Below are 69,084 nucleotides of genomic sequence, written 5' to 3' on the forward strand. Positions count from 1 at the left end.
AAAGCTGGTAGTAGGGAAATGCAGGCTGCAAAGGGCGATGATCACAAAATCAGGCTTCCCAGACGGCTCAGTGGTAAAGAATTTGCCTGCCAATGCAGGAGACCCCAGAGACATGGGTTCTGTCCCTGGGTTGGGACGATCCCATGGAGAAGGGAATGGCAACCAACTCCAGTATTCTTGCCTGGAAAAATCCCTGGACAGAGGAGACTGGTGGGCTACTGTCCAGGGGGTCACAAAGAGTCAAAATGACTGAGCTGCATGAACACATGAGGAGGCAACACTGCTCTCCTCTTTACAAAAAACACAATGATGATGAGACTGGAGAACTGCAGGTCAGGACTACAAACATAGTTTTGGGTGTAATGTATCTGCTGCGCAAAACAGAAAACTGTGCATCCATTCAAAGGGTGGTTAACCTTGAGTCCTTGAGCTCTTAAATTAGATGCACCACTTGGCCTGTACCTGTGTTTTCATGGCAGAAGCTTCATTGTTTTCATGGCAGAAGCTTCATTGTTTTCATTAGGCTCATGACCTTAAAAAGCCTTAACCAAAAGGGAGAGGGACGCTTGACCGTTCAGTACAATGTTCTCTGAAACGAAAAAGTCCAGGTGGGAATTCAGCACCCCTTGGGGATTCAGTCAAAATTCCATTGTTCACTGACTGCAGAACTGCTGCTGCTGGCTGCTGCTTCAGTCGTGTCCGACTCTGTGCGACCCCATAGACGGCAGCCCACCAGGCTCCGCCGTCCCTGGGATTCTGCAGGCAAGAACACTGGAGTGGGTTGCCATTTCCTTCTCCAATGCATGAAAGTGAAAAGTGAAAGTGAAGTCGCTCAGTCCGACTGTTCGCGACCCCATGGACTGCAGCCCACCAGGCTCCTCCGTCCATGGTATTTTCCAGGCAAGAGTACTGGAGTGGGGTGCCATTGTCAGTCAAAATTCCATTGTTCACTGACTGCAGAACTAAGGGGATGCAAAAGCAGCAGCGACTCTTTGGAAGGAAGGTACTTGCGGGAAACTAGGAAGACTAAGGGCACTTTAGCTTTATGTGGTACAGCTGCTGAGGTTAAGAGGCCTGCATCAACTGAGGAATGTGAGCTTGTGCTTGCGGGTTTCTTCAGAGTGTCTGCAAGCACGTGTTGGGTGGTGGGGATTAGGGGGAATAGTTCAACTTGTTTTTCATCGAAAGCTGGTACTGTGAGTTTCCAGCGACTTCCATCACTACTACCTATAATTTTCTAGCTATTTTATCATCCATTGAATCTTTTCTTCCAGTAGCTCTGACTCCCGAAGGCAAAACTGAAACACGGAAGGAGAAAGCAAAGAAAGCTTCAAAAGGAGGAGAGCGTCCGGTCTTTCGTCCTGCGGTCCCTTTAAGAGAAGAACCTCTTGGGACCGGCAGTCCCAACCGACCCCAGTTTTAACCGAAACCTAACCCGGACTTCCCCCTCTTGACTCAAATAAGACCAACTTTGGATTTTCCCTCCCCTATTGACCAATCAGATTCTGTTACCAGGCAGATTTTAGCGGCCGCCGGTGCGAGCCCGGCGCCTTCTGTCTCCGGGTGGCAGCAACGACCAATCGTAGAGCAGGCTGTCCGAGTATCTAGGCAGATTGGGGCCGTTCCAGCCATTCAGAAAAAAGGAAATAAAGCAACGCACGAGCCCGCTGGGCCAGGATCGTGGGGCTGGGCTGGAGTGAAGGTGGCTACGAGGTAGTTTCTCTTTCTCCCTTACCTTTATTGTTGCTTGTTTGGGAAGGTGACTGTTCAAAGGTAGGGAGGGGGCAATATGAGTTGGGAGGAGAGCAGACAAGATTCTGGCTGTATTTTCAACTGCTTCTTCACCCATGTGCACGTGCCCCGAATCTAGGACCCCTTTCCCGCAACCGGGTTTTCTACGCCCAGCACAGGAGTTCCGCTACCCTGAACCCCCTACTTTGCAGCAACGCGGGATTGAGTGGAGGGGGAAGGGAGGGAGTGGGGGCGCGCGTCGGGAGGGGAGGTGAGGGCGATGACGTAGGGGCCGGCGACGTGGGGAGGGGGAGCTGCGGGGGAAGCCGTGGCGAGATTAAGTAATGAGAAGTTGGGCCCAGTTTTTTCCAAGCCTGGAAGGGCAGAAAATGTTCGTATCCTTTCTGACCTCCCAGGCAAATTCAGTGGTGAGGAGTCTATTAGAGAATTAGACAACTTTATCTTGTGGTGGTTGTTGAGGGAAAGGAGGGCAGTATGGGGTCAGAGGCAGAAATGAAAATGTTTCTCTAACGTGGATTTCCAATCCCCCGTATCTCTTCCTTTACAGTTTTCCACATTTAGGAGACTGCAGAAAGGTGGGGCAGATAGAATGGAGATGGTAAAGATCTCTTTGGGTATATATGGGCCTGGAGAAGTAATGGAATAATTTCTAATTTTTGGAGAAGGCAAATTATAGAAAAAGACCACTGGGGAAATTCGGAGGCTTTCTTTCTGTTTTTCTGTCTTTCTGGGTAGAGAGGTGAGGAGTGCCCTGGGACTTCCAGCGGGGAAGGGAAATCTTGTTAAATCTTCTTGTCCTGTCTTCTCTCAACTCTAGCCCTCATGCCAGGATGGCAGAAGATGAACCTGATGCGAAGAGCCCAAAGACTGGGGGAAGGACTTCCTCAGGCAGTGCTGAGGCAGGGGAACCGACCACCCTTCTTCAGAGGCTCCGAGGTACCATTTCGTAAGTACTCATCACCATCTCTAAACCTTGTTTCAGACCTGGGTATAGATCCCTATAGCCCTTCTCTTCCTCTGTATTAGATGACCTGCACCTCCTCAAGCGAGTGCATCTGACCAGGGGAGATTTTCATCATGGTAGCAGTTCTTGAGCACCTGCTAGGCTTTTCAGGCCCCTTCCTCTCCCTGGCAGTCATCCACAGGGATGGGGAGAAATCTTTTGTATGACCTCCAGCTTTTTCCTCTTCTCTACAGCAAGGCCGTGCAGAACAAAGTAGAGGGGATCCTGGTGAGTATTTTGGGGAAGAAGGCAAGAGAGATGGCATTGGTGGGGGGGATGAAGATGGTACGGATATGGGTTAGAAAGGTTTATGCAAGGGAGTCAGTGCTGTCTACCCTGTCAGAAGATAAATGGCTTTACAACTTGTTATCGCTTTGACCTTGAGCATCTCACTTCATCTCTGTGACCTCTTGTGGAGAAGCCCAGTAGGAATCAGAGCTGATCCCCGCCACTCCCCTTCTCACCTTGGTAATCCTTAAGGGCTCCTCAGGGCATGTTGAGCACCTAGCCTCAAATCAATTCTAAGGTCCTTTGTCAGCCTGACACTCACTCACTAAGCTAGACTGTTTAGTAAGGATCAGAGGATCCTACCTTGGGTATTTCTTGACCTTATAATTTTTCCTGCCTCTCTGTTCCTCCTTACCTCAGCAAGATGTACAGAAATTCTCAGACAATGACAAGTTGTATCTCTACCTTCAGCTCCCCTCGGGGCCCAGTACTGGAGACAAAAGGTAGGTTTGGTGCTGGAATTTTAGATATCAGAGGTGCTTATTTTTAAAGAAAGGGTCCCTAGGGGTGGTCCCTGGTGGTCTAAGTGGTTAAGACTTCACTTTCCAATGCAGGGGGTGCGGTTTCAATCCCTGGTTGGGGAGCTAAGATCCCACATGACTCCCGACCAAAACGTAAACACCAGGAGCAGTATTGTAACAAATTCAATAAAAACTTTAAGAAAAAAGAAAGGCTCCCTTAAAAAGGGCTTGGTGAATAGGATAAGTCATAACAGCTCTCCTTAGTTGGGAATAAAAGTTGCTGTTCTGCCTTGGTTTACCAGGGAAAGGTGAATTCTGGATGCACTGATTCAGTCCAGCCCTACTGAGTGATAATCTGGATGGATGGAACCAGGGCAACTGTTGGGATGTTAGTAATATTTGTCTCTCTTATTTCTCTTGCAGCTCAGAGCCAAGTACACTCAGCAATGAGGAGTACATGTATGCTTACAGGTGGATCCGCAACCACCTAGAAGAGCATACCGACACCTGCCTGCCAAAACAAAGTGTTTATGATGCCTATCGGTGGGTGGATGGGAGGGGGTAGATGGGGTCTGGGAAGGTGGGCCTAGGACTATCCCCTCCTCCCTGGAGAGGCCCCTGCCTTTATGGAGCCTAACTTCAAGGGTTTCCCAACCTTGATTCCCAGGGACCCTCTGAACCCACCCACAAACCTCCTGCTCTGAGTATTCTTCCCACTCTGTCCCTGCCTCATTCAGGAAGTACTGCGAGAGCCTTGCGTGTTGCCGCCCGCTCAGCACAGCCAACTTTGGCAAAATCATCAGAGAGATCTTCCCTGACATCAAGGCCCGAAGGCTTGGTGGCCGGGGCCAGTCCAAGTATCCTTGACTGGAGAGGGTGGGCTGGAGGACCTGGGGAAAGAAACTTAGGATGAGGATGTGAAGAGCTGGAAGTGGAAACAGCCCAACCTTCCTACTTGGGCACCTCCAGTGTGTTGGTTACCCCTTAACTTATGTCAGATATTGCTACAGTGGCATACGAAGGAAGACCTTGGTATCTATGCCGCCCTTGCCCGGACTTGACCTAAAGGGCTCTGAGAGTGTAAGTAACAACCCTCCGACTACACTCTTCTCCCCAGGGTAGATGGCAGAAGACTTCGGGAGATGTTTTGAGGCCTGACACAGCCTAGGTCGTTTGGCACAGTTTCTCAGTCTATAGGATATGCCCTTCTGCCTACGCTATGGCTGAGGCAGAGGAGGAAGAGAATTTGGGGGTTTCTGGGATGGGATGATAGAAGCTACTGCCATCCCTAGTCTGGTCTTAGGGTCAACACTGGTGCCTGAGAGGGGCGGAAGGGCCCTTGTTCACAGTGTGATTGGGCGTGTCCTTCCCCTGTTTAGCCAGAAATGGGCCCAGAAGTAACCCCAGCACCTCGGGATGAGCTGGTGGAAGCAGCCTGTGCCTTGACCTGTGACTGGGCTGAACGAATCCTGAAACGGTCCTTCAGTTCCATCGTTGAGGTTGCCCGCTTCCTGCTACAGCAGCATCTCATCTCTGCCCGATCTGCACATGCCCATGTTCTCAAAGCTATGGGACTCGCTGGTGGGTGGACGCTGTATTATGTTCTGAGAAACCTTCAGCCACTTTCACCCTTAAAGGCTCTCCCACAGATGAGGAGAGAGACACCTTCTGTTCCTAGAGACCCTTCCCAGACATGCCTTAGCCCACCTCTTTCCCCTGCCTCTCTACCAGTCAGTTAATCAGAATCACCTCCCTCCTCCATTTTGTTCCTTCCTCACCTTTTTTCCTTTTCTGGCACTTCCGCAGAAGAGGACGAACATGCCCCTCGGGAACGGTCATCTAAATCCAAGAATGGGGTAGAGAACCTGGAGGGCGGTTCTCATAAGAGACCAGAGAGACAGGCCCAGGTGAGGAAGCTGATGCCCTTGACCTTACTCCCCTGGGCTGGAGGTATAGTATACCCTTCGCCCAGTGGGTTCAGTACTTTTTCACGTCCTGTTCCTATATTCCCTCCATTGTCCAGTCTTCCCACTTACTATGTTCTTCTCTTTACTTTTTAGCCTCCTAAAGAGCTAGACCCCCGGGCTGGGGCTGGCCCCTCTGCACGTGGAGAGCGAAAGAAGAGTGTAGTGGAGAGCCCGGCACCAGTAGCCAATAACCCGCAGGTTAATGCCCTAGTGGCGCGGCTGCCTCTGCTCCTCCCCCGAGCCCCTCGCTCACTTATTCCGCCAATCCGAGTCTCTCCACCCATCCTGGCCCCCAAACTTTCTTCAGGCACTCTGAAAATGGCTGCACTGCCTCTGCCCAGTAGGGCTGGGGGACCCCAAGCAGCTGTTCCCATCATTAACATGATCTTACCAACGGTTCCTGCTTTGCCTGGACCTGGACCTGGGCCTGGGCAAGCTCCCCCTGGGGGACTCACTCAGCCAAGGGGTGCAGAGAACAGGGAAGTGGGCATAGGTGGTGACCCGGGACCCCATGACAAAGGTGTCAAGAGGACAGCTGAAGTGCCTGTGAGCGAAGCCAGTGGGCAGGACCCACCAGCTAAAGCCACAAAGCAGGATCTAGACGATACAGGAAGTGATGCCAAAAGAAAACGGGGGCGCCCTCGAAAAAAATCAGGTGGAAGTAGGGAAAGGAATTCTACCCCCGACAAGTCAGCAGCTGCTGTGGACTCGGCCCAGTCCTCAAGGTTACCACGGGAGTCATGGGCCTCTGGAGGGGAGAGCAACTCAGCTGGAGGGTCAGGGGGGCCAGGGCCAGTGGGAGAGGCTGAGAGGGGGGTGCTTGCCCAGGGTCAGGAGGATGGTGCTGTTTCCAAAGGAGGAAGGGGCCCCAGTTCCCGTCATGCCAAAGAAGCAGAAGATAAAATTCCTCCTGTCACCCCCAAAGTGAGCGTCATCAGGGGCAGTAGAAGCCAAAAGGAGGCTCTTCATTTGGTCAGGGGAGAAGCAGACACCTCCGCACAGGGTAATAAAGACTTAAAGGGGCATGTGCTTCCGAGCTCCATTCCCCATGAGCGAAAAGACCCCAAAGCAGCACCCCCATGATAGGTATGTGGGAAGGAGTGTTTATAGCCCTATGTTAACTCTACCTGGCTGCCTAGAAGAGGCCCTTCTTTGCACTTGCTTCTCACTTGGCTCTTCATTCTCTTCTGTATAGACAGCTGAGGCACCCTGTCTTACACAGTGCCTGATTTTTGCCTCTCACCTGATTTTTGCTCAGTCCCCTTCGCTTTAGAGTCACGAATCTATAGTGACCCCTCTCCTGGATCCCTGCACTATCTTGTTCGAATATAGGGATGAAATACGATGAATGCCTAGGCTTGGAGTCTTTTGGTTTTAAGTCATAGAAAACCTAACTCAGACTGGCTTAAAAACAAAGATTTATTCGCTCATGTGACTGGCAAGCCCAGAGGTAGGGCCAGCTCCAGGTAAAGCTGATCCAGTGACTCTGTAAGTCTCTAAATACCTGATTGCTTTTCCCCCACCACTCTACCTTCTGTAGGATCATCTTAAGCCTGGTCCATCTCGTGGCTGCCACCACTCCTGGGATTCCATGTTTCCTCTCTCATGTCCAGCCAGAAAGAGAGGGCATCTTTGTGCCAGGAATCCTAGCAATAGCCCTAAGATTCACTTCGGTGAGATCAGCCTGGGTCACATCCCTAGCCAGTCACTGTGGACAGGAGATTGGTATAATAAATGCTAATTTGCTTATTCACTCTACATCATGGCCTGTACCTTTTGGAAAAAAAGGCAGGATCAGCCTCCTTAGAATCACATAGATTCCTCAGTGGGGACTGGGAGTGGGGAGTTCCCGGGGAGTCACCTGACACCTGGCCACTGCTATGAAGTAGGTGTGGTTTTAGCTTGCTAGGCTGAGACCAGTTATCTTCCTTCCTTTTTTTTCCAAATAGTCTTGAATTTTCCTTACAGCAGCTGTAAACCTCTTTCGTCTTCTTCTGGTCTCAAGGAATGAGAGGAAACGCTTTCTCATTTGGAGACTAGCTCTTTAGTCTCATCTGGATAACAATCCCCCTTTTTCTTCCACCTCCATCCTGACTTTTAGTTTTCTCCTCATTCCCAATGCTCCACTCTACTGCCTCTTTGACCAAGTAGAGTGAGATCTACTCCCTAGTCATTTCATTAAATTCACTCTGTATCCACCAGGTGTCAGTCTCTTGTCATGTAAGTGTCAGGATTTAGCCCGTCTGGGACTGTGGGTTTAGGCTGTGTGTATGGAAGGAGGTAACTTGCCTATCAGGGAGCACCAGTAGGAAAGGAATCCAGGTATATATTTGGGAAAAGCAGTAAACCAACCAACATTATTAATTAAGGACCTACTTTATCTTCTGCATAGGGTAGCTTCCATCAGGGATTCTCCGTTTTCTTTCAGGAAGCCTTCATTCATCTGTTCATTTATGTCCACCATTGCAGATTTTTAAAAATTATATGTAATGTTTGATATCTATAAAGAATATATTTAACGTGAATAAGTTATGAAGCATAATAAATGACCCATCACCCAATTTGTACATTAAAACATTAGAAATACTACTGAATTTCTTGTGTTCTTCCCCTAGCCTAAGCTCCTGGCTCTCCCTAGAGGTCACCACTATCTTCAATTTTGTGTTTATTAACTACCTGCAATATATACATACATATATATATATATCTCCTTTCCATTTATGTATATACCCTTTAAAAATGGTTTTGCTTTTTAGCTTTACAAAATTTTATCCTCTAATACTCCCCTGTGGTTTGCTTTTTTTCCCCCACATAACATTATTTCTAAGATTCATCCATGTTGTAGATAGCTATTATTCGCTTATTTTTATCTATATAATATTTCAAGTGCATAAACCACAATTTATCCATCCGTCAGTGGACATTTGGGTTGTTGCCTGTTTTTTGCGGTTATAAATAATGCTGCTACTAACATTCTTGTACAGGTTAGTGCCTTTGTTTTTAGTAAGCTTTCTAAGGCTTCTGAGATGGTTCCTTTGGTCTGTACACCCTCTGAGTTGGAAACTGTTTCCTCTTGTCTCATTCTCTAAAAATGTTTATATTAGATTGAAATGAACCATCCTTTGATCATTTGATAAAACTTACTTGGTAAGCCATCTGAGCCTGGCATTTCTTTGTGGGAAACATCTTAACGATTAATTCAATTTCTTTAATAATTATAGGCTATTTGGGCTTTCTATTTCTTCTTGAGTCAATTTAGGTAAAGTGTTTTTCTAGAGTTTTGTGCATTTTACATCATTTTTTAAAAATGAAATTCCTTCCATGTTCTTTTTCACCTTTGCTCCCTGGGTGGTCTTGTCCTCCTTTGCATTTCTGCTGTTTACTTGTGCCTTCTTTTTTTCCCCTTTGACCAACTACACCAGAAATTTGTTTTACTTGTTTGATTTAGCTGCCACTCTGAGCTTTGTTGATCCTCTCCCTTAAATATTTGTTTTCTACTTCATTAATTATGGATGTTATCTGTGGTATTTCCTTCTGCTTTCTTTAATTTTATGTTCTTTTACGTTGACTCTTTGCGACCCCATGAACTATACGGTCCATGGAATTCTCTAGGCCAGAATGCTGGAGTGAGTAGCCTTTCCCTTCTCCAGGGGATCTTCCCAACCCAGGGATCAAACTCAGGTCCCTTGCATTGCAGGTGGATTCTTTACCAGCTGAGCCACAAGGGAAGCCCAAGAATACTGGAGTGGGTAGCCTATCCCTTCTCCAGGGTATCTTCCCGACCCAGGGAATGAACCAGGGTCTCCTATATTGCAGGCAGATTCTTTACCAACTGAGCTATAAAGGAAGCCACAAATATTTGTTTTCTACTTCACTAATTATGGATGTTATCTGTGATGTTTCCTTGTGCTTTCTTTATGTTCTTTTACATCTTAATTTTTATCTAATTAATTTTCAAGCTGTCTTTTTTTCTATTACAAGTTTTCAAGGACCCACTTCCCTGTATTCTCCACATTTTTCTGTTTAAAAATATTTATTACCTAGTTCTAAGAATATTTAAATTACCTTTATGACTTTTTTGATTCGTGATTTAGAAGTTTTCTAAATTTCCAAAATCTAGATATTTAAATTTTTATCTTTTTGATACTAATTTTCAGTTGGATCATTTATGCTCAGGAAATGTGGTCTCTGTGATAGCAGTTCCTTGAAGTTTGTCAGGATTGTTATATTCTGGGGCTTCCCAGGTGGCTCAGTAGTAAAGAATCTGCCTGCCAAAGCAGGAGATGCAGGTTTGATCCCTGGGTTAGGAAGATCTCCTGGTGAAGAAAATGGCAACCCACTCCAGTATTCTTGCTTGGAAATTCCCATGGACAGAGGAGTCTGGCAGGCTACAGTCCATGGGTTCACAAAGAGTCAGACTCAACTTAGTAACGAACAACAGCAATTTTATATTCTGTAACTTACATTGGATGTCTACCCGTTTTGTTGTTTTCCGCTGATTTTCCCATAGCAGCTTGTTCTCTGGTATATTTTGTATTTTTGGATTTTGAGCTCCTATTTTGTTAAACTTAATCTAAGGAAATCCAGTGGACCTAAATTGGGGGTACTTTTGTTCAGAGAGAATTTGCACTTGTTTCTGCCAGGTGACAAAGGGTGCTCCTTACCTGGGGCTGTGTTAACCCTTCAGGAGTCCTGATTTAACTCAGGAGTCCCAGATTTTCTCCCCTGCTTTGGCTGGGCCCGGGGTTTAGCCTCTGCTCATGATACTGATGCTAGCATTTGTCCCCAGAGCAAACCTGCTTCTCCTGCTGCATGTTACTCATTCTGCATAAGTGTTCAGCTCAATGTTATTTTTCCCCCATCCTTTAGTGATCTCTTCTACTTTCTGATGAGCATGACAAACATGTTTACTCTAATTTATCCAGGATCCAGTGGTATTCTGGTGAGAGAGCCCTTTCTCTCCTCCATGCTTCCAGAAGTAGAAGTCCGTTACTGTAGTTTTGGCATTTTCCTTCTTGTTAAGAGCTCGGCACTTGTTGGAAGCTAGCTGACTTAGCACTGTCCTTAAGTCAGTAATGATCACAGCACAGTGTGAGTTATGTTAGCAGTAAGCACAGAGAGCGGTGGGAGCCCAGAGAAGTAGACAGGGATCAGAAATGACTTCCTAGTAGAGGTGAGGAGGACAAGGACAACTCATAAAGCAAGGACAGAACAACAGAAGACATGATACAAAGAACTGAATCATGATACCCACTCTGCTGCCTAAGAGCTGTAAATTCAAAGAGATTGAGTAATTTGGGAAGGCTCATGGAAAAGGTAGCCTTGAGTTAAGCCTTTAAGTAGAGCTTAAGTAGATAAAAAGAAGAGGAAGTCATTCCAGGAAAAGCAGGAGTTTGGGGATGTGGGATGTGAGTAAAGACATGGCAGTCTAACCCAGTAAAAAGACCTGTTCGGCAGAAAGGTTCTGTATGAACAAGAGAGAGAAATCAACTGGAAGAAGAACGCACAACAGTTGAATGAATGGGTAAAAGTTATCCAGTGATGGAATTGAAAGTAATCAATTGATTGAATGAATGAAAGGTATGAAGTTTGCATTAGAGGATGGAGGAGCTGAAGTCAAAAAGAACTCCCCAGACAGCTGTTGCCATTATCTATGTGGGAGGAAATGAGGGACTGGACCAGGTTGCTAACAAGTTGGAGGTGATAGGCATATGGAAAAGTAAACCACTGGTGATAGGATAGAAGCTTCCATGGGAACAGTGCCCTCACCACGATTGGGTTTGGGGATATATCCATTCACTTTAGGAGACCAGACCATTGGGTGATTTTGTGGCAACCCACTCCAGTGTTATTGCCTGGAGAATCCCAGGGACAGGGGAGCCTGGTGGGCTGCCGTCTATGGGGTCGCACAGAGTTGGACACGACTGAAGCGACTTAGTAGTAGTAGTAGTAGTATGGGGGTTTTAAGTAACCTATTTTATATTTTTACCCTAATATTTTAAAAATCTAACAAGAAACAAGTTATTCTTTTCTTGGTCAGGAAGTCTTCAGTTGGTTAGATGAAGGGCTAAAGGAAGGTTTTGGGGACTGCCTGCTGCTTCCTCTCTACCATTCCTTATTCTCTCCCCAATACCCTGTTCCCCAGTCCCATTGTTGTCTTTTTTCATTTTAGCCCTAGCATAAAGTAAGTCAGAAATAAAAATTTGTTACTTATTAAAACTTGAAATAATCTTTTGCTGTTAAACCAAGGCACACTCTATATGTCTAGTCTGTGGCCTCAAATAAATGAATGTATTGTTAATTTTTGTAGGCAACAGTCAATTTTCTTAAAAAAAAAAAAGCAAATACCACATTGACTCACATGCTAAACTGGGGGGTTAATATCATTATATATTTGTCTGTATGTTTTTTCTCATGGTTCATCAGTAGGCCTATTCCTGCTTTGTCTAGGATCATTCTGCTGGTTCCATCTTATGAGGTAAAGCTAATTTTATATGTATATATATATATATGTACATATATATATATACATGTATATATACATGTGTGTGTATATATATATATATGTATACATATATGCAGTATTTCTTAAGACATGTGTGTGAAGAGGCATTATACCGGAAAGAGCATGAGTTCAGTTTTAATCGTAACTTTACCACTTTCTATAGGATTTTGAACATTATTTAGTCCAGTTTTTTTAAACCAGATTCAAAAACAGATGGCAACTCTGTAGTCGGTTATGAAACCAATTTAGCAGTATGCAAAGCTAAATGTTTTGGGTCCATTAGTTAAGACTCCATGCTGCCAATGTGGGGTGGGGTCAATCCCTGGTCATAGAACTAAGATTCCATATGCCTTGTGCCATCACCAAAAGATAAAGTAACTTTAAAAAAGTGAAATAGAGTAGAAAGTATCAATGTGCATTGCATATAGTACAGTAGTTGCATATCAGTTCCTGAAACTTATTTCATTGAAGACCATGTCTATGTGCTCTTCAATGGTCATGATTTAAAAATTGATTTCTTATTGTGGGTTGAAGTAAAACAATTTCAAAAACCAATGACTTAGCCGTTCTGAGGCTCAGTTTCCATAAAATAACATCTGTTTCACACAGATATACTGAGGAATAAATGAGGTAGCATTAGTATTTATACACAGTAGGAGGCCAAGCAATAATTGCTAGTAGCTTCTTTTTCTTTTCTCTGGGGAAAAAAGCCAATATCTATGGTTCAGGAAAAAAAAATACTCTTTATAGTTTGTTTAACCATAGGGGTGTTTAATATATAATTGGAGCTGTATTATGACCTGGGTCCTCTAGTTTTACCAACTTTTGATGAATGAGCCAACTTCTTTCCTCAATTTGATGACATTTAAATAAATAAATGAAATCAACAAAGCTAAAAGCTGGTTCTTTGAGAAGATAAATAAAATAGACAAACCATTAGCCAGACTCATCAAGAAAAAAGGGAGAAGAATCAAATCAACAAAACTAGAAATGAAAATGGAGAAATCACAACAGGCAACACAAATACAAAGGATCATAAGAGACTACTATCAGCAACTATATGCCAATAAAATGGACAACTTGGAAGAAATGGACAAATTTCTTAGAAAAGTATAACTTTCCAAAACTGAACCAGGAAGAAATAGAAAATCTTAACAGACCTATCACAAGCATGGAAATCGAAACTGTGATCAGAAATCTTCCAACAAACAAAAGCCCCGGACCAGAGAGCTTCACAGCTGAATTCTACCAAAAATTTAGAGAAGAGCTAACACCTATCCTACTCAAACTCTTCCAGAAAATTGCAGAGGAAGGTAAACCTCCAAACTCATTCTATGAGGCCACCATCACCCTAATACCAAAACCTGACAAAGATGCCACACAAAAAGAAAACTACAGGCCGATATCACTGATGAACATAGATGCAAAAAATCCTTAACAAAATTCTAGCAAACAGAATCCAACAACATATTAAAAAGATCATACATCATGACCAAGTGGACTTTATCCCAGGGATGCAAGGATTCTTTAATTTCTGCAAATCAATCAATGTGATATACCACATTAACAAATTAAAAGATAAAAACCATATGATTATCTCAATAGACACAGAGAAAGCCTTTGACAAAATTCAACATCCATTTATGATAAAAAACCCTCCAGAAAGCAAGAATAGAAGGAACATACCTCAACATAATAAAAGCCATATATGATAAACTCACAGCAAACTATGCTCAATGGTGAAAAATTGAAAGCATCTCCCCTAAAGTCGGGAACAAGACAAGGGTGCCCACTCTCACCACTACTATTCAAAATACTTCTGGAAGTTTTAGCCACAGCAATCAGAACAGAAAAAGAAATAAAAGGAATCCAGGTTGGAAAAGAAGTAAAATTCTCACTGTTTGCAGATGACATGTCCTCTACATAGAAAACCCTAAAGACTCCACCAGAAAATTACTAGAGCTAATCAATGAATATAGTAAAATTGAAGGATATAAAATTAACACAGAGAAATCCCTTGCATTCCTATACACTAACAATGAGAAAACAGAGAAATTAAGGAAACAGTTCCATTCACCATTGCAATGAAAAGAATAAAATATTTAGGAATAAATTACCTAAAGAAACAAAAGACCTATATATAGAAAACTATAAAGCACTGATGAAAGAAATCAAAGATGACAGAAAAATGGAGAAATATACCATGTTCATGGATTGGAAGAATCAATATAGTGAAAATGAGTATACTACCCAAAGCAATTTATAAATTCAATGCAATCCCTATGAAGCTACCAATGGTATTTTTCAGAGAACTAGAACAAATAATTTCACAATTTGTATGGAAATACAAAAAACCTCGAATAGCCAAAACAATCTTGAGAAAGAAGAATGGAACTGGAGGAATCAACCTGCCTGACTTCAGACTATACTACAAAGCTACAGTCATCAAGACAGTATGGTACTGGCACAAAGACAGAAATATAGATCAATGGAACAAAATAGAAAGCCCAGAAATAAATCCATGCACCTGTGGACACCTTATCTTGGACAAAAGAGATAAGAATATACAATGGAGAAAAGACAATCTCTTTAACAAGTGGTGCTGGGAAAACTGGTCAACCACTTGTAAAAGAATGAAACTAAAACACTTTCTAACACCATACACAAAAATAAACTCAAAATGGATTAAAGATCTAAACATAAACCAGAAACTATAAAACTCCTAGAGGAAAACATAGGCAAAACACTCTCTGACATAAATCACACCAGTGACTTATAGATCCTCTATGACCCACCTCCCAGAATAATGAACATAAAAGAAAAAATAAACAAATAGGACCTAGTTAAACTTAAAAGCTTTTGCACAACAAAGGAAACTATAAGCAAGGTGAAAAGACAGCCTTTAGAAGGAGAAAATAATAGCAAATGAAGCAACTGACAAAGAATTAATCTCAAAAATATACAAGCAGCTTCTGCAGCTCAATTCCAGAAAAATAACCCAATCAAAAAATGGGCCAAAGAACTATAAACAGAAATTTCTCCAAAGAACACATACAGATGGCTAACAAACACATGAAAAGATGCTCAACATCACTCATTATCAAAGAAATGCAAATCGAAACCTCAATAAGGTACCATCTCATGCCAGTCAGAATGGCTGCTATCAAAAAGTCTACAAACAATAAATGCTGGAAAGGGTGCAGAGAAAAAGGAACCCTCTTACACTGTTGGTGGGAATGCAAACTAGTACAGCCACTATGGAGAACAGTGTGGAGATTCCCTAAAAAACTGGAAATAGAACTGCCTTATGACCCAGCAATCCCACTGCTGGGCATACACACCGAGGAAACCAGGGCTGAAAGAGACATGTACCCCAATGTTCATCGCAGCACTGTTTACAATAGCCAGGACATGGAAGGAACCTAGATGTCCATCGGCAGACGAATGGATAAGAAAGCTGTGGTACATATACACAATGGAATATTACTCAGCCATTAAAAAGAATGCATTTGAGTCAGTTCTAATGAGGTGGATGAAACTGGAGCCTATTATACAGAGTGAAGTCAGAAAGAAAAACACCAATACAGTATACTAACACATATATATGGAATTTAGAAAGATGGTAACGATGACCCTATATGTGAGACAGCAAAAGAGTCACAGATGTAAAGAATAGTCTTTTGGACTCTGTGGGAGAAGGCAAGAGTGGGATGATTTGAGAGGGTACCGTTGAAACATGTATATTATCATGTGAAGCAGATCACTGGTCCAGGTTCGATGCATGAGACAGGGTGCTCAGGGCTGGTGCACTGGGATGACCCTGGGGCATGGGATGGGGAGGGAGGTGGGAGGGGGGTTTTGGATGGGGAACACATGTGTGCCCCTGGCTGATTCATGTCGATGTTTGGCAAAAACCACTACAATATTGTAAAGTAATTAGCCTCCAACTAAAATAAATTTATTTAAAAATAAATAAATAAATGGCATTACTTGACCCTGTTAGTACTTTCCTGCCCTCACACCCCAAGGTGCCATATGCATACATGCTTTCCCATCAAAGTAAGAGGCTTCATGCATATATAGGACAGTATGGGTTCCTATAGGGTCACTGTGTACAGGTTACCCATGTACATCTATACCTATAGTGACTCCCTAGGACCTAAGACAGAAGTGTTTTGTTTTGTTTTTTTTCTATGAAGACAGAATATAAAAAATAGTTTCAGTGTGGTGAGGAATTTTGGATAATATTATGCTTTTAAATATGGGAAACAGAATAGTATTTAGTTTTGTAATTTAACAAAGAGACTGAGGGAAAAAGAAAAGCAAATAGGATGCGGGGGAATAATTTAGTCAAAATATTTATAAATATTTTTATTTTATTAATTCATTTATGAAAAATAACTTTTACCAAAACAATAAATCTGATAATTGGCACTGTTACACATTTTTGGAAATCTGCTTAATGCTTGACTGGATTCTCATATCTGCTTCTGCATTCAATTTGTTGCTACATAAACAAATATAAACATTTTTTCCTGTGGTGGAAACCAAGGATACGGCTAGGAAACAAAAATAAATTCATTCTTGCCTTGAGAAGCTCAGATTAGAGGGAGTTGGAGACCCAGATACAGAGGGAACCAAAGAAAACTCCAAAAGAAGACAGAAAGCAAAGTCATAGATGCAAAGAAAAACATAAAGGCCCTTAGAAACTTGAAACAAAATCTACCTCACAATAGGGTGTGTGCATGTGTGTGTGTGTGTATGAGGATGAGGTAGGTTTCAGTTAATGACTTACAACTGCCATACCTACAAAAAGTTCCTACTTTAAAGTCTGAACAGAGATGTTACTGGAAAGTAGAAAAACTTCCTCCAATAAAAAGTAAACTGTACGTCTCTTTTTACAATGTTTCAAAAAGCTAGTCCTTCAGACCTTGGAATCCCTATCCTTTGAGGGGATGGACATGTGACATTTCAAACCCTAGGCAAAGCAGGGTCATCACCTCTCCATTCTTGCTCCACAGCTGACTAGGAGCTGGCCAAGAGCTGCTGGGCCTGACAGGTGGACTGGTGATTCCCCACTCCAAACCAGTGGTGACAAATTTAAACTATCTTTGGCACTCATGGCCTCTTTCTCTGCTCATCTTTCATTACTGTACTCCTGCTTTAACCTAGCTTATCAGCTTGTCTTCTCATGAGCAAATTCCCTTCAGAATGCTCCCTCGTCTTTCTTGTTCCACTGGATCATTTCCAGTATCTCTATGACCTGGCTCACAATATTGAGAAAACTTTCATACATTATCATATACAGAGCGGCCTTCTGTATTAACCATATGTTCCTTTAGCAATCAGGTACCCTATTTGTTCTTTTATAAATACTGCACATTTTACATAGGTATTTTCAAGCTTCTTTCATTTATATTATTGTCCCTGTGCTGGCATCACCAAGATGATGGACATGAGTTTGTAGGCTCTGCGAGGTGGTGATGGACAGGGAAGCCTGGCATGCTGCAGTCCATGAGGTCGCGAGTTGGACATGACTAAGCCACTGAACTGAGCTGTGCTAAGCCATTTCAGTCATGTCCAACTCTTTGCGACCCCATGGACTGTATGTGGCCTGCCAGGCTCCTCTGTCCAGGCAAGAAAACTGGGGTGGGTCGCCATTCCCTCCTCATATTATTGTCCCGATCATAGTAATCTGTCCTCTCTTTTAGTCCTCACAAAACCCTGTAGGGTGTTAATATACCTGGATCTACTTTGTACACATAGAAACAGAGGTTCACAGAGGATAAATCAGTCATTTCAAATCAAACAACCTTCAAGTGGCAGGGAGGGTGGCGTCCAGGATCTGGGCTCAAATACCTAGCCTCAATGTAGACTATTAAGTAAGGTCCTATGAGGGGCAGAGGTTACGTCGGGACAGAGGTTCTGATGGAAAGGGTTCCTAGTCAGTAAGCTAACTGACAAATAGAATCACACAAGACAACACCAGAAGTCCATTTGCAGGCCGATTTTTGTTTATTTGTTTAGATTTTACATGGTTTGGTTTTGCTCGGAAGGCGTGATTATGCCCTCCAAGCTTTTATCATTTCACTCACCTTTCCCAACCTGGCCCAGTCCAGCCCCTCCCAGGATGGATCGAGGTCCGAAGGCTGAAGGCCAAAGGCTGCCCAGGCAGGTGGTGACCTCGGAGGCAGAACCGCGGCCTCGAGTCGCGCCGCTAACGGCGACAGATTGACGCGGTTGGACAGCGCCATTCCCCAAGCGATAAGGGGCGTAACCTTGGCGTCGTCCTTAAACATGAGTAAGAATAGGATAGTGAAGGTGACTATCTTCCCAGCCTGTCCTTTCTTTCTCTTTCTGCTGTCCAGCTCGGCCCCCAGCGTCCGTCCCCCGACCTGATTTACTAAAGGAGTCGTGTGGAATAGGGGAAAGTCACTGACTGCCATTACGGTAACTCGGTTGCTAACTCGAACAGGCTCATTTACGTATAATTTGCACGTTCCAGTGTTTACTGAAGTACGCGGCAAGCCTGTACTTCTCCTCTAGCAGGGAACCCACGCCCGCCCGCTACACCGCCGCCTTCTGCTCTAAGCCGGGAGCCCCTGCCCCTTTATCCAGAAAATCTTACTTCCCTTTCGGCTTCCTTAGCTTCGCAAAAGCTGCCTCTTAGGTCCGCCTCCCAAGGTTTGGCCCCTCCTCCCACCCGTAAGCCCCTCCCCTGGTCCTCTCCTCCTCCCCGGCTTCCAAATCTCTCTTCCCGCCCCCTTCTCTATTTCTGAACAGGCATGCTTCAGGCAGCTTACCCGACTCCTTAGATTACTATGGGATCCGTAGGGTCCTGAGCGTCGGAGTAGCAAGAAAGCATAGCCCACGAAGGGCCTGAATTCAGAAGAAAACTCGAGATCTACTGAGGAATTTATTTATTTATTTTTAATCCTGGTGGTGCGAGGGAGGAAGAGAAGGTTGTGAGGCCCGGTCGAACGCGCGGCAGCGCGAAGGCCCCCTCAGGCGGCGCTGAGGGCAGCCCCGCAGCCGGGGCCTGGTGCAGCCGCCGCGGCCGCTGTCAGGGAAGCGCAGGCGGCCAATGGAACCCGGGAGCGGCCGCTGCTGCTGAGGCGGCGGTGTCGGCAGCCCGACCCCGACCGCCCGCACCCCCTCCGCCGGGGTCCCCCGGAGGTAAGCGACTCCTACCCTGTGAGTGCCCCTTGCCCTGTGTGTGAAGGGGTCCCTCTCCCACCCTGTCCAGCACAGCCTCCCCCGCCCCCACACCTGGGTTCGACTACAAAACTATCCTCCCGGTGGCACCTGCACTCCGGGTTCCTTCACCCGTTCTTCCCGAACCTGGGGTCCTCCTCTGCGTTTTGGCTTCCTCTTCTGTTTAGCTCCTCCCTCTGCCGGGGATTCCCCCCTCCCTCACGCTTATCCCTGTTGCCTCCGTCCCGAATTATCTTAAGTCGTCAAGCCTTTCCACATCACGATGCCTTTTATAGGGTCCATCCTTGTTTGTCTTTCCTCATTGTCTGTGCCCCAGCCCCTTTCCCCACGGCCTCCGCCTTTATCCCTTTTCCTGTTTTGCCCCTTAACCCCGATGTCTCTGTGCATCCCCAGCCCCTGGTTCCCGGGCCTCTGTGGGGAACCTCTTCCTCTGCTGCTTCTGATTCCATTACCTCACTGCCACCCACCCACCCAGCTCCTGGCTTCCAAGAATTGTCTATTCCTTCTCCTTAAGGGATCTCAGGCCCTCACCATCATTCCCAAAGTACTGTTTACATTCTGCTTTGACCTTAATCCTTTCTTCTCTAGAGTACTTAATGATTCCTGTAACTTTCTTTAGCTTTTCTCGACCCTTCCTCAGATCTCCTAACCTCTGGAGGTTTGTTCCTGTAGAAGAGAGATCTGACAGTGCTCCTTCCCATTCAGGATTTCCAACTTTGACACTTCCCTCGAGTTTCAAGGGTTTTGCTGATCCTTGTGGTATTGTTTTGCCTGTGGTCTTTATGTGTTCTCTGTCCCTCTGCCTTTACATACCACTTATTTCAGGATCAGCTAAACCTTGAGCTAAGAAGATGTGTTGGGAGGAGGGGGGAGCCTCAGCTGTCTCAGGCTCTTCTCTGGACAGAGGGTGTTTCAGAAGGATGGAGCAAGTTTGAAGCAGTTCCTATCAGATTACACTTTGCTGGAGGAATGAACAGGCCTGCATGGAAACTGAATGAGGTTGTGAGAAATTTTGTTTTGGATAATTTAATTTTAGGCTTGTCTTAGAGGGATCACAGAGTATAATGTCTTCCCACCCCTAAGAGGAATCGGTTTACTCTCTGTGGCTTTACTAGAATGGTCTTGGTTAATTCCGTAAGAGCTTAGGCCTGGAGTGGGTTTGGTCAGGGGGTAACTGGGGAAAGGAATGTGAGCCAATGGAAAGAGCATGTATATTGAAAATCAGGACTCCTGGGTTCAGGATGTGACTTCTTCACTTGACCTTTAGCGTGACTTGTTTTGGGAAAATGGTCCACTTTATAGGCATAGGTACAGTAATAGGCGTATAGCACAATGTGGGGGGAAAAAATCTGACTTCATTATTTGTTTACAAAACACAGGGTTCCTCAGACACAAGGTATTTATTAGTAGTGATTCAGTTCTGAGAATTTTCCTTCATTCTGGTCTCTCTGTTGAACCTTTCTAGTCTCCAGCCATGGGAGTAAATCAGTTTGAAAGGCAAGCTCCGGGCCTGACTCTTTGATCTGCCTTGATTTGGTTCCCCACTGCTTTAAGTTGCTGACCAGCTTTGCTGTTCCTCTTGTTCTTGAGCCATAACTCCAGATTCTGTAGGCGTAAAGTACGTTTGTGGGAAAATCCTTTGAGGAATCTGGCTGGAAAAGAACAGTTGAATTGAGTTGGGACTTAGGAAGCTAGTTGCTCACCTGTATGCCATGTCTCTCTCTTGGCCTCCAATAGTGAAAAGAACACGTGAAGTTCCCTTCATCTTCCTACTCTAAGCCTGTTTGAAAGTAATCATGCTGCTTTGTCCCACTTCCCGCTTTGTCTGCCTCCTCGTTAGCCAGCCAGTGTCCGATCTCATAAGTCCCCTTTTTAGGAGCAGCTTTGCTCCTTGGGAGCACCCCTAAAGAGAAGTCATATTCCTGCTAGTTTCTCTGCTTCCTTCTCAGAGCTGGGTCCACACTGTGTGAGAACACATTTGCTGAACACTATCCAAAGCAGAAAATTGAGATTGTCTAATTTGGGGGAGAAGCTTGAGAGGGACCTTTCAGTAAGTGGCATGAGACTGGAGAGAGCCTAGTTCAAGTGCATTTGGAGCTTGTGGAGGAACAGTTCAGAGAGAGCTGAGTGTACAGGTTGCTTTCTTTGCCATCTGTCAGTTACAGCAGGGGCTCCCAGAGCTGGCTTGGGCTGTCTGGCTGGTATCTGCTTATACCAGCTCTAGAGCCCTGAACAGATTTCTCTGCCTCATTCAATATTGACTTAACTTCCCTGAGACCACTGTTCTCCCTTCCCCTGATGCCACTCTGCCTTGGGGCCTTGGGTAAGCATTTACCTGGTTCCTGGTAGGGCTTGAGCTTGTTTGATTGCTTGGTTCTGTGTTTCTAGAAGGCAAAGGTTGTACTCAAACTCCATTTTTACCATTGAGGTTAAGAGGGAAGGATGAGCTGAGACCTCCTTAAAGAAAGGTTTGAGTTAGACTTTGAGACATGAGGAGGGAGTCCTCAGGAGCAGAACAGACAGCTTAGGATGATTAGAAGTCCCTTTTGAAGAGCAGCTTCTTTTTCAAAATTATTATTAAAGACTGATGTGCATTTGGAAACAAATCCAATGGTACTTAAAGAATTTATGATGAAAATCAATAGTCCCTTTCCCTTCATCCCTACTCCTAAAGATAACCTCTTAGTTAGTTTAGTGTTTCTCTCTGAAAGTTATTGCCAGAGCTTTAGATAAAATATTTGTTCTTGTTGTTTGGTTTATGAATTATTACAAAAGAAGACTGTCTTTTAGAAGATTCATATCTCGTGTTTATATGTTTTTGTTTCTACTGGAAGCCTGAATACCTTTAAATGACATATTTGAACCTCCTTTCCGTTAACTTTTTAAAAAATTATTTATTTTTAATTAGAGGATAATTGCTTTACAATGTTGTGTTGGTTTCTGCCATACATCAGTGTGAATCAGCCATAGGTAATATGTCCCCTCCCTCCCACCTCCCACCCTGTCCATTAACTTTTAATAGCGTCTCTTAACTACCTCCCTTGTAGGATGAAGATATTGACTCCACTACTCTTTTTCCCAGTTCATATGATCCATCTCTCCATCTCAAAGGGATCTTTCTTTTTTTTTTTCCAGAGGGATCTTTTAAAAGGTGATGGAAAATTGAGCTCACCTTTCTGTTTGGAGGTAGAGCAATAAATAAGATGATCTCTTAAGGGTCATTCTATGAAAATACAGGAACATATTAAAAACATGAGGACTGATCTGAAGCAGTCATGCTTATCTAATTCATGGAAAAAGATTTCAAGAAGGGGATGGTGATTAACTATGTGAGGAAATTGATCTGGGGCCCTTTACACCTTGTCCTAGCAGAGACCAATCCACCAAGTCATTTCATGGAGGCCAGTGGAGGGTTGTTTGTCTAGATTCTTTTGAGGTGATGAGAAGCAAGAAGCCAGGTTAAGTGGTAGCATTCCCTACCCCCAGAACCTTCTGCAGACTTGGATGCTCCATCACAGAAGACATGCACGTGTACCTCTGTCCTCCTTCCCTGCTGTTCTCTGCTTGGCCCTGAGCAGCCCTCTGATGCTCACCTGAGGATTCCCTTCTTTGCCCAGACATCAGGTGTGGAGCCAGTTGGTTGTCAACATTCCCTGTCCCCCTCCCACACACACCCCTTTCCGAGAAGCTAGCTGCTGGTCTGGGCCATGGTAGACCTCTTCAGTTCCCTTCTAGCCTCACTGGAAGGCCACTTTAGGCTCCCAGTGTGAAATGTGGAGCCTCAGTTGTCTGTGTCCTTGAGAGCCATAGGAGTCTTTTGATATTAAAGGTTTGGATTTTCTTCCCTGGGGTTTTTCTTGTTCTCTGACTTTTAAAAGGGGAAAGGTGGTGAATACAGAATCCGTTTCTTCCTGTTTTGCTTTCTAGTGCTTTCACTCTCTTTAGAATAGTTACTCATCACAGCTATATTTTCTTTGCATTTCAGAATGAATTAACTGATGTTAAACACCATATCTGGATTTAGGTTTTAAAAAATCCATTTATTTCTTATTGCCTAAATTGCCAAAACAACCTGCATTTCCTTCAGCTCCTCCTTCTCCCCATGACTTGCTTCAGAGGCAGGCAGTTCCTGAGACTCAGGAAGGCCAGGAGGGAGGCCAGGCTCCAGTTTGGTGGTTTCTAGTGGCAGAGCTGCCCTTTACAGGAGAGGAGTTTGCTTTTCCTCCTCCTCTTGACATTATCTGTTCCCTGGGGAGTAAAGGCTGTCAAATGGGGGACCTGTTCTGTTCAGTGGGCAAGTCCCGTAAATACTGTGATATGGGATTTCCAGCTCAACCCTGGGATAAAAGAAATGATGGCCTCCTTGCCTTCCTTCTTGGTGCCAGTAGTAATCCCAGTTGTGACCATTTCCAGATCGTCTGCATTTGCTAGTGAAATCTGAAATGCTGTATGTGGGAGAATGTCTGAACTTCTTTTCCCTTGGAAGTTTTGAAAAGTGGTCTTTTAGGAGCTTTTGGTGTCTTGAAAATCTCTGGAGTAGAGGAAAAAAGAATCATGTGCCAAGCATAGAGAGATTAAAAAAAAAAAAGAGTTGGTTGTATAAAGTGATTTGAGTCTGTTGTGTGAGTGTCTAAGCAGACCTAAAGAGTAGTAGTGGTCCCAGCTGAATTTGAGGAATTTGAGAGCCCTCTGGTGCAGTGTGCTGCGGAGTCGCAGCAGGTACTGATTAACACTTCCCTCTTCTTCTTCCTGTGCACCCCGCAGTCGCGAGTAGAGACGGGTCCACGTGGGCAGAGGCACCCATGCCGGTTCTGCTGCTCAGAGGTCGCTGCCTTGTTTGGGAAAGAGCATAGTGAAAGAGTCGCCACCTTCTTGCTGATGCCAATCTCAGACTGCATCAGAGAAATTTAACTGGGGGATGAACTTCTTGCTTGACAGAGTTAGGAGAAAAATAAACTGAAGTAGCCTTTTTTTTTTTTTTAATACTCCTTGAGAGCTTAAGAGTTCTCCATCCATCTTCCTGCACAACATTAGTGGTTGACTGCTGGGGGAGAGCAAGCTGGACTGTATATGTTGGGCAGATGAAGGTGACTTTGAGTCTTAAAATTTCAGAGATTCAAGAAGAGGCCCTGAAAAAGTAGTGGTGGAAACTGAGGCTTTGCAGAGTGACTAGCGAATCTGTGTCTTGAGCCTTCTTCCACTTACTTGGGTTCTCTAGGGTCAAACCCCACTTATCAGGTTCATTGATGCCACTATCAGTTGGAAATTACCTGCCTTCCAGCTCCGCAAGTGCTTCTGCCTTCCTCTTGCTCATGCTCTTGAGTGTGACGTGGCCTCACGCTATTTGTATTTTTGTGAAGAGGCCTCTTGAGTCCTTTGCTACCTACAGCCAGACTCTGGAGCTACGTCAATCTGACATTGATATAGTGTACCTCTCCCAGTCCTTGCTTTGAGATTTCCTCCTGTTCTGCTCTGATTCTCCTCATCTGGATTTAGTGAGTCTCTGAAGAATCATTCTAGGCAGGCAGTGGCTTTTATCAAGTGTCCTCTCACTGACTTTCCTTCTGATCCCTCCAGAGGGGGATTGTTGATTGTATGTTTTCTTCTCCTTTGGACATTCTGGACACGTGGCCTCCAGCCTGATACCTTTTTGTCTTCTCACAGCCCCTCCAGTTCTTGGAGTGTGTGTATGAGGATGGGGGAAAGTAGGGTTGGGATAGGAGAGGGCTCACATAAATGTTTTGGAAGAGTCTCGAGTAACAAATGTTAACTAAGTCACTCTCCGTATAAACAACATAGGCGTGTGCACGTGCATTGTTTATCAACCTTTTAGGTGATTAGGATTTAACTAGCACTTGTAGCAGAGAAGGCAGTGGCACCCCACTCCAGTACTCTTGCCTGGAAAACCCCACGGCGGAGAAGCCTGGTGGGCTGCAGTCCGTGGGGTTGCTAAGAGTTGGACACGACTGAGCGACTTCACTTTCACTTCCATGCATTGGAGAAGGAAATGGCAACCCACTCCAGTATTCTTGCCTGGAGAATCCCAGGGATGGGGGAGCCTGGTGGGCTGCAGTCCATGGGGTCACGAAGAGTCAGACATGACTGAGTGACTTCACTTTCACTTTTCACTTTCATGCACTGGAGAAGGAAATGGCAACCCACTCCAGTGTTCTTGCCTGGAGAATCCCAGGGACGGGGGAGCCTGGTGGGCTGCCATCTATGGGGTCGCACAGAGTTGGACACGACTGAAGCAACTTAGCAGCAGCAGCATTTGTAGAGTATTACTGTGTGCCTGTACAGACTTCCTTGTAGTTCAAACAGTAAAGAATCTGCCTGCGAGGCAGGAGACCAGGGTTTGATCCCTGGGTTGGGGAGTTCCTCTGAAGAAGGGAATGGTAATCCACTCCACTTTTCTTGCCTGGAGAATTCCATGGACAGAGAAGCCTGGTGGGCTACAGTCCATAGGGTCGCAAAGAGTCGGACACGACAGTGACTAACACACACACACACGCTGTGTGCCAGGGACAGATATGTTAGTTCCTTTTGCATACATAAAGTTACTCATTCTGTTAATACACAGTGACATTAAGAAATAGACATGTTTCTTCCCATTTTACAGTTGAGGAAACAAACTCAGAAGATAGGTGGTTTGCCTGAGTTTACACACATACTGGCAGAGCCAGGATTTTGAATCTCAGCCTGTTTGAGTCCAAGTGCAGGAGTTTTTCCACTATCCTTCAGCTGCCACAGCACTGGAGGAAGGGAGCATGATGTCATGTCCTCAGACGAGCAGAGAAGTGGCACACCTCAGCAGGGTTGACGATGGATGTTTCTGAGCTATTTTCTTCTCAGTAAAGCCTGGTGTGTTTGCTGGCCATTATTTTTTGGGTGCTTTGAGTCTAAAAGGGAAGGTAAGAAAAGTATCTGTAACTGGAAAAACACATCAAGATTTTAGCGCTAAATAAAGGTGAGATATTCAGGACCTGTGTATGGAGTGTTATATGAGGAAGAAAATACAGTTTAAAGAGGAAAAAATAAAGGATACTGGCAAGGCATTTGAGGGAGATATGGGAAGAACATGGAGGGAGAAGAGCATTTGAAGAGTTGGGGACAAGAGAATTAAGACCAGAATTGCTTCCCAGTCTCTCTGAAGAATTTGTAAACCTAGATAAACATAACACACATAAAGCAACATTTGGCAAATATGAGTTAAGAACAGAGGCTAAGATGAGTAACTGAGCACAGAAGGAGTGAAGAGTAATGTGGGGATCGGAGGTAGAAGGAGGAGTCAGGGTAAGCTTCCTGGGAGGGGATGACTTTTCATTTGAATGAGTCCCAGAAGACTTAAAGAGGGGATGCCTGGGAAGGTTTCCTGGCGCGGGCCAGGCCTGACGTCGGCACCACTAATGGTGTGTGTGTGTGTGTGTGTCTTCCTTTCTCTTCCTTTCTCCCTCCTTCCTTCTCTAGCTTGCAAGCTCCAAGTCTGGCTGTGGCCATGGGAGACACGGTAGTGGAGCCTGCCCCGCTGAAGCCACCTTCCGAGCCCGCTCCTGGCCCGCCAGGGAATAATGGGGGCTCCTTGCTAAGTGTCATCACGGAGGGGGTCGGGGAGCTCTCGGTGATTGACCCTGAGGTGGCCCAGAAGGCCTGCCAGGAGGTGCTGGAGAAAGTCAAGCTCTTGCATGGAGGCGTGGCCATCTCTAGCAGAGGCACCGCACTGGAGCTGGTCAATGGGGATGGTGTGGACAGCGAGATCCGTTGCCTGGACGACCCACCCGCCCAGATAAGGGAGGAGGAAGATGAGATGGGGGCCACGGTGGCCTCAGGCACAGCCAAGGGAGCAAGAAGGCGGCGGCAGAACAACTCCGCCAAACAGTCTTGGCTGCTGAGGCTGTTTGAGTCGAAACTGTTTGACATCTCCATGGCTATTTCATACCTGTATAACTCCAAGGAGCCTGGAGTGCAGGCCTACATCGGCAACCGGCTCTTCTGCTTTCGTAATGAGGATGTGGACTTCTATCTGCCCCAGTTGCTTAACATGTACATCCACATGGACGAGGACGTGGGTGATGCCATCAAGCCCTACATAGTCCACCGCTGCCGCCAGAGCATTAACTTTTCCCTCCAGTGTGCCCTGTTGCTGGGGGCCTACTCTTCAGACATGCACATTTCCACTCAGCGACACTCCCGTGGGACCAAGCTGCGGAAGCTGATCCTCTCAGATGAGCTGAAGCCTGCTCACCGAAAGAGGGAGCTGCCCTCCTTGAGCCCAGCCCCTGACACAGGACTGTCTCCCTCAAAAAGGACCCACCAGCGCTCTAAGTCAGATGCCACCGCCAGCATCAGTCTCAGCAGCAACCTGAAACGAACAGCCAGCAACCCTAAAGTGGAGAATGAGGATGAGGTAAAATTCCCGGGCGGGACGAAGGGGCAAGCCAGGTGGCATGGAGACAGGATGTCTGGTTCAGGGTTACTCTCCGTTTCGCTCCTTCCCTCTGTTTCATTTCACCAATTAAAGATGGAATGTTAGAATGGAAAAAGACCGTAGGATTCATGTATTCCAGCTGCCTCGTGTTACAAAGGAAGAACTCAGAGACCCAGGGAGATAAAGTGACTTGCCTCAGGGCGTATAGCTTAGTAGCAAGGCTGATACTCCTGACTGTCCAGTGGGTTTTTACTAAATTGCACTGCCATCCTCTTACTTCCTGAGAACTGAGGCAGAGACCCTCCCCAGCCTGACTTGAACCCTGGGATATCTACCAGGACCTCTCAGAGCAGCAACCATGGCAGGGAGAAAAAGGGGTTCTGTGTGTGAATTCTGTGTGTGCTGGGGGAGGGGAGATGATAAGCAGACCCTCAGCTTCATTCTCCTGGCCACTGCTCTTCATAATCCCTCTTCCTCACTCCCTGGAGATCCTGCTCCTTGTTGACATAAGGGTAAGGTTCATTCCCTATCACTGAGGCATCTGCAGAATGCCTTCCCACCTGCCTTTCCTTGGGGGAAGGGCTGTCTTGCTTGTCTCTTTCCCATATCATTTGGGAGAAGCACAGAACGGAGAGGGAGGCATTCCTGATACAGAGTAAATCTTGGGCACACCCAGTGTCGAGTCAAGGACCTGAAGCCTGAGAAGAGAAAGCAGCAGTTGGGGTGTCCCGTTTAGGATACAGAGTGGGGTGAGATAAGCCATCAGCTGGTCACGTTGTTCAGTGTCCGACTCTTGGCGACCCCATGGATGCTGCACGCCAGGCTTCATGCACACCATTTATTCCACAGCTGGACAGAGAGCAGGGACACTTGCCCTGTGAACAACCAAGTGTTAGTGACCTACCTGATGTCCCAGCCAGAAAATGGCCCGCCAGTCCCCACCCCACCCCTGACTCCCCACCCCCCAGGCTCCCATCTGGCTGCCAGCCTAGCCTTAGGGAAGAAGGGAGAAAAGACCGAGGCGTTTGCACTTGCTGGAGAATGCGTGTAGCCATGGTGCTGGCATCTGCCTCTCTGGGGCCCACAACCCACCCACAGTTTTGATACAATGGGACTTCTTTCAAGTAAAGAGAGGTCAGTGACTGGGGCAGGGAAAGGCAGGAGGGAACGAGAGTACAGAGCCTGGTCTGTCTGGAAATTTGGTGTTGTAACGATAATGGGGAAACTAAAGGAGCTAACATTTATTGAGCACTTAGTGCGTGCCAAGCACCATGTCAAATATTTTACATGTAATCCTCGCAACAGCCTTAAGAGACAGGTATTATTTCACCACTGAGGAAACAGAGAGGTTGGATGATTTGCCTCAAGTCTCTCAACCAGTGTCTGTCACACCCAGCCTCAGCTGTCAGAGTCCATACAGGGAAGAACAGCCTAGGCCTTAGCCATGAAGGTTTCCACGCCCATGCACAGGCAGGGCCCAGCTGTTCTCAGAACCAGAATGGACCATTTTCATTTCCGGTTGAGCTTGGCAGGAAGCCCAGGGTCATGAAAGGAGGCTGTGGCAGAGCAAGAGGAATCATCCAGAGCTGGTGGGACTAAGGTCGTGCAGGGTTTGGGAGCTCCTCTTGGGGTCAAGCCTGTAGTGGTATGAGTGTGAGCAGCTATAAGTGAATCCCTCGGTGCCTCGTGTCAGGCGCCTCTTGGCTTTTCTCCGCAGGCATTTTGTAGTACTCATCCTAGGACCAGGAAAACGGAGGCCTCAGCCTTTTGTCCTCCGTGCTGATCCTTAGTCCCCCTTGCAGCCCACTGCTGCCTAGGATGGGGTTTGGGGTGACGCTGAGACACAGGTGTTCTGTGGTTGCTTAAGTCCTCTAGATCGGCCCCTCCAGCTGCCATTCTTCCCAACCTGGCTCCTGTTTCTCGGGTCAGTAGATCCAGGACGAAAGGAGACACCACTCCCAGGTTATATGACGCTAGCAGAGAGAGACACCAGAGTCCCCTGTGGCTCCCCAGGAGCTGCGAGAGAGTCACCAGGAGCCTAAGCGTTGGAGCCTTCAGCCAAGAGGTCTCTCCAGACCCCTTTGACTTTTTGAAGATACATCTTTCAAGGCCTTTGTCTCCCAAGCACTGGTTTTCTTTCTTCTGATCGTCCCCCTCCCCTGTCATGCAACATTCGTTCACCCAGCCTATAGTTCTTGAGCTTGTCCACAGCAGAGCCTGTGCTGAAGGCAGAAGGGGTGTAGGATAGAATGCTGTCCTTTCCTCCAGGAACTTACAAGGTAGTAGGGAGATCCCATTATCCAGGAAGTTGCTTGGTTTGTGACTCTTCAATTTTATATCCTGAAACTTTACTGAATTTATTAGTTCTAGTGGTTTTTTGGTGACTCTCCTGAAATGTTGATTCCTGCACGTGAGGAGGAAGTATACAGCTCTCTGAAACAAAACACATGATTATCTAAGGTCTGAACAGAGACTCTCAAAGGAGAGACACCCTGCTCGCCCTCTCTGGCTTTCCCCGTGGGTTCTGAGTTTAATACTGTGCTCCCACCACCAGCAGGGACCCTCTGGAGGGTGAAGCGAGGCCTCCAAGAAGAATCCCAGGTGCTCATACAGTCTCTTCCTGCCTAGGGCCTCCCAGCAGAGTGCTTCTCTGCCCAGATCTCACAGAGGGTTCTATTTTTTAATGAGGAATCTACACTCTCCCCTACAAGTAAAGGGCTCCAGCACTGATTTCTCCCATCTCCTCCCATTCCCGCTCCCACCCCCCGCCCCAGCCCAGCCCTTCAGTTTTTCTCAGCCTCGTCAGGGAGCTCTTTAGTGGCGCAGGTAGTTTTCCTTTCCAGTTGTACCCACTTGGTAAATATTTTGGCCTAGGGTGGGGGCTCAGCGAACAGAGCGATTTAGATCCTACCCCCACCCGACACGTTCCCCCTGTACTGTAGATCAGCCTTGTCTTCTCAGGGCTGTAACCTTTGTACAGAGAAATCTGCATATCACACTGGAAGCCCAGGAGGCCTTCCAGCCCGATAGAGTGTGATGTCAGCTTCTTGGCCTCAAGCTTCTCTCCTTAGAGCTGACTCAGTTTGAGTGACTCAAGTCTCCAGAGGAGAGAGGAGCAGTTCACGATATATCACACTGCCCCCAAGGCTGTTAATGAGTCAGACAGGACCATCCTGTCTGTAGAAGCAGCTGGAGCAGGGCTTGTGGAACCATATCCTGCCTACTGTTCCTTCCCCACCCAACTCCTGGGTAGAGATTGAGCCAGCAAGTCATCATCAACTTGAGCATCCTCGCTGCCTTGGTGCTCCCTCCCACCACCACTCCCCCTCAAGCAGAAGAGCTACGGCCTTGGGAGAGTGTTCAGCTTGACTTCTCCTTCAAAGTGCCACTCTTCCCAGATTCTTTAAAGAAAGACCCGACAAGAGGGCCTCCAGCTGGAATCGAAAGTAAACCGTGGAGTTGAATTAAGTGGCTGCTTGAAATTCTGATTGCAGAGTAGCTCAGTGACCACTGCCCTCCTGCCCTGGGAGCGGCTTTGACTTTGTCTCTTGAGTCCAGGACCCTCCCTTCCTGTGTGCCGTGTACCCACATTGCCCCTCTCCCTGTCCTGGGAGACCTTGGTGGACAGAACCCAGGGTGGGCCTGTGCACGAGTGCCCCGGAGCCACTCAGTGACTTGCAGCGCCAGTCCTTGGCCCTGTTTTACTCGCAGACGCTAGTAAGACATAGGAATGGGGTGGGTTTTAGCTAACTCTCCTGAACTGGGGCTAGGACGGCTACTGTGGAGCAGCCAGCCACTCAGCTTTCTCAGATGGATTCAGCTGGGACCTGGCTTCTCAACTTAGATCCAAAAATTGTAGTTTATCAAGTGTCACATGAAACAGCCTGATCGGAGGCCTACAGAAGTTTGGTAGGTAAGAGAGTTACTCATCCTTAACTCCCAGCAGCACCTAGCACAGACGTTTCCTGCTCCTGGGTCCCTGCTAGCCCTCATCACATGATTCAAGGGTGGGATTGGGTTTCCCAGGGTGATACTGAGGCTGATTAGAGAGGAGATGTACCTGGCACTGAAAGGTTAGCTCTTCTGCATCCTCCTTGACATCTCCAAGAAGCTGGAGGAACGTGGGATTTCTGGTATGGGAGCCATGCAGCTTGTTATATTCAGTCTCAATGGTGGTCTCCATGGAGAAGGGGTTGGTTGAGAGCATGTGGGTGAATACCGAGGAAGCAGGAAAGCTTTGCAGCATCGAGGTACCTGCCTCCCTGACAGATCCAGCTGTAGGAATTTTTCCTAGAAGGAAGACTTGTGCAGGCAAGAACAGAAGGGCAGGAAATGAAAAGCAGAGGCCACTACCTCTTCAACCCTTCTGACCTCAAGGTCTACGCTAGCTTTCTAGTATCTTCCACAATGTCAAGAATCTGGGCAAGTGGCATTTTGGGCTGACTTTCTTTCATTAAAGCAGAAAGGTAGAGCTACATAAGAGAAACAGTTATGATCCAGGTTGGAGCTAAATTCTTTGCCTTTGTCTCTCTCCCTTCCCTCCCTGCCCCCTTCTTCTCCCCTTGCCCTCCGGCCCTTTCCCAGGAGCTCTCCTCCAGCACCGAGAGTATTGATAATTCATTCAGTTCCGTAAGTGGGGCCAGGCTGGGACTGGGTGGCAGGCTCCCCCCATGGCCGCATTTCCTCTCCGTCCCCAGGTCTTCTGAGTCCCCAGGTCAAGGCTGGAGTTATAAGTTGCCTTTTCTTCCTGGGACTCCAGCCCCTCACTCCCAGGCCTCTGAGACCTGGAAGAGCCCCTGTTCTTCATTGCCAGTGCTGAGGGGGCTCAGTTGATCCTTCTCCCAGGACAGCTGGGTTGCAGTGCAACGCAGCCCCCAGCTCCTGGTTCTCTAGAGCAAACAGCTGGGAGAGAGGTAGAATTTATCCCTGGATTAAAGCCAAGAGCAGCTTGGCAGAAACCCCCAGGATCCTGTTTCTCCCACCCAGCACCCTTTCCCTGTGGCTTCTGCCGTCAGACCATCAAATACTTACTCAGTGTCTTCCGAATGCCAGGCCCCATGCTGGGTGAGCTGACTGGAGAAGCAAATAGGATTTGGCCTGAAGGAACGTTGCGCCTCCCCACACCAGTTTCCTTTTTAACTTCACATTTCTTCCAGGTCTGAGTTCTTCCCTTTCCCAGCCCCCTGCCCAGGATGTTTCATAACCCTCATTCTCCTTTCTTGTTCCCTCTGGACTAACCCCTGACCCTCCAGTCCCACAGGGTCTCGGACCTTGTTGCTGGGCAGAGACGTGAGAGGAAATGCTGGACCCTCTGGGAGTTTGGATGATTCTTTTACATTTTACTTTTGATTTGTCTTCCCAATCGGTTTTCTCTGTTCTGTGCTGATCCCCTTTCAGTCATGACTCCTATCTCCTCCCATGTGGCAGTGCCTCTCTCTCGAGGCCTGGGGTCATATTTCCAACATGCTGACCTAACAAAGGCTGAATTGAGGATGGGAAGGAATTCTGTTGTTTCTAATCTGAAATAACTATGAATTGATTGGGGTGGAGGGTCTCTGGGACCATGACCGTTTGCCACCTGAGTGGATGGATTAGGGGATCAGGATGAATGAAGGAGTGAGTCTCCAGATCTCCTCTTCTGTTCTTTCTCTCTCTGAAGCCCCTAGGATATTTCCAGGGACCAGAGGGCTAGTTCTGTTGTCTTCCTGTCTTTATCTCTTTTTCGACTCTGCCTCCCGAAGCATTCCTGACTGATTCAGACACCCGGGTCTTCATTACTGTGTGGGGCCCTGGGCCGGTCCCCTGTGGGTAGAGCCTGAGAGCTGAGCTGTGCCTTTGAACCCTGGCCCTGAGCACATGCAGAGGTGGGCCTGGTAGTGCCCAGCTTTCCAAAGAAGCTCTTTATGGCAATGTGAGGGAGTGAGGGTAGAAATTCTCACTCGGGAAACTGAGCTTGACACACGAAGAGGGAGAGAAGCCTGGTGAGTGAGATACTACTGTTTCTATTTGAGGAAGAGATACTGTTCTTGCCTAGCTGAGGAGAGATGGGCCAGGGAGCTGGGTGCCCATCTTGATAAAATGCCTCTTAAGGTGGAAGGACTTAGGCTGGGAAAGGAGCCCTTTTCCATGTCTAGCTGAGCCCATCTCTTTCCCCATCCCCACCTGACTCCCAACACTGACTTTGCCCTTTCTGAGAATGCAGTGCCCAGCGTGAGCAGCCAAGCCCACAGAAGGGAGCAAATGTGGGTAGCCTAGTCCCTGAGAGGTAGGGGAAGAGGATCCAAGGAGGAATCACTGAGAAAGACAGGCCTTCAGGGCCAGCACCAGGGCCTGAAAGGAGCTGTCTTCTCCACCCACCTGTGCACACCTCCCAGCCTCCATCTGCTTTTTCTTTCCCCATTGATTGTTCCCTCATTAGTGCAAAGTCTGCTCATCCTGCCTCATACCCTGCATGCGCACTGACCCTCGGTGAGAGATTGTAGGGTGGACAGGGGGGTGCCGTGGAAGCAGCGAAAGTCACTTGACTGGACTGAATCCTCCTTTGAAAGGGGAGGTGCTGATTCACAGCTCCCCTCTGGAGCTCTGTGGGCCTGCTGGACACCCAGCCCAGGGATCCTGCAGGGAGAGGGATGGCCTCGTTGCTGAGATGGGTGAAGCGCTTCAGGTGTGAGCAGCATTTCCGTCTGGGTCCCTGGCTGACCTCTCTGGATGCCATCCTCCTGTCCGTCTGGAAGCCTTGGGACAGTTCCTCGGGAACTCAAGTCCAAGAGAAGTGGGGTGCACCGAGTGGCCTGGAGTCACACACCCCCTTCCCGTCAAGAAACAGCCTGCAAAGGAGGGCAGTGCTTGCTTTTCTGCCTGTTCCCAATTCAGGTTGATGGGCACGGGTGGGATCTCCTGAGAGGGCCAAAAGGTATCCCTTCCCTGGAGTACTGGAGACACTGGGACCCCTGGCCTGCGGGGCTAGTCGTGACTGAGTGGGAGGACCACTTTTTTCTATGGTTTCTTCACCGTCTTTTACTTCACCCCACCCCCTGTAGCCCGTCAGACTGGCTCCTGAGCGAGAATTCATCAAGTCCCTGATGGCAATTGGCAAGCGGCTGGCCACGCTCCCCACCAAGGAGCAGAAGACACAGCGGCTGATCTCAGAGCTCTCCTTGCTCAACCATAAGCTCCCCGCCCGAGTCTGGCTGCCCACTGCCGGCTTCGACCACCACGTGGTCCGTGTGCCCCACACCCAGGCTGTCGTCCTCAACTCTAAGGACAAGGTAGGTGGGCTTGGGCCTCAACCAGACCCCTCATCTGGCTCTACTCCCGTGGCTGTGTACAGGCCCAGGGAAGCCCCCCTGGCATCCTGGACTCCTCCATAGCTCATATGCACCTGTCAGCCTTGACTTCACCTCTGCTCTGTTGTGATTCCAAGGGCCCGCCTATCCCTGTTCTTGGGCTTCGTTTTTCTGGACCAAAGAGGCCTAATGTGTTCAGCTTGCCTCCTGCTCTGTCTCAGAGGAGAGCCACTCTCCTCACCACCTTCTAGTCCTTCTGGGAGCTCTTCTCCAGCCCTTCCATAGCTCTTAGGCTTTCCAGGTACAGCAACAATAAAAGTAGAGAAATATTTGTTTCTAAGACCTTTTCTGATCACAGTGGGCAGAGAGAAGGAGAGAAAGGTGCCCAGTTCACGTTGGAGAGAATTAGCTGAAGTAGTATGCTGGTTGAAATGAGTACTAATGGTTCAGATGTTTGTTTTTTCCAGAAGACGTATTGAAGATTAGAATCCTGTTTGGCACAGTGCCCAGCTTTTTCGTAGTCTTTCTGTTTTGAGGACAAGCCCACAGAGGCATTCAGGCCTCTCTGATGGGTGGTAATTGATAGTTTGGGGTGTTTTGGTCAGGTGCACCCTCTGTACATTTTGAAGCTCAGCTGAACATTTGCTAGACTATATACTCTCAGCCAGACTCTTACATATGTATTCATAGGATCCGTTCCTGCCCTCAGTAGGACATTCCTGGTGTCTGGGGACTGAGGGAGGTGGGCTGGTACAGGGGTCAGTGGCAGGACAAACTGTGTTACCAGGGTTGTGGTCTTGGGGAGCGGTGGTGGAGGGACATCACAAATACTGTTCTCACCACCCCAGGCTCCCTACCTGATCTACGTGGAGGCCCTCGAATGTGAAAACTTTGACACCACTAGCGTCCCCGCTCGGATCCCCGAGAACCGGATTCGGAGCACCCGCTCTGTGGAGAACCTGCCCGAATGCGGCATCACCCACGAGCAGCGGGCAGGCAGCTTCAGCACTGTGCCCAACTATGACAATGATGACGAGGCCTGGTCGGTGGATGACATAGGCGAGCTACAGGTGGAGGTGAGGGAGCTCCAAGGAAGTAGTACTGGGCATAGGACCTGTTCGCCAGGCGCTTTCAATGTATTTGAGACAACACAACACTCCCTGAGGCTGCTGCTGCTGCTGCTAAGTCGCTTCAGTCGTGTCCGACTCTGTGCGACCCCATAGACGGCAGCCCACTAGGCTCCTCTGTCTCTGGGATTCTCCAGGCAAGAATATTGGAGTGGGTTGCCATTTCCTTCTCCAGTGCATGAAAGTAAAAAGCGAAAGTGAAGTCGCTCAGTCATCCCGACTCTTAGCGACCCCATGGACTGCAGCCCACCAGGCTCCTCCGTCCATGGGATTTTTCAGGCAAGAGTACTGGAGTGGGGTGCCATTGCCTTCTCCTACTCCCTGAGGCAGGCTGGAGCAAATGCCCAAATGAGTTGGGTAGTTGGTGACAGGGGTGATAGGGGAAGCAGTGAATAGGTCTAGTCTGGAATAGATTCAGGTGGAGCTTGTTTTCCCGCAAGAAGAATTTAGGCTTAACGTAAGGAGGAACTTCTCAGCCCAGGAGAGAGTGGAAAACTTAATCAAAATGTATATTGAACACCTGCTATATAAAGCAAAGAAGAATAAGTCATGTTTGTTCGTTCAAGGAATATTTCTGGAGGGCCTTCTTTTTGCCCACTCTGAGTGCTGTGTGCTAGTAAACAAGGCTTGGCTCTTGCCTGCAAGGAGTTTGTGACCTAATAGGAGAGAGAACAAGGCCAGTCAGCAGGTAGATGTAGTGTGGTGTGATCCAGGTTGTGCTGGAGAGAATTCGGTGTCAGGGAAGCATCTGCAGGTGGGGGTGGCGCTTATTCGAGACTTGGGGTTGGACACACCCCAGACTATTTCCTGGAGGAAGTAATATCTCAGCTGAGGCCTGGAGGTAGGTAGGAATTAGCTGGACAAAGTATTCCAGGCAGAGGGGACAGCTCGTGCAGAGACCAGAAGACACAAGGGAGCTTGGCCCATTTTAAGAAAAGAAAGAAATTTTGTGTGGCTCAGATGTGTGGTTGTGAGATGAAGAGTGGTAAAGAATGAGGCTGCTGCTGCTGCTGCTGCTAAGTCGCTTCAGTCGTGTCTGACTCTATGCGACCCCACAGCCGGCAGCCCACCAGGCTCCTCCGTCCCTGGGATTCTCCAGGCAAGAACACTGGAGTGGGCTGCCATTTCCTTCTCCAATGCATGAAAGTGAAAAGTGAAAGTGAAGTCGCTCAGTCGTGCCCGACTCTTAGCGACCCCACAAACTGCAGCCCACCAGGCTCCTCCATCCATGGGGTTTTCCAGGCAAGAGTACTGGAGTGGGCTGCCATTGCCTTCTCCAAAGAATGAGGCTGGAGAGGCCAAAATGGGCCAGATATAAGAAGGATCCTGTAAGGTGCAGAAAGAAACTGGGATTTTGTTCTGGGGTTGTAGGGATCCAGAACAGGATTCTGTTAGAACTATGACCCAACCAGATTCCATTTTGTGAAAAGGCAGACTCTACTTGAGCTGGCAGTCCAATTGGGGAGACCAGATGCAGACATTTAAGAGAATAAAAAAAACTGTATAAGACACACAACATAGCAGTGTGCAGAAATGGCAAATGGTGTTAGGAGAAACGCACTGGCACAAAGGAAGGAGAAAAGAAGGGGCTTGACATGGGCCTTGGAGGCTGACATTGTATAGAGAGAGGTGAGGAGACAAGATTGAATGGCTTAAGGCTTCCCTGATGGCTCTGTGCTAAAAAGATCCACCGCCAGCGCAGGAGACACAGGTTCAATCCCTGGTCAGGGAAGGTCCCACATGATGCAAAGCAACTAAGCCCCGTGTGCCACAAGTGTTGAACCTGTTCTCTAGAGCCCCGGAGCCACAACAAGAGAAGCTACTGCAGTGAGAAGCCCGAGCACCACAGCTAGAGAGTGGCCCCTAGTCGCAGCAACGAGAGAAAGCCTGCACAGCAACAGAGACCCAGCACAGCCAAAATGAATAAAAGATGGGATGGCTTAGTTTAAAGAAATGCTCAGAGGAACCTAGCCTGGAGAGTGCCTGTTCTGGACCTTAAGGAAGACTGCATTCCTGGCCTGGGGAGCTCTCAGTATAAAGCTGAAAGTTCAGCTTTCTGTGATGATCCTGGCAGTGGTTTGCAAACTTGAATGCATTGGAAGTCTTCTGGAGGCTTTGTTAGGAATTCATATTTCCAGATCCCATTCCCAGTCATTTAAATTCAGATCGATGGTGGCTTGGCATCTGTGGTTTAGCAGCATTCCAGGTCATTCTGATGCAGCTATAGTTGACACACTGAGAAACACTGCTAGAGGGTCTGGGGGCGGAGGGGGGAACCTAGGTAGTGTAGGGTCCAGGAGATGCATGACCTGGGGAGGCTTCTTGGAGCAGAGTTTGAAAGGGAGGACTGGTCATGCTGTGGAGAGGGCAGCATGAAGGGTGATCTGAAGAGGAGGTGGAAGAGGCAGCCTGTGCTCAGCGCTTCTGACCTGCAGTGCCCTGCTCTCCCCAGCTCCCTGAAGTGCACACCAACAGCTGTGACAACATCTCCCAGTTCTCCGTGGACAGCATCACCAGCCAGGAAAGCAAGGAGCCTGTGTTCATCGCAGCAGGTGACATCCGGTATGGCCAGACCATGCGGCCCCTCCTTTCTCATCCCTCTCAGGCGCCACCTGTCTCTTTGTTCCCATCCTTTCTGTCAGCCTATAGCTTCCTGCTTCTCTCTCACTCTGTCCTTGTCCTGATGCCACCAAACTAGAGGGAGTGAAGGTGTGGGTTGGGGAGTTACTGGGCTACTACAGAAAGTAAATTTTAAAAGGACTCCAAAGGAATGAAAGCACCAGAGGAAGGTCTGAGCATTTCCCAGAGTGGGTCTGGGAAGACGCATTGCTCAGAGAAGGAGGAGATGGTGTGGGAAATACAGATGCTGGAGCTGTATCTGTCCTGATGCAGAATCCTGGTAGGAAAATGGGGAGGGGCTGCTAATCTGCATTTAACATGATTACAAACCACCAGGTGAGCAAAGCTATCAGTGGTTTGTTTCCTTCCATGAGTCTATCTTAGCCCAGATTTCTCTCTCTGTGTGCCCAGAGTTAAGGAAACAGTGCAGGAAATGCCAGCATAGACAGGGACAGGAGGCTCTGGGGTAGCTCCTCCAAGCAAATGATACAGTTTCTTCCTGCTAGACGTCGCCTTTCGGAGCAGCTGGCTCACACCCCCACAGCCTTCAAACGAGACCCAGAAGACCCTTCTGCAGTTGCTCTCAAAGAGCCCTGGCAGGAGAAAGTGCGGTGAGTTGGGTGGGGATCCACCCTCCATATTCTGTCAGTCTCCTCTGAAAAATCCATCAGGCCTCCGGCAGTCTGAGTCCTTACCTTGAGGGGGGTTTGATTTGAATTTTTCATAGAAGTTGTGTCTCTGTCCTCAACCTGGCATCACCTCCTGCTCTTTTTTTTTTTTTTTTAAATGTATTTTATTTTATTTTTGGCTGTGCTGGGTATTCATTGCTGCACGTGGGCGCTTTCTGTAGTTGCAGAGAGCAGGGGCCACTCTCTAGTTGTGGTGCGCGGGCTTCTCATTGCAGTGCCTTCTTTTGTTGTGGAACACAGGCTTGAGGGTGTGTGGGCTTCAGTAGTTGCTGCATATGGGCTCAGCAGTTGTGGCATAGGGCTTAGTTGCAAGATCCCACGTGGGATCTTCCTGGACCAGGGACCAAACTGATGTCGCCTGCATTGCAAGGCAGATTCTTAACCACTGCACCACCAAGGCAGCCTGGAATCACCCTTGACAGTTTTTTGCTTCTCTTCACAGGCGCATTAGAGAGGGTTCCCCTTATGGCCATCTCCCCAATTGGCGGCTCCTGTCAGTCATTGTCAAGTGTGGGGATGACCTTCGGCAGGAGCTGTTGGCCTTCCAGGTGTTAAAGCAACTGCAGGTAAGAGAAGAGGGGGAGAAAGAAGGGAAACTCAGCCCATCTACAGATGTGTGAAGTGATCACACAGGTCCTTCTGCAGGAACTCTGCTGGGGACCAACTTCCTGCCTAGGCTGAAGTTGGATTTCCATTAAACTAAGCTGGTGCTTCTCCCTAGAAGTAAAGCCCCAGGAGCAGCTCCACAGCGCTCTCTTGTGGCCCTTTTATGGCTGGCACCTGTTCTGATCACAGATCAAAAAACTCCCAACTGATTTGCAGCAAGTGGTTTGCGGTGGGCTGAGATGTCAATCCCTGACCCCCAGGGTGGATGCCTACAAGCAAATTCACCTGTTTAGTCAGTTCTTGATATAAATATCTTCATTTTCTGGAGAAGATTCCTTTTTTTCCCAGTTGTTTGAACTGGGATTAACAGCTCCCACTTGCCCTGCCTGGGATGTGACAGTGAGGTCTCCTCTCCCCTCTCCCTCTTTTGAACTTCTCTCTATAAGATGCCTTTTCCTACATGCCACCCTGCGTCTGGTCAGACCCTGGATTTCCTTTCAGAACTTCCTGGTCCTCAGTGGGATAACAGGGTTTTACTTACTCAGTGGCCTAGATTCCAAGGCCACCAAGGATGGGAACTGTCTGAGGTTGGGAACAGAAGGGATGTTGGCCTCGTCCTCTCATTTAGAGTCTTAATGCCACTGTGTGCTTCCTCACAGTCCATTTGGGAGCAGGAGCGAGTACCCCTGTGGATCAAGCCATACAAGATCCTCGTGATCTCGGCCGACAGTGGCATGATTGAACCGGTGGTCAACGCTGTGTCCATACACCAGGTGAAGAAGCAGTCGCAGCTCTCCCTGCTCGATTACTTCCTACAGGAGCATGGCAGCTACACCACTGAGGCCTTCCTCAGCGCCCAGCGCAATTTTGTGCAGAGTTGTGCTGGCTACTGCTTGGTCTGCTATCTGCTGCAGGTCAAGGACAGGTAGGTGAATTCCTGTCCCTCATCCTTAGCTTTTCTCCAGGGTTTCCTGTCTCCTCATTTATTCATCACCACCTTCCACTGCCAAGATATGAAGATGAAACAAACACATGTTTTAGGTCAAGACAGATGTATTCCTGTGCTGTTAAGGCAAGGAGGCAGACTGACAAGTACCAGGGCAAGGGGCAAAGAAGTGAAGCATTTATGGGAGGAGCAGGGGTCTGAGCATGCAGAGTCTTGAAAGACAAAGGAGAATGAGGACAGAGAAAGCTGTGGATGGAAAAGGAAGGATGTTCCAGGCAGAGGAAACAGCTCAAGATCTTTTAAGCACGAGCCACACTGCATGGCACAGTAGTAGCAGTGACGTCACGTAAGTTGAGGCTGGATTAGTAGGGCCTTCATGAGGCCCAGGAGGTTTATTCTGCAGGCAGAGGAAACACCGTGAGCCAGTCTGTGTTGAGCGAGTGTGCCCTGTGGCACTGTGGGGCAAGGGGGGATCAGTGGGCCTTCAGCTGTCAAACAAGAGGTGATGAGGCCTGGTGTGAGGGCCGTGGTAGAGACTGAGAGCAGAGAGGAGCAGATGAATGTGAAAGACACGGTGGACACACAGTTGAGACTTCCAGCTCTGAATTCTCCTCTTGCGGCATGTGATTTCCAGAACTCAAGTTGTTTTGCCCAGAGCTGCCATTTCTGCCAGTATCATGTGACCTTTAGGAAGCTCGTCTTTGCACATAGGTGAACAACATACCACACAAAGGTTGTTACACCCTTGAGGCCCTGTTTTTAAGACTGTCTCCAGACAGTGACTCAGGGTCAGTACTGGACTGCAGCTGTGAGTTGTGCCTCTCAGAGGGCACAGGGCAGCTGTCCTGGGAAAGCACTAGCTCAGTGGCCTGTGCTTCCAGGGTTCCCAGTGGCATGGCAGCACATTAAGGTTAGCCAGCGGAGCCGCTTATCAGAGATCTAGTATCTGTTAAGTGCCTGCGTTGCCTGACCTTTTTTAAAATTGAAGTATAGTTGATTTGCAATATCATGTTAGTTTCAAGTATACGGCAAAGCGATTCAGTTATGTATATATATGTATGTGTGTGCGTGTATACACAGAAGCCTGGTGGGCTACAGTCCATGGAGTTGCAGAGTCAGACACGACTTAGTGACTAAACAACTGTGTGTGTGTGTGTGTTGCTTACTCGTGTCCAATTCTTTGCAACCCCATAGACTGTAGCTCACGAGGCTCCTCTGTCTATGGAATTGTCCAGGCAAGACTACTAGAGTGGGTCGCTTAGGGCATCTTCCCAACCCAGGGACTGAACCCAGGTCTCCCACATTGCAGGCAGATTCTTTACCATCCGAGTCACAGGGATATATATACACAGACACACATATATATTCTTTATCAGATTCTTTTCCATTACAGATTAATACAAGATATTGAATATATTTCCCTGTGCTATACAATAAATTCTTGTTTATTTTATATATATCAGTGTGTATCTGTTAATCCCTCCTAATTTATCCTCCCTTCCCCTCTGGTAACCATTTATTTTCTGTGTCTGTGAGTCTGTTCCTGTTTTGTAAATAAGTTCACTTATTACTCTACCATAATATTTATCTTTTTGTCTGACTTATTTCAGTTAGTGTGATGATTTCTAAGTCCATGCATGTTGCTGCTAATGGCATTATTTCATTCCTTTTTTATGGCTGAGTAAAACTTGGTTGCAAGCTTTAGACTGTCCCTCAAGAGTCAGGATTTGGAACCCAGGGCCCAGAGAGCCTAGAGCCTGAGCCCCTACGTTGAGTAAGTGGGGGCAGGGAAGCAGGTGATACTCAGGCCTCTGGGCTTTTCTTTAGGAAACTAATATATTTAAAAGATGAGAGTCCATCCTTTAAAAGTGGAGGAAGAGAAGGGCAGCTGGTAAATCTTTCATAATAACTCAAAAAAGAATAGAGGTAGTTAAGTCCTGAATGGACTCATCCACTGGAGAGAAGTCTCAGCAGTGAAGGGGCACCCGAACGAGTGTTTCAGAATGAGGGCCCTGCAGCAGTGCAGCGGTTAAGGAGGGAAGCGTGACTGCCCTTCATCCACTGGCTTGGGGCCTTTCACAAGTCAGTCGTTTCTTCTCTCAGGGCTTGTCTCCTCACCTGTAAAATGAGAGGCTGGACTAGGACATCTGGGGCTTTCTGGCTCTCAAGATTGAGTGTTGCTAAATTTGTTACCCTTCCCCAGAAGGGTACAGACTCAGGTGGGACTGGGTTATCCCTCTGTCCCTCTTCTTTTGGCCAATCAAACCGACCCCAGAGAAGGTGGCCTCAGACAGTGAGCTCTTAGCCTAACAAAGCCTCTTTTGACTCTGAGGAGGTCCCTTATGGGCCAGGCCTCACATGCTTAGCATGTTAATTTTTCCCCTCCGACTGGCCATTCATATAGGAATCACAAAGACCTGGGATTTCTCTCTCTCTCGTCTTCTTGCAGCTAGCCTGTAGGAATTGCCTCCTGGGAATTTTTTTACATAAGTGGTTTTACCAGACAGTTAAAGCTGACTCTTTGAAGCCCCCACACTATTTTACATTTAAACTCCACTCAGCCTGGGATTGCTGTTCCCTTCCAGTGGGGTTTCTGATTTGCAGTGGGCCAACAGGAATTACAAACAAAACACAGGTAATTAGGTTGTTAACTGGCCGCCTCCCACTAAGCCAAGTGCTTGGCCTCTGTGACAGCTGGCCAGAGTGCAGAGGCTGGCTTTTCTAGCTTTCCAGTTCTTTACTAGATTGGGATTGGGTGCTTAGAAGCGCGATTATTGGGAAATGGGGATAATCTTAAAACTCTGTTATTGTTAATGATAGCAAGTGAGACCCCATTGCCTTTGTTAGCAGTCTACTTTTCTAATTTCCTTTCTTCCTCCTGCCAGCTTTGGGTTCTACGGGTTGGACCCAGAGTTCAGCAGGAAAAGTGGCAGGGCCCTTGCCTGGTGTCGTGTGGCCAGTGTGTGGCAGCTTCAGCTCCCACCTCAATCGGACTTCCTACTGTCTCTTCCTCCCATCTGCCCCCTCCTCAGACACAATGGGAACATCCTGTTGGATGCAGAAGGCCACATCATCCACATCGACTTTGGCTTCATCCTGTCCAGCTCACCCCGAAACCTGGGCTTTGAGACATCAGCCTTCAAGCTGACCACGGAGTTTGTGGACGTGAGTGAGGAAGGAGAGGTGCCTCACTGTGGTGTCATGGGAGGGGGAACTGGTAGTCTCTCCGCAAGTGGGAACAGATCAGAAACGGGATAAGTCAGGGTGAGGTTGGATGTCCTGGGAGGCTTCCTGCCTGGTAAGAGGTGGGTACGTAACAGTTCGGCACATTTACCTACGGGAGGAGTTGTGAGCTCCCTTGCGCACACAGCTCTCTCCTCGCAGGTGATGGGCGGCCTGGATGGCGACATGTTCAACTATTACAAGATGTTGATGCTGCAGGGGCTGATTGCAGCTCGGAAACACATGGATAAGGTGGTGCAGATCGTCGAGATCATGCAGCAAGGTGGGCCGGGGAAAAGCCTATGTTCGGGGACAGGGTGGGACCCATAGTGCCTCGGGATTCCCTTTATGTTGGGGCCCTGGGGCATGGAGCCTCCGGAAGGTTGATTCCACCTCAAGACTGGGGGTGGGGCTCCCAGCTCTGATCCAGTGCCCTGCTTCTCCTTCCACATATTCCTCCCGATTCCTGACAGCTAGTCCTGGGGGTGGGAGGGCCGAGGCAACAGAAACTACCTCCTACGTGCACTAAGAGGGGGAGAAAAAAGGAGTCCCATCTCCAGCCTCCTGGTCTCTTCCTGTCTCCCCATCCTTTGTCCCGCTCTGAGTGTCTCCTTCCATTGCTTGGCTCTTCACCAACTCGGGTGTTTTCCGTCACCACCTTGCTCCCCCTGGCCTCTGACTTCTGATGTATCCTCAGACCCCTTCCCTGGGCCATACTCACTCCTGCTCAGAGCTGAGCTGTGTTCTTCTCTCCTCTATCTGCTCTCACTGCTGTTTCCTCACGGCCTTGCCATCTATAGTCTTTTGTCCAGGATCCCTCCTCTCCCATCTTCTCTGGGCCCTCATCCCCATTTCCCCCTCAGGGCTTTGGTGTCCACCCATTCTGAGCTGCCAGTCTCCTCCTCCCCATCCCTGCTCCCACCCCACAGGTTGTCGCCGTTGCTCAGGAGCATCCCCGTCTGGCCCCGTGATGACGGTGGCCCAGGTCATCTGTGAGTGTCAGACGTAGCATAGGCAGAGGCCTGCAACCAGATAAGTGCCCAGCTCAGGGCCCGCTCCCCAGACTTCCTGGCCTTCCCTCTGGGTCCTAAGACTACTCCCTCCACCCTTCCTGGAGGAGATGCGGTGCTGACTCCCTGCCCTCCTCTGCCCTTGTGCCCTTACCTAGAGGCACTTAGGAGTGTGGGATGAACAGGGGCTCAAGACAGGGCCTCTCGCCGGCCCTCCGTTCTCTGCCCAAGCAGACCTGCACGCACGCTGTCAGGGATCTGAGAGGGAGGGCAGGGCAGCAGGCAGCCTGGCTCTCTCCTGTTACACTGCGCCTCCCTCCTTTCCTCATGTGACCCTGTTCCTCGCTGCTGCCCCCAGGCTCTCAGCTCCCTTGCTTCCATGGCTCCAGCACCATCCGCAACCTCAAGGAGAGGTTCCACATGAGCATGACCGAGGAGCAGCTGCAGCTGCTGGTGGAGCAGATGGTGGACGGCAGCATGCGGTCCATCACCACCAAACTCTACGACGGCTTCCAGTACCTCACCAACGGCATCATGTGACGCCCTCCTCTTCAGGCCCCAGCGCGATGGGGGGGTTCAGGGGACCCTCCCTGGGAAGGCCCTTGGAGAAACCCTAAGCCAGGAAGCCCCACCCCCGCAGCCATCCACCAAGGGGAGTGGAAGGCAAGACATACAAAGGATCATGTGGTAACCGTAGAGCTTGCCGGGGCGGGTGGGGAGAGCCAGCTGCGGGGTCCAGACTGACTGGAGCTTCCTTGCCGCCACCCCAGCTGTGTCAGTATTACCACCTGATGGACTCCAGGACTCACTGCCCTCCAGAGAACAGAAGTGATAAGTGTGGGGGGCGCTGGGGCCTCGCTTCTCCTCACCAGGGTCCGAGAGGTTCTTTCCACAGGCCATCCGCTTCATGTATTCTGGGTCCCAGGAAGAAAAGAGTAGGTTCTTGGTACTGAGGACTTGATCCTGTGGTTGGCCTTTGGCCGTGCTGCTGCCTGACTGCCCCCTCCAGGGACTGAGCCCTAGCCCGAGTTCCCCTGGGTAGGTGGGCTTTGGCATAGGGTCCTGCCCTTGCTGAGGTCCCCCATCCCAGAAGTGAGGAAGGGAATGATCACGGCCCCTCCAGTCTGAGGGTACTGGCCTAGCCTCGGGGAATCCCTTGCCCTGATCCCTTCCCCACACCCAGGGAGCTAGCTCTCAATTTTTTATTTTTTTGTTTGAAATAAAGTCCTTAGTTAGCCATCTGTGTCCTTTCTGAGATGTTTTTTTCAGGGGTGGGGCGTGGACATGCCTGTGTTCAGGTTACAAAAGGAACTACACAGAACAAGGGGAAGGCTGCATTTTCCCTGCCTGTCTTGGTCAATACCCACCGCATCCCCCCAAGAAGGGCCTTCCCAGCTTTGTCACTCACCTCCCTCCCAGACCCGTCCACATTGTTACATAAAAAGAGGAGCTTGAATGGGGATTAAACCACAAGCACTTTTAATGGTCTGGTTTTCTCCCTCCCATTTCCCCCACTGTTAGTATTATTACTACAAGAATAAAGGATTCCTGAGAGCCTGTCCCCTCCTTTCCCTGGGACCCCCTTGACAGGACTCACCCCCACCAACCCCCCCTCCCCCCTGGATTTCTGGGGAAAAAAAAAAAAAGTGAAAGGCACTGCAGGGGTCGGGGCTGGAGTGCCGGTGAGTCTGAAGGGCATGCCGGGACCGCCATCCGTGCCCACAGAGGTGAGGAGTGTGTCCCTGACCACCCCAGTTATCAGGCCTTCCCATCCTCCCACCCCCACCCCCCCAGTCCCACATGGGGGGGCTGCAGCAAGAACATAATTAGTGTTGGGCTCAGAAAGAAGGAATGGAGACCCACTACTAGGACCCAATGGGGAACCGCAAGTAACTACCATCCTCAAGCTGGTTGTCCTTGGGGGTTGGCGGAAGAGGAGCTGAACAGAACGTGAATTATAATGGAACTCCCCAGCCCAGCGACCAGGCAGCAGCAGTGACCCAGGGCTCCAGAGGCAGAGGGCGGGGGCTCAGTCCAGGCCTGGGCCCTAGTTGTCCCCACTGCCCCCTTGCCGAGCCCTGATGAACGCCATGCCATGTGTGCGGAAATGGGTCTTGAGGTTGAGAGGGCTGTCGCAGCTCTTGCCACAGACCTTACAGGTCAGCGGGCCTCCTGAAGCAGGCAAGGGTGACTCTCCACCATCTGGGTCGGACCTGGAAGGAGGGGGGGCCTCTTCCTCCCCATCCCCCAGGCCTAGGGCACTGGCACTCCCCACACCCCGTTTCTTCTTGTGGCTGATGAAACGGTGACGGCTCAGGGAGCCAGGTGAGGCAAAGCACAAGCCACAGTCGAGGCACTGCTGGGCGCCACCGTCCACCCTCAAGCCCACCACGAGGCTCTGTTCCGCCGAGCCGCCGCTCCGGTAGCGCAGCGGGCCGTGGCCGCCCAACCCGGGTGCGCCCCTGGGGGACTTGGCTGGCGGTGTCGTGCTGTCGGGCTCCTCACTGCAAGAGTCTGAGGACTGGCGGCGCTTGCGTCCTGGCCCCTGGAGAAGAGGAAAGGAACTGGGTGTCCGGGGCCTCCCACGGCCCCGGCACCCCCACCCAGCACCCTGAGGCCGCGTCCACGTCCACGCGGCAGCGTGGGCCTCCGCCTACCTGGGCTCTGGCACCAGGGCCCCGAGCCAGGGCGCTCCCCCGGCCAGGGGACTGGGCCCCGAGCGGCAAGCCGTGCCGGACCTGGACGTGTTTCTCCAGGATCAGGCGGCTGCTGAAGGTGCGCTTTCCCTCTGTGCAATACCTAAAGGGGAGAGCGGGCGGGTGGGCGCCGGGGCACAGCCCAAAGACCAAGGCTCGCGGCTTGAGCAGAGGGAGGCCTCAACCGTCAGTCCACTCAGACCTAAGAGGCAGGCGGGAAGGTTGTTTTGGGGAACCAGGGTTGGGGGCACCCTGCGAGACAGAGAAGAGGACAGGGGCACAGGGGTGAAGGTTACCTGCAAGGGTAAACTCGCTTGATACCCTCGTGGTTGACCCTGACGTGGCGCCTCAGGCTGGGGGCCGAGCAGAAGGACCGCTCACACAGGCGGCAGGGAAACTTTTTCACTGACTAGGAGAGCAGGGGGTGGGGGATCTCAGAGCCAGGCTCCCATCTGGGACCCCATCCCCACTGCCACACAGGTCAACCCCAGTGCAGCCCCTCTGCCTCCCAGGGGACACCCCCTCACCTTGCCATGCTCCTTTTTCATGTGACCCACATACTCGTCACGCTCAGGAAACCAGGAGTGACAGAGGCCACAGGTCCAGCCGCCAGGGCCCCCGCCCCCGCCCTTGATGCCTTTGCTCCCCAGTTCTCGCCGGGGCCGTTTGGTTGGGCGAGGGGGCTCGGGGGAGCTGGGCGGCTCCTCCTCTTCTGAGGTTGAAGACGATTCCTCAGTAGGGGCAGCGGTTCCTGCCCGAGACACAGCCAGCTCCTCGGGCTCTGTCTTGGGGGTCAGAAGGGCACCCCCAGCTCCTTTCCCAGCGGTCTCCTCCCCCGGGCGCCCAGACTGATGGGTGTTCTGTGAGAGGGAGACAAGGCATGTGGCTGTTGGGGGAGCGGGGGGAGGGCCTGGCTTTGCCCAACTCCTGGCCCTCTCCCTTGCTCCCATTTCCAGAGGGGTATGTGATCTTAACCCCGGACTGATCCAGCTGAGCACCCCACCTCTGTCTCTTGACTCCTATACCTTGAGATGTTCCAGCATGGTCCTTTTTTGGGCAAAAAGCAGAGGACAAGATGGGCACTTAAAGACGCTGACACGCTGGGGCAGCAAGTGCTGGTCAAAGTGTGAGGAGAGGAGGGGTTTGTGAGTGAAGACCGTGTCACACATGGCACACTTGTAGATCATCCTGTGCGGAAGGAGAGGACAGTGCTGACATCCTGCCCCATCAAGGCCCAATCCCACCCCACCTCCCACCCCACCCCTATGCTCCCTCCCCAGGTCTCACTTGGCCTGCTGCGTGTGGAAGCTGGGATGCTGGGTGTAGAGGTGGGCATGGGCGCTGGGTGCAGACTTGAAGGCCATGGGGCAGATGGGGCACTTGTGGAAAACCTCGCAGTGTGACGTCTGGATGTGGGACTTGATGGAGTTCACACCCCCAAACACCACTGCACAGCTGGGGCACCTTGGGGAGAAAGTCGGAGGCACGGTGGTGAGTGGGGGGCATCCCTGCAGCCACCCCCAACCCCACACTCATTCTCGGGGACCGGGTGGCCTGAGAAGTTAATCGGCAGTGGCACATGAGCAACTGGAGGAAGGAGCCACAGGACCCGGTCCCGGAGGGGAGGCCTGCGGAGGTAGAGCTGGTGCTCCAGAAGTGGCCCTGCTCGCCCACTCCGTGGGGCCCACCCGCTCCGTGGGGGGCGATGGAAAGGCAAGGAGCTCAGGCCACACTCGCCAACACAGCATGGCTGCGTGATTCAGCAGGAGAGACGGGCTCGCCTTCTAAAAGGCTGGTCCCAGGAGCTACGAGACCATCAAGTACAGGAGGAAAAGTGTCGACATATGGGGAGGAGGTGTGGGAGGCACCTGTATCCTACGCGGCGAGAGAAATGTAGGCAGGCCTCCCGGAGATGGGTCTGAAAATTGGCTTGCAGAAAGTTGCCCCCACACTCAGGACAGACGTGGGGAGGCCGGTTCTTATGCATGCGCTGGTGGGCGCTGAAGCTGCAGCGGTTGGGAAGCATCATGGGGCAGGTTGGGCACACCTGTCGAGGGGGTCGAAACAAGGTGAGTCTGTGAGGAGGGTCCTGCCCCCCATTCCTTCTAACCAAGCCCCCACACCTTCTTAGACCCTGTCCCCATGGCACCTGGCTGTCCCCTTCCCAGGGAGGGGCTGTGAAAGGCAACTCACGTTGCTGGTGGCCCCAGGGGCGGGGGGCCCGAGCTGCTGGAAGTGGGCAGCCATGCCGGCCTTGTCGCGGCACTGCTCCTTGCACTCCAGGCAGCGGAAGCATGTGTAGGTAGAGGTGGCAGGGGTGGCGGGTGGCTCCGTTGAGAGCGGCAGCACGGGGGCCTCGGCGGCAACTGCAGTAACGGCGGAGGTGGTGACGGCCCCTTCACCCTTGCCCAAGGCGGGCAAGGCTGGAGGTCCGAGGGCAGGTGGGACAGCCAGCAGGGGCGTGATGTCCGGCTGCCCCACCATCTGGTCCAGGGCCACCGGCCTCATGACCAGGTGTGAGCACTGCATGACGAGCCCCTTGTCCTTGTGCTCGCGGGCATGCAGAAGCAGGCTGCACTTGTTGAAGAAGACCAGGCGGCGGGCGCAGTGATTGCAGGTGACCTCAATGCGCATGCTCCGGCGGTCATAGTGTCTCGCCAGGCTCTTCTCCAATGAGAAGGCATCCCCACATTCGAGGCAGCGGTAGCCCGTGGGTGGCAGGGCCAGCCCAGCCTCAGCCGGCGGACTCAGGTTTGGCCGGTAGGCAGGCAGCAGGTTCTTGCTGTTGAGGATCTTGTTGAAGGCCTCCACCAGGCTGGACTGGGTCCGTGAGATCACCGTGCCACCTGCTGCCCCCGGCCCAGTGGCCGGCTTAGAAGGCTGCACCATTACCACCGAGGCGCCATTCACCTTCTGCCCCCCTGTCCCCAGCCCTGTCCTCCCCTCAGCCTTGGGCAGGGCTTGGGGCACCAGACCCAGCACATTCTTAGGCATCATCTTAGGGCTGGTGGCAGTGCCCCCAGGCAGAACCACTGCTTTGCGGGCCACGCTGGCAGCCATCAGCATGGCAGTACTTGCATTCTGAATGGTGGCCACAGGCAGCACGGTGCCCTTGAGCCTCGTGCCATCACCCAGTTGGACACTCACCACCTTCGGACCCTCGGGGGCTGGGGTTGCTGGGGACAACTTCAGGAGGTTAGCCTCTGCCAGGAAGCCCCCCTCAGCCAAGGGGGTAGGGGGATCAGGGTCTGAGGGGACCCGGGTTACGGTCCTTGTGATATTTCCGCAGGATGTTTTAATGGTCTTGATCCGCACCTTGAGAGGCCGAGAGGAGCTGGAGGCAGGGGAGTCATTGCTGTCCTCATCCGCAGCCTCAGCTCCACTGGAGGGACTCTGGGGACTTCCCGGGGAAGACTTGTCTACTGGTCCCTCATCCTCCTCTTCCTTCAGGGGCTGACAGCTGGGCCCTTTAGGGGAGGCAAGAGGGCTCTGGTGCCCCGGAGACTTCTTGAAGAAGGACACCCCTGCCACCTGGGAAGGGGAGGCACTGGCAGGGACTCCCGTGGCCTCAGGGCTAGCGCCTGAGCCTGGCTGGGCGAGGCTCTGGGGATGAAGAGGGCTGCAGCTTTCCTGCTTCAAGGCCCCCAGCAGTGGGGGAGAAGGAGGGGGCAGCAAGGCTGGGCCATTCTCCCGGGTCAGCTCAAAGGGAGAGGGGAAAGCAGGTGGGGTCAGGGCCCCTTCCCGAGGTGGGGAGGGCGCAGAGGGAGGAAGGGGATCAGGGTGCTCCCCCGGCTCAGGCCCAAAATGAGCAAACAGATCCAGCGGAGCTTTGCCTTCCAGGGATTTTTCTTTCCAGGTACCCCCACTAGGAGGAGCTGGAGAGCGTGGGGTTCCTGGAAGGGATGGCTCAGGGCCCCCAAAACCATTCTGCATCAGACGAGGTCCCAGAGGGCCTTCCTTCGTCACTCCCCCCACCCGGGCCCCTTCCCCTCCTGAACTCCCAGCCAGGGACTCTGACTGCTCAGGACACACAGTGTTCTTGACGATGACGCTGACTGCTGAGACGTCCGGCGGTGGCAGGCTATGGTCAGAGGCCTGGGTGGGCCCCCCAGGGCCATCCCCGGCAGGAGCTGCTGTTGCTTCTCCAGATTCACCTCCTACACTGGGTTCAGGCTTCCCAGAGCCTCCTGGCCCCTCATTTTCTTCTGGCCCAGAATGGATGGCTTCATTTGCATCAATGTCAGGGATGTCAAAGGCAGCAAGGAGGTCATCAAAATCAGGGGTCTTCATGTCCCCCATGGCAATTGGTCCCAGACCTGGGGAGAACAGGGTTAAAAGTGAGAAACAGAGATGTCTGAAAGCAGGAACTCTGGACCTCCTCCCTCAGGATCTCTACATACATTCCCTCTCAGAAGCCCATGCACACTAACGGGTACACCTCCATCATAGTGCAAATCCTAGAGAGCTGGTGGAGGCACCTGTTTTGTCAAACCCTAAAACTGGAAAGGAAGGTAGCATGCACATTCCAGAGAAAGATCCAGAGAAGATCCAGAGAAAGCAAAGGAAAAGAGACTTCTCAGAAACACAGCTGAGAGATAACAGAGTAGAGATGGAGGGAGCTCTGTGAGCGTCCTGGTTGAAACCACCACAACCCCTCCTGTGCCCAGCACAGAATCAATCAACTAATCAATACGACTATTAAGGAGCCAAATGTACACGATGCTCTAGGTTTAAAAGCTCATTCACGGCAGCATGGGATCCATTGATACTCTTAGTGGATCTTCTGGGGGTCCACAAAGATCTGAAAGGCCACATGCACAAAAGGGCAGCAACTTAAGCCAAGATGCAAGGACTGATTCCGGTTCCAGCCTTATCAACAGCCTGCTGTATAAGCAAGTTACTCAACTGCCTTACTCTTGCTGTCTGAAACAGCGGGCAAGTAACTGGTTTATCATAGGGTTGTTCTGAGCATGATATGAATCCTAAACCTGAGAGTCAGAACCCAAAGAATAACTGATTATTACAGCCAGGACAAGGACATGCCAGGCCGAGAAGGCACTGGGAGAGAATAGGCACTGGAAATCTAGGGCTGGGGTCAGAGATGAGAGTCAGGGGTCAGGGAAGGTCAAGTCTGGGCCACCTGGGGTCATTACTAGCACTTGGAGATCTAGCTGGGTTAACAGGGAGAAGTGGGTTCAGGGAAGTTGCCCAAGAGACCAAAATGGAAAGAATAAGACACAGGAACAGAAAGAGACAAAGAGAAGCAGCAACGGAAAACCGTGACGGCAGCCTGGTCACAAGGGCCCCAGCCTAGGCCTCAGCTGTCACAAACACCTGCTGCTCCCTCACCTACCTTCCCAGGAGTGCCTGGCCTTCCCCTAGCCAGCCCCGCCCCTGCCTCCCCATCTTGCTCTCTCAGGACTAAAACTCCAGGGTATGAGCTTATCCAGCACAGCTGCCACAATGGGAAAAGTCAGGCTCCTCACCCCTCTCATTTTCCCTCTGAGCTCCTCACCTCAGGTTATCCCCAACTCACACTCCTCACCCTAACCCTTTTCCCTTGGCAACAGTGGCCCAGGAAGGTTCACCCAACCCCCACCTGTCCCAGTACAAGAAAAAAAAAAATCCCAAGAGACTAAAGCAGTACTAAACCAACAAGGTCGGTTGAGAGCCTGTGGGGGACCCAGGCCTGTTCTCTACCTCTCTCCCCACAGTGTTTCTGTATCTAGGAAGAAGCAACTGAAGAAGTCTCTTTCCTTCCACATTCCCTGCCCAGGATGCAAGCCATTTCCCAGGCCAATTCTCTCACCTCCTTCCAGCCTTTAGACTGTAACTGGAGAGAGTCCCAGCAGGTGGCAGCTGGCATTGCTGGGACGAAGATGGGGGTGGAGGGAGAGGGTACCAACTAGAGAAAGAAAGGGGAGTCCTCCCTTCATCCCCCTCTACTTAATTCTGCAGGCTCTGGGTTTAAACAAAGCCCTCCACCCTTGCGTCTGCCCTGCTGGATGGCTGCAGCCCTCCCCTGCCCCGGCGCCCTTCCCACCCTCAGAGGCCAGAGCCACCTTCTGCTTCCGCGCTCAAAAAAGTGGGCTGGTGGAGCACAGATCAATGGAGGCTATGAGAATACACCTACGAACTTGCCTCCCCCAAGGAACTCCCTCTTTGACGTCCAAGTGACTTAGAGGTCACCGGATAGTCAGGAACAGGCAGTAGATGAAGCAGCGGAGCTCAAGGCCGTAGAGGCTTCCCCCGCCCCACAGTCCAGGCCTTTCTGCGGCTGCTGCGCCCTGTCTCGGGCTCCAGCCCCCCTCCTTCCCTCCGTTCTTCCCCAAAAGCCAAAGGAAGGGGTTGAACAGGAAGAGGGTGAACTGGCTTGGGTCGGGTGGGGGCCCCGCGTCCCCTTCCCTGGCCCGGGGCCTGCTGCGCAGAGGAGGGAGAGGGGCCGGCGGCCGGGGGCGATTAGGCTGCCGCCAAGCTGGGCAACGGGCTGAATTAAGTCTCTGCCATCTGCCGAGGACCTGCGCGGGGAGCATGTCCAGGGTTGCGGGGAGGGGGCGGAGTGTACATGGGAGAAGTCAGAGGGGAAACTGAGGCGCGCCGCCCTTCTCTAGTTCTCACCCGCGTGCGAAGGGAAGGACGGGCCTCCGCCAGGCCAGGCCCTTAGGGAGCTGCCGCGCCGCACCTCCCGGCCCAGGACTATACGGGAGTAGGGGAGGCGTGGAAAGAGAGCGGGGAGGGGACAGTCTCTGCCTGACTCGCAGCTCTCCAGCCGGGGTCCGTCCCAACGCCGACCTCCCTCCCTCCCTGCGCAGCGCAGCCTCCTACCCCCGCGGACTCCCGAGGCTCTCTCGAGACCGGAGAGGAATCGGAAGGCGCGTCGCGGCCCGGGGCTCGAGCCTGAGTCCCGTCCGGGCCCGGACGCTGACCCGCGCCCAGGCGGGGTGCAGGCTCCGCTCCGGCCTGGCCCAGTTCCCCCGCCCCCACCCCCGGACACGGACACCATTTTAGGTCGCGACATCCCGCAGCTTCCAGTCCCCGGGCCGCGCTTCGGACGCCTCTTGGGCCAGGGGCGCCAGGAGTTGGGGACCCCGACCCTCCCTCCACGTTTACCCTGTTAGGGGCTGTGCTTTCAACAGGCTGGGAGTTTCGCCTACCGGCCCCAAGGAACCGGGGCGGCGTCGGGGCCACAGTAGAAGCCATCCCGGGGGGCAGCGCGCGGCGGGGGGGGGGGGTAGTTGACCAAGTGGGGGAGGGGCGGGGGTATTTACCCGCCCCCCCAGGGGGCGGGGCCAAAGGCGGGTATTTACCCCAGACACGCTCTCTTGTTCCGCTCCCAGTGCGGGCCGAGACCCAGCGGTCTCCCCACGGCTCCGGCCGCTACCGCCGCCGCCGCCGCCGCCCTCTCCACGACCGCCGCTACTTCCTGCTTCTCTCCGGTTCAGCCTCCCCCTCCCTCAGCTCCCTTCGCGTTCCCGGTCTGGGCTGCCCGCTTTCGCACTCGCCATTGGTCAATGCCCCCGTCGTTCAGTACTGCGCCCCGCCCAGCTCCACACTGGGTTGGCCTAAAGGGCTGCCGCTCTGAACCAGCTCCGTCCAGCCTTCCCGGCATCATTGGGCAAGAAGCTTGGTCCTTCTGGAGATGCTTCTCCTCATTGGTTGCGCCGGGGCCCACCTGCCCCCATCTGTGCGTCTCAAAAATGATTGCCCTCCGTGACTGTCGCTTAGAAAGAAGCCAATCTGATTCCCTGCTTTCCTACTGGAGGCGGCGACTAACCCAGGTGCGTCTCCGCCCCTTCACTCCCTATTGGCCGCGATCCAAGAAGCCTACAGCTCACTTATGCAAATTTCAGAACCACTTTTTATTTGTTGGGCACTTTGAGGAGAACCTCTTTGGGCCTGAGTGGAACCCGGATGTGTGGGTTCATTTGCACTGTTTTGTCAAGCAACACCCCAATGTCAGTTTTTCCGTGAAGAAGTCATAAAGTGGGACGTCACCGAAAGCATCACGTCATCTGGTTGACCATTTCCTCGCGGTTTTCCCACTATCTAAACCGTCATATAATCTACTTGGATGGGATCCTCGCAAGGGCTAGCTCTGGGGCGACGGCGTCAACCACTGCTCCTCCCTCTGCAGGAGGGCTCGTAGCGGGGGCGGGACTCGTAGTGTGGAAGGAACGGGCACCTGAAGCCTGGGACGGGCTTGCAGACCGGAAGTAAGGGAGAGGTGACGTTAGGGTGCTGGCGTGGCCAGGTCCATTTCAAAAGGGATCTTAAAGCGGCACTGTAGTAGGCTTCCTAAACACGGAGATAGGGGACGGAGAAACCCTCCCCACCTCCGTTACCCATTTAAAGAGCTCTCGTCTTCCCCGCCCCCAGCAGGGGTAGAGGGTGGAGTCGTGGCCGGTTTTCCCGCGCTTTGTGGCCCCGCCCCCTGAAGGCGGAGGAAGAGGAGGGATACTCCGAAAGTGATACTCTCTAATCGGCCTGGCGGGTTACAGTCCTTGGTGGTGGCGGGGAGGGGGTGGTGGTTTCCAAAGAGTCTGACACGACTTCGCGACTAAACAACAGCAAGTCAGCAAGCGCTCGCTGAACTCGTTTGCAAGTCCAGTATACCACCTCATGCATACCCCAGCCGGCCGGCAACCCTACCTATTCCGCCTTGCACACAGCCGCTGGAAACCTTATTAAGATGTTTCTGTTGTGCTTTCCAAGACTCCCGGACCCAGGACACTATGGCGCTCCCTGAGAGAGTGGGTAATAGCGATTGTATTGAAGTGTGAATCAGAACCTTCGGGTGGGAGTATAGGGCCACCATTTGTCAAATGGTTCCATCGGGCAACTTGCTCAACCTCCTCAACCAAATTTTCTCATGGATAAAATTGGGATTTTATTGCCCACCTGACATGGTTTCTGTGATGATTTTAACGGTTTAGCATGTCAAAGTGCTTTATAAAGCCATGGCAAATGGGATTAGGAGCCCCCTCTCCAGCTCTGACTTTCTCAACGTTGCCTGCAGTTGTTCCAACTCACAGCTCCTAGTCCACTTCTGAACAAACTAACTAGAATCGCATACTGAATGTATGGGAATGTATGGGAATGCCCACCGGCATTCCATTCTCCTCTCCTCTGAGTCTTCCCGTGCTGCTCTGCTTGGTCGCTCAGTCCCGTCCGACTCTTTGCAAACCCCATGGACTGTAGCCTGCCAGCTCCTCTGTCCAAGGGATTCACCAGGCAAAAATACTGGAGTGGGTTGCCATGCCCACCTCCAGCAGATCTTCCCAATCCAGGGACTGAACCCAGGTCTCCTGCATTGCAGGCAGATTCTTTACCACTTGAGCCACCAGGAAAGCTCATGGAACCATAATTACGACTCATATACTGGTACTATTTTTGTTGTTCAGTCACTAAGCCAGGTCCCACTCCTTGTGACCACATGGACTGCAGCACACCAGGCTTTTCCGTCCTTCACTATCTCCGGGAGTTTACTCAAACTCATGTGCATTGAGTTGATGATGCCATCCAATCATCTCAGCCTCTGTCGTCCCCTTCTCTTCCTGCCTTCAATCTTTCCCAGCATCAGGGACTTTTCCAATGAATCAGTTCTTCACATTAGGTAGCCAAAGGATTGCAGCTTCAGCTTCAGCACCAGTCCTTCCAATTAATATTCAGGACTGATTTCCTTTAGGATAGACTGGTTGGATCTCCACGCAGTCCAAGGGAGTCTCAAGAGTCTTCTCCAACACCAGAGATCAAAAGCATCAACTCTTTGGCACTCAGCTTTCTGTATGGTCCAACTCTCACATCCATACATGACTACTGAAAAAACCATAGCTTTGACTAGACAGACCTTTGTCAGCAAAGTAATGTCTCAGCTTTTTAATATGTCTAGGTTTGTCATAGCTTTTCTTTAAAGGAGCAAGTGTCTTTTAATTTCATGGCTACACTCACCATCTGTAGTGATTTTGGAGCCCAAGAAAATGAAGTCTCGCACTGTTTCCATTGTTTCCCCACCTATTTGCCATGAAGTGATGGACTGGATGCCATGATCTTCGTTTCTTGAATGTTGAATTTTAAGCCAGCTTTTCAATCTCCTCTTTCACTTTCATCAAGAGGCTCTTTAGTTCTTTGCTTTCTGCCATAAGGGTGGTGTCATCTGTATATCTGAGGTTACTGATATTTCTATCAGCAGTCTTGATTTCAGCTTGTGCTTCATCCAGCCCGGCATTTCTCATGGTGTACTCTACATAGAAGTTAAATAAGGAGAGTGACAATATACAGCCTTGATGTACTCCTTTCCTGATTTGGAACCAGTCAGTTGTTCCATGTCCATTTCTAACTGTTGCTTCTTGACCTGCATACAGATTTCTCAGGAAGCAGGTAAAGTGGTCTGGTATTCCCATCTCTTTAAGAACTTTCCACAGTTTGTTGTGAATCACACAGTCAAAGGCTTTGGTATAGTCAATAAAACAGAAGTAAGTGTTTTCTGGTGGATACATTGTGGTATTTCATTGTGGTTTTTATTTCTATTACACTGTTTAAAAATGTTAAGCACCTTTTCATTACTCTTATTGACCATTTGTATCATCTCTTTTGTAAAGTGCTTTGTCCAGAATTTAATTGTTAGTCTGTTTATTTCTTTGTTTGGGGCCATGCCAAGTGTCATGTGGGATCTTAGTTCCCTGAACCCACCAGGGATGGAACCCACACCCCTCTGCAGTACAAGCATGGAGTCTTAACTACTGGACTGCCAGGGAGGTCTATTTTGTTTGTTTTTGTTTTATCTTGTCTTGCTTTTTGATTTGTAGTTTTTTATGTATTCTGGACACAAGTCCTTGTCAAGAATGTTAATTTCAGATTTGAATTGCACTTCTGCCATCTTTTCAGCCTTCAGTCAGACTGGCAGAAACTCTTTGGGAAGTAACATCATGATGGCTGCCCAAGAAGAACCCCAGGTTCAGTTCAGACTTGTATTGGTTGGTGATGGTGGTACTGGAGAGCTACATTCAAGAGCCGACATCTGACTGGTGAATTTGAGAAGTATGTAGGTGCTGATTGGAGACCCTAAGTTGGTATTTGTTGCCATGCCTACTCTTGCCCCACCAGAGGTGCAGTATGAGCATGATCTAGAGGTTGCTCAGACGACTGCTCTCCCGGATGAAGATGATGACCTGTGAGAAAGTGAAGCTGGGATCCAGAATCAGAAGTCCAGTTTTATAGGCAACTGTTCTGTGCTATCAGTGGTACAGCAAGTTTGCCACTTTATTATGTAGCTAAGCAGAACAAGTGCTTAATCTTTGAATGCTGAAGGAGATGGATGCGCTTTGGAGTGAATGTGGCAGGTAAAAAAATATATACCTGCATTTTTGGACCTGTATGTTTAGGTCCTGTGGGATACAGTTATTTCCTCCTTGAGTTTCAAATATGAGACTGCCATAGGACTTCCTTGGTGGCGCAATGGATAAAAACCCTCCTGCCAGTGCAGGGGACACAGTTTCAATCCCTGGTCCAGGAAGATCCCACATGCTTCGGGATTACTAAACCCATGCACCGAGCCCACACTCTAGAGCCTGTGCTCCATAACAAGAGAAGCCGCCGCAAGGAGAAGGCCGAGCACTGCAACGAAGAGCAGCCCCGCTCCCCACAGCTGGAGAAAGCCGCCTCACAGCGACAAAGGCCCAGTGCGGCCAAAAAACAATATATATAGTTTTTAAGTTTTAAAAACAACTGCTGTCGTCACATCATGATGTTGAGAGGTGGAATCTTGTTTGTTACTGTCGTTCTCACTCCTTTTTGTTTAGAATCAGAATAAAGTAGTTCAAATATAAAAAAAAAGAGAGAGAGAGAGAGAATGTCAATTCCAGATATTTTCTTCCTGGCTGTAGCTTGCCTTTCTATTTTCTTTCTTTCTTTTTGGCTGCGCTGGGTCCAGGCTGGTGTGCTCAGGCTTTCTCTAGCCTCGGTGATGAGGGGCTACCCCCTAGTTGCCATGCTGGGGCTCCCATTGCAGTGCTTTTCTTGTTGCGGAGCACAGGCTCTAGATAGAGCATGGGCTCAGCAGTAGTGGGCATGGGCTTAGTTGTCCCAAGGCATTTGGGATCTTCCCAGGCCAAAGATTGAACCTGTATCCCCTACCTTGGCAGGCAGGCTCTTAGCCGCTGGACCACCAGCGAAGTCTGCCTTTCTACTTTCTTAATGATTTTTTTTTGGTGAACATAAAGTTTTAATTTTTTGTGGTAAAATTCACATATTATAAAATTAACATTTTAAAGTGAACAATTGAGTGGCATATTCATATTGTGTAACTACCACAGCTATCTAGTTCGAAAACATTTTCATCACCCCAGAAGGAAACTCCATACCCATCAATCAGTTGCTCCTATGCCCCACCCTCTCAGCTCTTGGCAACCACCAGCCTCTGTTCTGTTTCTATGGATTTAACTATCTAGATATTTCACACAAATGGAATCATGCAATACATGACCTTTCATGTTTGGCTCCTGTCACTTAGCAGAATGTTTTCCAAGTCCATCCAAGAAGTTTCTTTTTGGGGGGCTACTCCACATGGTTTGTGGGATCTGAGTTCCCCAAGCAGTGATTTTTCCTGAGCCATAGCAGTGAAAGCTCAGAGTCCTAAGCATGGACCACCAGGGAATTCCCAGAATTTAAAAAATTTTAATAAAGCTCAATTTATCAACCTTTCTTTTAGGTTAGTGTTTTCTACCTCCTGTTTAAGATCAAGAAAACTTTTTTTTCCCTAGCAGGCTTGTTTTACTTTTAAGCTCATGAGTGTTAGTCACTCAGTGGTATCTGACTCTTTTCGACCCCCCACCAGGCTCCTCTGCCCATGAAATCCCCTGGAGTGAGTTGCCCTTCCGTTCTGTAGGGTAGCTCCCCAACCCAGGGGTCGAACCCAAGTCTCCTGCATCACAGCAGATTGTTTACTGTCTCAGCCACAGACCTATTGTAAATTAATGTTTATATGTGATATGAGGTTAAGAATCAAAGTTCCATTTTTCCTCCATGTGGATATACACCATTTATTGAAAAGATCATCCTCTCCCCCACTGAATTGCAATGGAGTAGTATTGTGTTCTTTTTTTAAAAATAAGTGGTACTAAAAAATAATAATAATAATAAATGGTACTTTTTTTTTCAGGGTGAGGGGCTATGCTGGGGATCTTAGTTCCCCAACCAGGGGACAAACCCATGCCCCCTGCATGACAGTGCAGAGTCCTAACCACTGCACCACCACGGAAGTCCCAGTATTGTATTCTTGGACTGGATAGTTCCAATAAATCTTCTGATAGCCTCCCAGCTTTCTGATCATGGAATATATAGCAGCCTCCCCGACAGACTAGTTCTGACATGTTCTGAGAATTATTCCTGGAAGCCCAGAGTAGAGCCCTCTTCTTCTTTACTTCTAATAACTTGGTAAAAATCTAATTTAATAAATTCCTTTCTCCTCAAAATACCTAGGCTAGGTTTTCTTTACTGTACGGAACCCCGACCAATCCAGTCCTCACAGTTGTTTGATCCCAGCACTATTGGTGGCTTATTATTGTTACCTGGAACTTTAATTTATCTCATTTCCCAGGCAGCTGTCTTGCTAAAGGGTAGGTGGGACTGTGGTAACAAAGAGGGAAAAGCTTTCCTGTGGTTTATTTTAAATTGTGGCAACCTAAGGGAAAACTGAGCCACTGAAACTGCCATATACGTGTATATACAGAGTCCAACCAAAAGTCCCCTCAGGGGCTTCCCTGGCAGCTCAGGGGTAAAGAATTTGCCTGCCAATGCAGGAGACACTGGTTCGATCCCTGATCTGGGAAGATCCCATATGCCACAGAACAACTAAGCCCGTGCGCCACAGCCACTGAGCCCGTGCCCAAGAGCCCGCCCCCTGCAACAGGAGAGGCCTCCCCAGTGAGAAGCCCTCGCGCCACAACCACAGAGTGGCGAGCACTCGCCACAACTAGAGACAGCCTGCGCCGCAACAAGGACCCAACACAGCCAGGAATACATAAACAAACAATTTTTTTTTAAGTCCCGTCAGCCTCGTCCTCCCCAACTCAACAACACTCTCATTCAGGTAGACTGACTCTTCAGATATTAGAAGCCCTCACACCCCTTACCCTAACACTCCCTCTCCAATCCACACCCTCTCCCTGGGTGACCTTGTCCACAAACATTTATCACCTTGGCCTAATAACTCTGCATCTCTCACTCAGATCTTCCACCTGAATTCCAGGGTGCCGCCAAAAATACCAGACACTTCCAAGGCCCCATAATGAGAACCAGATTCACTGCTTTCTACCAAACATTTTCTTGTTCCTGGATTTGCATCTCAGGGAAAGTTACTGCCACTAACCCCCACACAGAAACCTGAGAATTGTCTTTTCCTCATCCCTCTTTCTTATCCCCTGTCATAACCAAAGCTTTTCAATTCCACCTCCTTAATATCTCTCGGAGTCCCCCCTCAAGCCCACCATCACCACCCTTGTTCCAGCCACCATTATATCTAGCCTGGGTGTTTTCAACAGATTCCTCATCCTTGCCCCACCCCAAATGAAACTATCATACTCAAATGCCTAAAATTCTTCACTCTCTCCAATTGCCTGCATGATAAAGTCCAAACTTCTTGGAATGTGTGAGGGTGAAACAAAGACATTTTATGTCAACAGGAAGAACTTTTTACCAGATTTACTCCTGGAAGAATAAAAATTATCCCAAAAAGTAGATCTGTAAAGCAAGAATTAGTGTGGAAAAAAATGACTAAACTCATGAATAAAGTTAAATCAACTGCTTATATATGAAAATAATGATAATATCCAATTCATGTGGTTTTAAAACAAGATAGACATTTGGGTATAGAGGGCACATTGAATATGCTCTTTATTTTTTTTTCCTTCCTGAAATTTACGGAAATGACAGGAAAGAGGTTTTTTTTAAAGACAGAGGCTCCCAAAGACAAGGAGACTGGAAAAGACAACAGCATTGGATGCTTAAAAAGCTGATAAATATGTGTGACTGACTAGATAGATCAAAGAAAACTGAATTCTAAGTCAGCAGGCAAAGCTGAAAAAACAAACTGATAACACTGCAGATGAAGAACCCCCTGATTATCAGGAGTCAGCAACACCAGATACCTCTGAAGTGGTTGATAAATGTGGGATGAGAAACAGGAGAATATCTGAAACTCTGTTTGAGGAGGGGTGTATCCCAGGTTCACACAGCAATTTGACTGCCTCTCCTCAACCACAGTAGAGACCTGGAGGTTCATGCTCCAGAGATGACTGAGAGAACATTTACTTCCAGTATTCTGAGAACCCCAGCCTTTCCCCCCAGCTCAGTACCCAGCATACTGGCAATCAGGACTATCGTCTCCAAGTAGGAGACTGGAATAGGTCTGCTTTGGAGAATCTGATCTAAAGATACTGACATTTGGGGTTCCCTCAAGAAAAGACCTGGCTAGATCATCCTACAGAGAATCTTACAGTTAACAGCTCCCCAGAAAGTCTCAAAAATATCTTCTCCCACATACACTGAGAAACTAAAACGTAGCTGTGACTGAGAGAGTCAGTCCACCCTGCCATTCATCAAGCTGGGATAAGAGACACAGAAAGCCAGCAAAGTTAACAAGAAACACTGTTTTCCCCAAGCTATGTAGCAGAGACGTTCATAACAACCCCCTTCTGTGACGATTGCTTTCTTATGCACTGAGAAACCCTGTTCTCTAAAATCATAAACTATAAGAAACTTTGCTGTTGGAAAGCATATCAGTAAGAATGAGTCATTCTCCTTTTGCCTGGAGGATCCAAGTCACCCTGAGACGGAGGAGCAGCACTGATTGTTACAGCCCAGGTGCAGAGCTTTAGATAAGGGGTTTCTGGACATATCATTCCACATCAGCGTTGACTTCAGACTCCAGATGGGTACTAACCTCTTTAGACAGATCCCTATTTCCTTTGAACCTCCAAGAACACTGCCTCATTTAAATGTCATCTAAGGCTCACCCTTGCCCCCAATCCTGGAGCACACATATCTTGCCCTTTATTTCATGAAATGCCTCACATTTTCTTCGGTCTGTGATCTCCTTCACTGCCACAGGCCAAAAAGGTCATGCTGGTGGTTGGCTGGTTGGGCTAGAATAACTCTCTCAAAGAAAACTGGGGGCTTTGGTCCACCAAAGCATAGAGGAGACCAAGAGGGAAGTCCAGTGGAATATGGGAAATAGGATCCAGGCTTCCCTGGTGGTCTACTGGTTAAGAATCCGCCTGCCAATACAAGGGGCACGGGTTCCATCCCTGGTCTGGGAAGATCCCACATGCTGCAAGGCAACTGGACCCGTGCACCACAGCTACTGAGCCCACACTCCAGACCCCACGAGCCATGACTACTGAGCCCACATGCCCTAGAGCCTGTATCCTACAACAACAGAAGCCGCTGCAATGAGAAGCCCATGCACCGCAGCTAGAGAAAGCCCCTCGCACAGCAGCGAAGACCCCGCGCAGCTAAAAATCATCCATAAATTAAAGGAATAAATGAAAACCTCAAAAAAGGATCCAAAGAAGTTCAGTAGGATTCAACGTAGAGAAGAAGTCAGGAGTTTGAATTCCCAGGATAAGCATGAACGGAGATCAAAGAGGAAAGGGCAAGGAGGCCAGACAGGCACCAGCAGGAGGCTCAAAGGAAGATGCCTGTGAGAAAGTGAGATTGACAGATACGTTCAGATGAGATCCAGACAGCTGGAGAGGAGCTTGGGGTCCATTAGTAAGGATCATAGTGACTCATCTATGAATATTGTCTGCATAGTCAAAATAATGTAAATTCTGAATAGTCCTTTAACCAAAATTGTTATATATAACTATATGGAGGAAATGGGGGAAGAAGGCAGATGTAAAACAGCTAAGCCCTTTTGTCTATTTTAGAAATCAGTGCCTAGGGGCTTCTTTGCTGATCCAGTGGTTTAAGAGTCCAAGCTCCCAATGGAGGGGGCCAGGGTTGATCCCTGGTCAGGGAACTAAATCCCACAAGCCTCACAGTGTGGCTTAAAAAAAATATATCAGTGCATAATGCTATTAAGTAAAAAATCAAGTAGTCACTGTATGTTACTTAGATATATGAAAAGAGATAATTAATAAAGTACCAGATACAAGATTTGAAAGTGGTTGCTTCTAGGTAGGGGGAAATGGGGAGAGTGGACCAGAATGTTTTGTTTATGCCTGTTTACGAATATTAGAACTGTTTAACTTGAGGAATTCCCTGGTGGTCCAGTGGTTAGGACTCTGTGCTTCCATTGCAGGGGAACGGGTCCAACCCCTGGTCACAGAAATAAGATCCCCAAAGCCATGTGTTACCTACCCCCCACAAAAATTCAGTAAATTAAAATTCATACCCATTTATATGTTGATTACAAGAGACATACCTAAAACATAAGAAATAGCTTAAAAGTAAAAGAACAGAAAATATATATGTGCCAAGCAAATACTAAACAAACAAATAAAACAGCTGGTGCAGGTATGTTACTACCAGATAAAATAAAATTTATGACTGAGAACATGAACTGGAGATAAAGAGAGCTGCCACATTGATATGTTTTAATGCACCAAGAAGATATAATTATAAACCTTTCTCCAGTTTCTTAATAACACAGCTCCAAATTTATAAATTGTCAGAACTCCCAGGAAAAATTAATAATTACAATTGTGGGAAATGTTAACATATTTCCCTCAGTTGATTGATGGATCAATAAAAATGTGCTTTGGACTTCCTGGAGGTCCAGTGGTTGGGAGTCCGCCTGCCGGTGCAGGGACGTGGGTTGGATCCCTGCTCTGGAAGGATTCCACATGCTTCGGGGAACTGGGCCCACACACCAAAACTACTGAAGCTTGCGCGCTAGAGCGGGAGAGCGGCCGCTGCTGAGCCCGTGCGCCCTAAAGCCTGTGCTCTGTGAGAGAAGCCGCAACAACGAGAAGCCCAAGAGCAACTAGAGAGAAGCCTCCACTCAGGGCAACTAGAGAAAGCCCACATGCAGCAACAAAGATCCAGCACAGCCAAAAACAGAGAAAGTTTTTAATAAAAATAAAAAATGTGTTTCAGTAAGAATTTGGGAGATTTGAACAACATAATTGAAAGTTTGACCTATTATCTAAAACCCTGCAGCCAATAATTGGGGGCACATATTCTTTTTGCATACACATACAATATTTTTAAAAGATTTGTTGAGGTATAACTGACATACAATAAGTGGTACATATTTAAAATGTACAATATAGGGGGACTTTCCTGGTGGTCCAGTGGCTAAGACTCTGAGCTCCCAATGCAGTGGGCCTGGGTTCAGTTCTTGGTTGGGGAACTAGATCCCACATGCCACAACTAAAGAGCCTGCATGCCACAACTAAGACCTGGCACATCCGAGTATATAAATAGAAATAAATATTTAAATTCAAAAAATGTGTACATTGAAAACCAGGTGGCGCTAGTGTAAAGAATCCACCTACCAACGCAGAAAACCTAAGAGACATGGATTCAACCCCCGGGTTGGGCAGATCCCCTGGAGGAGGGCATGACAACCCACCTCTCCAGTATTTCTGCCTGGAGAATCTCTCAGATGGAGGAGTCTGGCAGGGCACAGTCCATAAGGTTGCAAAGAGCTGGACACAACTGAAATGACTTAGCATGCACACACATATGCACTGCTGCTGCTGCTAAGTCGCTTCAGTCATGTCCGACTCCGTGCGACCCCGTAGACGGCAGCCCACCAGACTCCCCCGTCCCTGGGATTCTCCAGGCAAGAGTACTGGAGTGGGTTGCCATTTCCTTCTCCAATGCATGAAAGTGAAAAGTGAAGGTGAAGTCGCTCAGTCGTGTTCAACTCATAGTGACGCCATGAACTGCAGCCCACCAGGCTCCTCCATCCATGGGATTTTCCAGGCAAGAGTACTGGAGTGGGTTGTCATTTCCTTCTCCAATGCATGAAAGTGAAAAGTGAAGGTGAAGTCGTCCAGTCGTGTTCAACTCATAGTGACGCCATGAACTGCAGCCCACCAGGCTCCTCCATCCATGGGATTTTCCAGGCAAGAGTACTGGAGTGGGGTGCCATTGCCTTCTCCTGCATTAAAAAGGAAATAACACTCTGCTTAGGAAGGGGCTCTTTACTTCAGGCACACACAAAATCACGAATATAAAAGTTGACTGAGAGTCTTATTAAATGGAGCCTGCTGGACTGAAAGAGTCAACTGCTTCTCTACCCTCCAAATGGAAGCAGTTCAGAATGGTAGCTGCTAAACAGTCACCCTACCAAGATTTAACACAGATTCCAACCCTTTCTCAAGCACCCTATGCTCAGTTCAGTTCAGTCGCTCAGTAGTGTCCGACTCTTTGCAACCCCATGGACTGCAGCACACCAGCCTTCCCTGTCCATCACCAACTCTCGGAGTTTGCTCAAATCAGCTCCATCGAGTTGATGATGACATCTAACCATCTCAGCCTCTGTCGTCCCCTTCACCTCCTGCCTTTAATCTTTCCCAGCATCAGGGACTTTTCCAATGAGTGGGCTCTTGGCATCAGGTGGCCAAAGGATTGCAGCTTCAGCTTCAGCACCAGTCCTTCCAATTAATATTCAGGACTGATTTCCTTTAGGATTGACTGGTTGGATCTCCACACAGTCCAAGGGAGTCTCAAGAGTCTTCTCCAACACCACAGTTCAAAGGCATCTGTTCTTTGGCACTCAGCTTTCTTTATGGTCCAACTCTCACATCCATATGTGACTACTAGAAAAACCATAGCTTTGACTAGATCTTTGTCACCAAAGTAATGTCTCAGTTTTTAATATGCTGACTAGGTTTGTCATAGCTTTTCTTCAAAGGAGCAAGTGTCTTTTAATTTCATGGCTACACTCACCATCTGTAGTGATTTTGGAGCCCAAGAAAATAAAGTCTCTCACTGTTTCCATTGTTTCCCCTTCTATTTGCCATGAAGTGATGGGACCAGATGCCATGATCTTAGTGTTCTGAATGTTGAGTTTTAAGACAACTTTTTCACTCTCCTCTTTCACTTTCATCTTGAGGCTCTTTAGTTCTTCTTTGCTTTCTGCCATAGGATGGTGTCATCTGCATATCCAAAGTTATTGATATTACTCCCAGAAATCTTGATTCCAGATTGTGCTTCATCCAGCCCAACATTTCTCATGATGTACTCTGCATAGAAGTTAAATAAGGAAGGTGACAAAATACAACCTTGATGTACTCCTTTTTTGATTTGGAACCAGTCTGTTGTTCCAAGTCCAGTTCTAACTGTTGCTTCTTGACCTGCATACAGATTTCTCCGGAGGCAGGTCAGGTGGTCTGGTATTCCCATCTGTTTCAGAACTTTCCAGTTTGTTGTCATCCACACAGTCAAAGGCTTTAGCACAGTCAATAAAGCAGAACTAGATGTTATTCTGGAAGTCTCTTGCTTTTTTGATGATCCAACGGATGTTGGCAATTTGATCTCTGGTTCCTCTGCCTTTTCTAAATCCAGCTTGAACATTTGGAAGTTTGTGGTTCCATACTGTTAAAGCCTGGTTTGGAGAATTTGGAGCATTGCTTTGCTAGTGTGTGAGATGAGTGCAACTGTGCATAGTTTGAACATTTTTTGGCATTGCCTTTCTTTGGGATTGGAATGAAAATGGACCTCTTCTAGTCCTGTGGCCATTGCTGAGTTTTCCAAATTCACTGGCATATTGAGTACAGCACTTTCACAGCATCATCTTTTAGGATTTGAAATAGCTCAACTGGAATTCCATCGCCTCCACTAGCTTTGTTCATAATGATGCTTCCTAAGGTCCACTTCACATTCCAGGATCTCTGGTTCTAGGTGAGTGGTCACACCATCATGGTTATCTGGGTTATGAAGATCTTTCTCATGTAGTTCTTCTGTGTATTCTTGCCACCTCTTTTTAATATCTTCTGCTTCTGTTAGGTCCATACCATTTCTGTCCTTTATTGTGCCCATCTTTGCATGAAATGTTCCCTAGGTATCTCTAATTTTCTTGAAAAGATTTCTAGTTTCTCCCTTTCTATTGTTTTCCTCTATTTCTTTGCACTGGTCACTGTTGAGAGGTGCAAAACTCCCAGCAAAGACCAGATTAGCAGTGTTATTTTCTCCTTCAAACCTTGAAAAATAATTAGGGAGTATAGTCAGAAACCAACACGCGAAATGTGATCTTTAAGGTTTAATATGCTACGTAAGATCTTTGGGTTTCCCCAGTGGCTCAGCGGCAAAGAATCT

At 49.1% G+C, this 69,084-nt stretch overlaps 3 protein-coding genes across 6 annotated transcripts; 2 read left to right on the top strand and 1 right to left on the bottom strand.

The window, feature by feature from the left end:
- The first annotated feature begins 1,659 nt into the window (after nucleotides 1–1,659).
- Nucleotides 1,660–8,022, top strand: RFX5 (regulatory factor X5). The gene is made up of 10 exons (XM_052637263.1): nucleotides 1,660–1,713; nucleotides 2,570–2,698; nucleotides 2,950–2,983; nucleotides 3,404–3,486; nucleotides 3,928–4,047; nucleotides 4,242–4,361; nucleotides 4,503–4,584; nucleotides 4,884–5,085; nucleotides 5,311–5,411; nucleotides 5,565–8,022. Exons 2-10 carry the CDS (start codon nucleotides 2,583–2,585, stop codon nucleotides 6,552–6,554), a joined length of 1,848 nt encoding a protein of 615 aa, XP_052493223.1. The 5' UTR covers nucleotides 1,660–1,713; nucleotides 2,570–2,582; the 3' UTR covers nucleotides 6,555–8,022.
- A 10,775-nt stretch (nucleotides 8,023–18,797) lies between these two features.
- On the top strand, nucleotides 18,798–46,358 carry PI4KB (phosphatidylinositol 4-kinase beta). 2 transcript variants are annotated; one of them, XM_052636942.1, is made up of 13 exons: nucleotides 18,798–19,152; nucleotides 20,017–20,190; nucleotides 26,659–27,595; nucleotides 32,201–32,245; nucleotides 34,657–34,884; nucleotides 35,751–35,978; nucleotides 38,482–38,591; nucleotides 39,155–39,259; nucleotides 39,780–39,903; nucleotides 40,603–40,868; nucleotides 43,922–44,054; nucleotides 44,274–44,394; nucleotides 45,480–46,358. In XM_052636942.1, exons 2-13 carry the CDS (start codon nucleotides 20,186–20,188, stop codon nucleotides 45,659–45,661), a joined length of 2,484 nt encoding a protein of 827 aa, XP_052492902.1. In that variant the 5' UTR covers nucleotides 18,798–19,152; nucleotides 20,017–20,185; the 3' UTR covers nucleotides 45,662–46,358. The 2 variants fall into 2 exon arrangements, with proteins under 2 accessions (XP_052492902.1, XP_052492903.1); XM_052636943.1 differs by lacking the exon at nucleotides 32,201–32,245 and having other exon boundaries at nucleotides 18,803–19,152.
- A 397-nt stretch (nucleotides 46,359–46,755) lies between these two features.
- ZNF687 (zinc finger protein 687) lies at nucleotides 46,756–55,245 on the bottom strand. 3 transcript variants are annotated; one of them, XM_052636784.1, is made up of 9 exons: nucleotides 55,125–55,245; nucleotides 50,011–52,133; nucleotides 49,686–49,864; nucleotides 49,105–49,281; nucleotides 48,843–49,005; nucleotides 48,345–48,677; nucleotides 48,114–48,226; nucleotides 47,779–47,920; nucleotides 46,756–47,666 (listed from the first exon to the last, which is right to left on the bottom strand). In XM_052636784.1, the coding sequence occupies exons 2-9, from the start codon at nucleotides 52,114–52,116 to the stop codon at nucleotides 47,169–47,171; spliced, it is 3,711 nt and encodes a 1,236-aa protein (XP_052492744.1). In that variant the 5' UTR covers nucleotides 52,117–52,133; nucleotides 55,125–55,245; the 3' UTR covers nucleotides 46,756–47,168. The 3 variants fall into 3 exon arrangements, with proteins under 3 accessions (XP_052492744.1, XP_052492745.1, XP_052492746.1); XM_052636785.1 differs by lacking the exon at nucleotides 55,125–55,245 and adding an exon at nucleotides 54,928–55,031; XM_052636786.1 differs by lacking the exon at nucleotides 46,756–47,666 and having other exon boundaries at nucleotides 47,883–48,019.
- Nucleotides 55,246–69,084: the final 13,839 nt, after the last annotated feature.

This window comes from Budorcas taxicolor, chromosome 3, assembly GCF_023091745.1.
Source record: "Budorcas taxicolor isolate Tak-1 chromosome 3, Takin1.1, whole genome shotgun sequence".
NCBI lineage: Eukaryota > Metazoa > Chordata > Mammalia > Artiodactyla > Bovidae > Budorcas > Budorcas taxicolor.

Excerpts from the sequence above, each read along its gene's own strand:
- RFX5 (XM_052637263.1), top strand. The coding sequence starts at position 2,583 with ATGGCAGAAGATGAACCTGATGCGAAGAGCCCAAAGACTGGGGGAAGG. Across the intron at positions 4,585-4,883 it reads ACCTAAAGGGCTCTGAGAGT|CCAGAAATGGGCCCAGAAGT; the intron begins GTAAGTAACAAC and ends TCCCCTGTTTAG. Across the intron at positions 5,412-5,564 it reads GACCAGAGAGACAGGCCCAG|CCTCCTAAAGAGCTAGACCC; the intron begins GTGAGGAAGCTG and ends TTTACTTTTTAG.
- PI4KB (XM_052636942.1), top strand. Across the intron at positions 39,904-40,602 it reads AGGTGTTAAAGCAACTGCAG|TCCATTTGGGAGCAGGAGCG; the intron begins GTAAGAGAAGAG and ends GCTTCCTCACAG. Across the intron at positions 44,395-45,479 it reads CGTCGAGATCATGCAGCAAG|GCTCTCAGCTCCCTTGCTTC; the intron begins GTGGGCCGGGGA and ends TGCTGCCCCCAG.
- ZNF687 (XM_052636784.1), bottom strand. The coding sequence starts at position 52,116 with ATGGGGGACATGAAGACCCCTGATTTTGATGACCTCCTTGCTGCCTTT. Across the intron at positions 49,865-50,010 it reads CCCCTGGGGCCACCAGCAAC|GTGTGCCCAACCTGCCCCAT; the intron begins GTGAGTTGCCTT and ends CCCCCTCGACAG. Across the intron at positions 49,006-49,104 it reads TTCCACACGCAGCAGGCCAA|GATGATCTACAAGTGTGCCA; the intron begins GTGAGACCTGGG and ends CCTTCCGCACAG.